The 68,803-nt window shown below is 33.5% G+C and overlaps 3 protein-coding genes across 3 annotated transcripts; all 3 read left to right on the forward strand.

Moving 5' to 3' along the window:
* The first annotated feature begins 20,452 nt into the window (after positions 1-20,452).
* LOC123544145 (cell division control protein 42 homolog) lies at positions 20,453-33,020 on the forward strand. Its single transcript, XM_045330210.2, has 3 exons — positions 20,453-20,860; positions 27,003-27,061; positions 32,159-33,020. Exons 1-3 carry the CDS (start codon positions 20,662-20,664, stop codon positions 32,672-32,674), a joined length of 774 nt encoding a protein of 257 aa, XP_045186145.1. The 5' UTR covers positions 20,453-20,661; the 3' UTR covers positions 32,675-33,020.
* A 3,319-nt stretch (positions 33,021-36,339) lies between these two features.
* Positions 36,340-40,023, forward strand: LOC128550286 (uncharacterized). Its single transcript, XM_053529272.1, has 3 exons — positions 36,340-36,441; positions 36,572-36,614; positions 39,468-40,023. The coding sequence occupies exons 1-3, from the start codon at positions 36,426-36,428 to the stop codon at positions 40,021-40,023; spliced, it is 615 nt and encodes a 204-aa protein (XP_053385247.1). The 5' UTR covers positions 36,340-36,425.
* Positions 40,024-41,028: 1,005 nt separating this feature from the next.
* LOC123545739 (uncharacterized) lies at positions 41,029-42,268 on the forward strand. The gene is made up of 2 exons (XM_045332046.2): positions 41,029-41,231; positions 41,725-42,268. Exons 1-2 carry the CDS (start codon positions 41,087-41,089, stop codon positions 41,955-41,957), a joined length of 378 nt encoding a protein of 125 aa, XP_045187981.2. The 5' UTR covers positions 41,029-41,086; the 3' UTR covers positions 41,958-42,268.
* Positions 42,269-68,803: the final 26,535 nt, after the last annotated feature.

Genomic DNA, 68,803 nt, shown 5'->3' on the forward strand with positions numbered 1-68,803 from the left:
TGTCCCTATCCTGTAAACTAGCGTCAAACCACTTGCCCAGACACTTTATTCGGCTCTTCACTATGAATGGGATCTCCTCGTTCTGTACTTGAAGTTTGAACCTCTCTGTCTGTCCCTTCTTGATGATGAGATATCTGGATTTAGCAGCCTTGAACTTCATTATTGCCCATGAGGCAACGTCTGTCAGAGCTGTCAACATCCATCTAGCTTGTATGTGACTTCTTGTTGTCAATGTGAGGTCGTCCGTGAAGCCTTGGCTAGATGGGAGATAGATCCCTGATTCCGTCTTTGGTCCACGAGTCTCTCGTTGGGCGGAGTTGATCAGCAGGTTCATCCCCAGGATGAAGAGTACCATAGAAACTGTGCATTCTGTGACGATCCCTTTCTCCAACTTCTGCCAGTTGCTCAGCTGGTCACCAACTGTAAACCGAAGCTTGATTACATCCAGGTAGCTGGTGATGATTTTCTGAATGTGTCGGTCACCATGGTAGTGTTGGAGGGCTGTGTAGATTAACTAACTGGTGTGGTATGGATCCGTACGCGTTGGCTACTTCGAGCCAGCCTACTGTGAGGGCCTTCTTGTCAGCTTTCGCTTCACGTATCGGTTGAGTGATGGTGCTTGTATGTTCTACGCAGCCAGAGAAACCGGGAACTCCTCCCTTCTGGACTGAAGTGTTGATGTAGGCATTGTATATCAGGAATGCTGTCAGTCTTCTTGCAAGGACAGCAAAGAATATTAAATAAATAAATAAATAAATAAAATTAAAGTAAGCTAGTAGCGTAATTAAATCAGCACGTAGTTGTCAGTTGAGTAAGTTCAGGCGCACGTTAAATGTTACACTTGTTTCATTTTCCGTGATCACTCATTTTTGACAATAGATATAATTGATACGAAATAGAACAAATTTAATTTTATTATTGTAATAATGATTCTACTGAGTCATATACTTTTCATTAACGTCTTTATATACTAGCAAAAAAACAAAGACAAATATCAAACAGGAAGCCACGTACCAAAATCGCACCCTCCCCAAACTAACCTACAGCACGCAGAGTGCCACCACAAACACACACACATACACATACACGCGCGCACCACAACAACAATGAGACAAAACGAACAAACATGGACACAGTGTGTAACCGCCTTGGAACGGTCAGTGGCAAAAACACCACTGGGAACTTAACCGGTTATGGTGCGCACCAACCTCACTCTACCCCCACCATATTCCAAGACACGGACAGTGCAGCATGACACACAAAAATGTTTGAATTTTATAAAAAAAAAAATAGGCTTAAGGATTTCATTTTGATAAGACATGGATTTTAGCATTGTTTCTTTATTTTCCAGCTGACAATACAAAATGGTCATTTTTCACATTTAGGTAACTTTAGAATTAGGTCAGCTGATTTTAATGTCCCATATTCCTTTTATAAACAATACACATTTGTTGATAGAAATCGAAAATGGTGATAGGATCTGCAAAACAAGAAAACAACGGCTAGTCCACACGGAAAGGGTTTTGTTCCAGTTATTCAGCTTGACCTATTCTTTGGTTGATCGAGATCAGTTGATTTATCAGAATACCGCACGCATTTAAAGATCTTAAAGTGTTTACTCTCAAATATCTATGGCTCAGCAGACTTGATTTTAAGCCCGGATTGGAGTAAGACTACATTTTGCAGCGTACAATAAGTACAACTGTCACTGTTGTTGAATCATAGGTTGTGTTTATAGCTGTTTTAGTTTAAAAATTGGTAAATATTTTCTTGCTTCAAACGAGCATTTTATGTTTTTCATATCGTGTTCAACCTTACCTTTGCATGTGCCTGGGATCCGCCTTTAACTTTGAAACATTTCGGATGTTAAGTGAAGTTTTGTGTGCATCATTAACAGGTTTAAGCTCCCTATTGGTGTTTTGCCTACGACTTTTTCACGGCCGTATATCCTTGTGTTACTTTATTTGTCAATTTTGTCTCTGTTATCTTATTGTACTATTTTGTTACCCTTTACCTTGCTAAATTTCTAAAATTGGACAGGTCCATAATTCAATTTTGGCAATACCATTTGTTATGCGAGAGGTGTTCGCTGAAGATTTACTGACTGAATAGCGAACAGTGCAGACCTGATCATGGCCTGCACTGGTCGCAGAGGCAGAATCACTTGTCGCTTGCAGACTAAAGGCTGGTGTATTTTTTTAACATAAGTCAACCGTTGGCACACCCATGCATTCACTGCTGTAGGGTCTTCTTGGAAAGCTGAATTCTTGGAAAGTGGCTAGCCATACTGGATCTTTTTCTTTGTTTGTATGTTAAGTTGCAACAAGTCTTTGCATTTAAAATCATATATTTTATATTAGTTCAGGCATGTCAGCAGAAAAGCATTTCTTTACCTACCGCTGCTAACGCGCCTTTTCCAATATCTGCACCTATCTTTCCATTAATATTTTCAGATATCAGTCAATCAAAGGAAACTTCAAAGCATTGCAGGGTTTTCTGCGCTACCAAATTCTCTGTGCTAATTTTCTGGTTCAGATTTGGATGACCTCAACAGCTGTTACATCATTACCGTTTGGCTGAAAGTCGAAACACCAGGAACTTCGATGTTTTACAACAGTTTCTTTAAATATTCGAAGCAAACATTTCTGTAAAAAGCTGATACACATGATCAAAGAGCTGTAAAATCCTAGATTGGTTTACATTACTTCTCGGTCATAATTAATAGATTGGATAATTTCATTGTTTGCATTTTGTGTGTGAACGTCACCTGAATGTATTTACCATAAAATAAACATTACGTTATTTCTTTTAATTTGAAATGATCCATTCGTGTAGTGTATCTTTTTTTTTTTTTTCCTTTGTTACCTTTGTTGTTTTCCCCACAATATATGGCTGGTACATGTTACTTATTCATATAGTAATTTCTTTATATGAACATCTTACAGCTGTATATCCATTAAAGGTGTTCAGTCATTTTATGACTGTTTTCACTTCTCATATATTCTGTTAGAAAGGACTTCATCAAGGAAACAAAATGTCTATTACATTGAAAATGTATGTTTTACTGTTTTGATAAAATCGTTTCACATGAAATTATTTAATAAGAAATATTTGAATATGATTTTTGTTTTACATTTTGAATTTGATAGATATCGGGATATGTTAACAATATTAACAAAATTGCAAGTTGTTTAACTGCGTATACCTTCAGACATTTATCTGAGAGCCACAAAAGGATATAATAATAAAGTTACAAACTTGCATTTGTGATGAACTTCGGCTAGATAAAACACTATCTTTACAAATATTTGATAATTTTGTAATAGAATTGTTCTTATATGTTTATTTATAAAATTACTTAGACAAAGTATGTTCATTAAATATTTTTTTTACAAATGTACTTATGCTGATATAATTCCATGTTGATTGTGCAACCGGAACAGGGAAAACAAGTTTCAAAAATACCTCTTATATACCACAGGTGTTGAGCGAACAGTGGGACATAAAAAGGTAAATGATCAGATGTAAAGTTCCGTATGAATCCACTGCTTGATCAAAATAGATTAAGTACCTTTAAAATATAAAAAGAATATCATAATACTTGGAAGAAACGGATCAAAATGTCATGAAAGTATTCAATTTGAAATAAATCATATACTGACGTATCCTGTTTATAAATGCAATTTGCTGATATACATCTTCTATGTGTGATTCATGATGTCAAAACAGTGTAACATACAGGCACAATCAAAATGTTTTCCATTAATTATATATATTTGTATTTACATAATAATTGAACACTCCTATTAAAATACAATTCAATTTAATGCAGTGCAACCCGAAGCAAGATCTTTCAAAATGACTTTGCATGACCCTGCACGTAGGTTAAAAGCTACTCTTACGATCCCGATTAGTAAATTCATTTTATTTTCATTAATAAAATAAACAATAAAATGTTTAAAGAACATATTATGTTTTCATAACAATAACACACTGACAATGTGACCTAATCCATCAGTTTTGTGTGAGAGCAATAAATCAAGTATATAGATATAAGTTATACATTATAAATTAGATCATTTACAAATTAAGATAAAGAGAAACAAAGTTACCCTTCAACTTATTAATATTTTTATTATACAATTTTAGCCAACTTCGGGCCCATCTGTCAATCAGATTTCGGTATAAGAAGTTTCATATTAATCAATTTAAATATTTATGACCTTAATGAATAAATTATCAATAAACAATTTTATTTTGAACCAGTTACGAACAGGATTATGATTGAAAAGCATATAATAGGTCATATGCACGCGAGGCGAAAATCTTGCACTGTAACTAATTATGCATTGCTTTACACCCGAATCAAGCCAATGTTTATGTTGCATGCATTGAATGATTCCATTTCATTTATAATGCATAGCTCCTGCAAACAAAAATCACTGAGATGTTGCTTCCATTTTGCATTAATCCTTTTTGTTCCATCGAACATATGTTGTTTCTTTTTGTTTGGACCGCAAAATGAAAAGCGTCAAACAACGCCCGCATGTAGACCGGGAGAACGTGTAGTATTCAGCCCTTTTACTGTTGCTTTCCTCTTTTATTGTGCGATGACGAAACAGGTGGGGGAATCCTTGTAAAGTAGTTCTCAAATCCCCCTCTTGGTCCGGACTTGCTTAATATTTGTCCCCTGTCTTGCTTCGTCGTACTCTTAATGCTGTTTGCTTATGCAAAGTCATCGAGTACATGTGTGTGCCATTCCATTGGTTTTTATCTATATATCTTTACACGAGCTTTGTGTTTTACAATGTGTTCCTGTAGTTACTATTATGTGTGTTAAGGATTCACATGGTTGGTAGTAATTTTACCATCATGTAATATACGAACAAGGAAGGGCTTAAAAAGTGAGATTTGACGCCAGTAAACTAGTTTAAATTCCCAAGCGGTATTTTTCTTGCTGTCTGTTCTAAGGCTGACTGCTCATGTTTTAGATGACGTTGCAGCTGCGTTAGATGAACAAGGGCAGATTCTAATGTCAGATAATGTAAAATATATGCAATTTGTAAAAAAGCATTGTTAACAAATGGAAACGAAACAAAATGTAAATATAGAAAGCATTCCTTTCAGAATTCATACAAAATGAACGACAGAACATTAACCAGGGATCGTTAGCTTAATTCGTAGTTTTGCCGATCACATTCTTCTTTCATTTCGCAAGAACTCCTACAACAAATCAGTCAAAACACATTTCGTTTAAATGAAGTTATACACAGCTCCCATGAGTATGAAGAGCATTCCAGAGGTCAGACACAACCAAAGGCGGTGTATTCCAGAAGTCACAACCAAAGGTAGATCATTCCAGACGTCACAACCAAAGATGGATCATTCCAGACGTCACAACCAAAGGTGGAGCATTCCAGACGTCACAACCAAAGGTGGAGCATTCCAGAGGTCATAACCAAAGGTGGATCATTCTAGACGTCATAACCAAAGATGGATCATTCAAACCGTCACAACCAAAGGTGGAGCATTCCAGACGTCACAACCAAAGGTGGAGCATTCCAGAGGTCACAACCAAAGGTGGAGCATTCCAGAGGTCACAACCAAAGGTGGTTCATTCCAGAGGTCACAACCAAAGGTGGAGCATTCCAGAGGTCACAACCAAAGGTGGATCATTCCAGAGGTCACAACCAAAGGTGGATCATTCCAGAGGTTACAGTCAAAATCGGAGTATTTAAGTAGTCCCACCAGTCGACTGGCTAGGACTGTTTACATACGTCACGTTATCATGTGGAAATGTTTCCCCGAAGCTGCGAAATGAAAAAAAAAATGCATTTTGATCCGACGTTAGAGCATTTTCTATTCCAATTTACGATTTAGTTGTTCCAAATATATCTACCCAACGTTGAATTAAATAAATCAAAGAATAATAAAATAAAAATAAATAAAGAAATAGGTAAAAAATGTAAATATACTAGTAAGGAATTAATTGTGGATATGTTGTTACCACCTGGTTATAAAATTACATTTGCCCATTTAATGTACACGTGAAGGCCTTTATCGTGCCCAATATTGTTAACCTCGTCATACAAAGAGTCAAGAGAAATCAAGAAAATTATACAGTCATGTTTATATGAATATTTTACAAGCATCAAAGCAGTGTAAGATAATATATTGCATTGTAATTAAATTATGTGATTGAATTAAATCAACACAGCGTCTATCAAGCAGTGATAAAAAAAAACGGAGAAGGAAAATGAGTATGCAACCAGTTCCAATAAGTATTTAATAATTTCTATTTTCATATTTAAAAGAATATCAAAATGTCACATTGAAGAGTGCAACACTTAATAAAAAATATAAAAGGGTTCTTGATCAGCAAACCGTTTTTGCGATATTAATAAAGAAACAATAGAACTTTAGAAAGATACAGCGTAAAAACTGAAATAAGCATAGCCTTAGAAACACATTTTCTTTTTTTATGATTTTTATGTAATCTAAAGGGATCTATTAAATTCCACATTAAAGCTTAAAACCATGATTTCACTATATTTAAGTGGCCTCTGTAAACACTATAAAGGCTATTGTTTCATCGATTACAGATAAACAAGATTATAAAACACCTTTAATTCCTTCTTTACGTCAAATATTCTTAATTCAAAATAATTCATCAGTATCATTTGAGAAGCCATTAGTCACCTTAACAACTGAGAAATGTTTATCATAAATCAAATTAAACTAAAACAAAGAAAGGAAGAGACAAAACACTTTATTGTCTATAGTCATAACATTTAAAAAAGGAATAATCGTGGATATATTAAATTTAATTATTACATCATCAAAGAGGTGATTAGTTTTAGGTAGTCATCCGTCAATGCATTTTGCATAGTCTCAGAAAATGGTTATATTTCTTTGTTTAAGTTCCTCATTTTTCACGTATAACTCACTAGCAACTGGCGCTAAAATAAGTTTCAGTCATATAAAAAGGTATTACTATGTGTGACAAGCTTATTTGTAGATGTATCCAGTGCGTCCGTGCTAAAAGAGATCAACAAATATGCCAAAGTTTGCAAGACATTGCTTGTCTCCTCCATATTACTTGAATGTTACCAGTTTTCTCTTAACCCCATCTCTGCGTAGTTGATTTCAATCCCTCCCCATCTTTGTTGATGAAATGCTTGGTAAAGACCGCAATTCAATAACAGGCTTTTCTTCTATAGTCTTGTAAGAACTATTGCATTTTCTGCAACCAATGTTGTTGATGCAAAACGAACTGTCCTGTTCTTCGTCTGATCCTGTTAGATGAGAAATTTATCGATGTGTATGTTGTGACAACAGATGATGAACAAAAACCATTCTTATTATGATGGCGGAACATGCTTCTTAATTGCTGTTCATGACAGCCATAAGTGAACTATAGATAGCATGAATTTATATGCAAAACCAAAAAGGATCATATATAACATGGTACTTTGTATTTACATTATCTCCTAGACCTTGCCATATCCAATCACACACAAGTGAAAACAAATGTAAGTAGTCATGTGACTGCGTGAAAAAAGGACTGTTGAACACAAAAATAATAATTACGCTGTCTTGTGGGTTTTTATCTTACGTGTAAACACAATAAAGATATCTTGGCTAGTATTTCAAAAGCAGAAAGGGGTCCAAACGTCATGTGATATGTTAGCATTCAAATTCTGCTGGTGCTTTGTGTATTAACGCTTTTATAAGACGTTCGTAAATGGCAAGATGTTTCTTGGTGTCCTAAACCGCAACATCCGGAAACCCCTGTAACAAACGAATATCTAAATGGTAGGTAGTGTTTTAACCTGCTATTATATAACATTTGCATTTTTATATGATTATCTTGAGAAAGCCCATTTAAATGACATATTAAAGCATATCAGCTTTAAGTAAGGGTTAACTATATTCAATTTTCAAAATTTATTCCGGAGTTTGTTTTAAGTAATCAATCAATTTTGTTCGTAAATAATAAATCAATTATATAAGTAAAGGTTATATGTATGATATATTAAAAAAATAATCAAATTAAATAGAAAAGAATAAATAAACCATACACTTGATTCATTATGTTTTATCAAGTACTAAGACTTAAAAAGTACTGTCATTCATTTTATGTCCTCGATCAAAAAATATAGCTGTCTTTGTCTTTATAACATTGTCCTGCATTTATAAATAAACAATCTTCAAAAAGAATAAATACATAACTAGTTCATATTACTATTTACATAGTATGTACTTTTTGTAATTTACATTCAAAATTCTATTAAAGATGTCATATTAAACAAAGGAAACATTAAGGCGGCAATTGGTATGTATTAACAGTCTATGTTTTTATTTAAATGGTGGCCTTTATATACAGGTTTTGGTTTTATAAAGTTCCCTTCACCAATAAGTAAACATTTAAGAAAAATAATCTAAACTAGAACAAAGATCATTTATCAGGAGTTATGCTTAAATCATGTACAATATGATATTTAAACAGTGCATGGTGAATAATACAAAAATAACTTCTATCAAAATCCTGTTTGCCGTGCATTGAGGAATGAAGAAAGAAAATGAATATGTAACCAGTTCCAAATATTAAAGATGTATATACATCTTATATTCATAAAACCAATTAGAAAGAATAAAAAATGTCAATGGGGTGCAACACTTAGTATAAATCTATAATTATTCCAGCATCCTTCCTCTTCATTGTTATTATTTCTTCATTAATACAGCAACAATAGGACTTCAGGAAGCGAACCAGTAAACAAGGAACTTAGCAGATACGGCGTTAATTATTGAAACACAGTTTTAACAATTTTCAAGGATCTATCTATTCCGCATTAAAACCTGACAGCATAATTACGCTAGACTTTAGAAACCTTCAGTCTATCTTGGTTGTGTTCTATACTTCAAAGTTAAATTCTTGTAGATTTGATTATTTATTAAACACACCGATCTTTCTTCTTTGACAGATAAACAAGAATACAAATAAAATACAGCAATTCTTTCTTTAAATCAGACATTATTGATTCAAACTAATCCATCAATATTATTTAAGAAGCCATCGATCATCTAAATAAGCATAAATATATTTGTCATATATCAAAATAAGTTAAACAAAATCAAAAACTATCTAAAACTGCTGAATTTCATTGTCTATAATCATAATATTTCAAAGTAGAATAATCTTTGACGTGTTAAATACTGTCCATTAAATCTGGAAAGAGATTATTTGTTTTTTCTTTTTTGTTCGCTTGTTTTTTGTTTTACACTGACTCAACTGTAGGTTATATGGTGAAGGTAATCTGGAATTATTTCAGGCACGGGCATGTACCTTGGTGGTAGAACCACCGACCTTCCGTAAGCCAGCGGGGTAGTTTCTTCTCATATTACACCCCAAGAGATATTTCGTACTAACAGAGGCGGCAGGCAAGTGATTCGAAGTCAGCAATCTTAACCACTTAGTCATTACACGAGAGATGATTTGCTTGCTAACTGTCCTCTTTTTCTTGAATTTGATGCTATATTTTCGCAACAGTCCAAGAAATTAATGTAAACCGTCCATTTTTCTTTTTCGCGGTGGTGTGCGGTCCTATGGGATCATGAAGTATATTCATTTTAACTACAACAGAGATGCTAGGAGGCGTGAGAGGTGATGCACATTTCATTACATATTTTATTTACTATTAGCATTCTCGCATATCAGAGGTCCATTATCTACGGCGAACCTCTAATGGATGAGAAATGTAATATGAGAGGCATTTTCATAGATGGGCTTAATGAAATTTAAGTATATCTTGTATGAATTTTTGTTCATAGTTGGATCAAAACACATGCTGAATATGTATCAAATGATGTGTCACAAGTCTTGCGAAGCCATTGATAACCAGCGGTGGTTTTGCCACTGACCGTTCGAAGGTGGTGCCCCACTGTGTTTCTTTATTTGTTTGTTTTGTCCTTGTGTGTTTTCTTGGTGTGTGTCTGTGTGTGTGTATTTGTATGTATGTTTGTGTGTTGGTCGTGTGCGCGTCTGCGTGCTGGTGGGTTTGCGTTTGGGGAGGCTGCGTTTTTAGAACGTGGTTTTCACTGTTGGATATTCATCCTTGTTTTTGTGCTTGACTTTGATGATGATAGCAAGACTTCGTACGTTTCCTCCATATTATGCAATATTGTCAGTTTTGTCCTTTACCCCTTTCCGTGAAGCTGATACCAATTCCTCCATATCTATGATTATGCAACGCTTTAAAAAAAATGAATCTAGTGTCTTTTTCTCGAGTCTTATATCGGTGATGCAAAGCGGATTCTATCTGGTCTTTTCAAATGTTTTATTCAGTCCGGATGCAGAATTTTATCCAATGAAATTCTCATTGATGTTATATCAACAAGGGATAAACAAAATTCATTTAATTAAAATCAAAATATATGAAGAAGAAAAAGCAAAATTTTACTTTTATCTTTTTATCGTGGTGTTCCAGGATGTGTTAGATAATCCATTTTATGTGTACTTCAACAAGTCACATGGTTTCTGCGTGTTATAAACCACAGTGTCCGGAAACCACTGTAACAGACGAGTGTTATTTAACTACATGGTATCATAATTTATACGTCTTAGTTTTTGTAGAAACGTTTTGAAAATGACTATTAAAATAGTATATAGAAATAAAAAATGGTACCAGTCCCGTATTTCATTTTACCTAACTCATCAATTTTAGTCTAAAGTAATAACTTAATTATATTAGTAAAGATTGATACAATGTCATCAAACAGGCGAATGGAATCATTGGTTTATGTTAAATAAAAAAGTTGAAATTTATAATAACTTTATTATATACTATTTTATTATCAATTTTTGCTGTAAATAAAACAATGAAGATCTAGCATAAAATTGCGTAGTATAAAACTACTATTTATTATATTCGTTGCTTAATTTAAAGAACATAATTTTCCCTATAATTAACAATATTGAAAGAACTGTTTCATGTAACAAATTACATTTGTGTAGAGATAGATAACTATCTCAATGATTTAAAGACACAATAGATTATTACTGCTCCAAAGCCTTGGAACTCCCTTCCCGTCAAGATCAGGGAAGCTGACACGCTAACTGCCTTCAAAAGTCTACTAAAAACCCACTTCTTTGTACAATATTTTGCTAACTGACCGATTCTTTGATGCTTTTTTTTTCTTCTTCTTCATAAAACGGCGTAGAACAGTATTTTATCCTATGGTCACTTAAATACTTTTAAATATGTATGTATGTTTATCTTGTTTAATCTATACGTTTTACATTTATGATTTTGTTAATGTGGAATACATTATTTTTGTATGCGTATTTGTTTGTATTTTTGCAATTTTTCTGTGAAGCACTTTTGAACGTGTACATGTGCATGAAAAGAGTGCTATATAAATGTGGTATAATAATAATAGCAATAATAATAATAATAATAAATAATGATAATTATGTTCTACAGTAACGTGGGAATCATCTGTTCATCTTTCTACAGTTATGTTGTTTCTTCCGAGTTGTTTGTCATTCTTACTGTTCATTATGGTAGTTCTAGTTTATCCTACTGTTGCAGATCCGATGTTTATGTTTAGTGTGACTGTTGTAACTAGAACATTACGGCTCTGGATCCACTCAATACTAGTTTTCAATATCTCAGTTTCTCTTCGTTGCTAGTAATGACCTCTCACTATTAATTTATAACAATTAAGTGTGAGGGTATGAATCCGCCTGCTAGGGTCTTGTTGTATTGTACAGAGTACTGATGCCCTGTTTTATAGCTGCAAATGAAGCCTCTATGTCCACTTAGGCTTTCTTTTTTAGCGTTTCACTGGTGATGGTGAGTTTCTGTTCCAAACATTGAGACTGTCTGTTACAGATTCGTCTTGGTTGTTTCCATTTCATCAAATTATTTTTGCTATGTCTTTCGACATAACCATGCCTCTTTTTCCTGCGCTTTACTACTCCAAGCACCGTCATTCTTACTTTAAATACCCGTTAGCTGATCTAAAGTCCAATAGATTTCCGTTGTTTGGCAGACTGAACGTGTTTCTGAGTGTTACCTTGAAGCTTCGTTTACCCAAGGCTCTTTGTTTATTCACATTTAAACATGGCTCCAATGACTATGTCTGCTTTGCTTTCCTCAGCTTCGACTTTTGATTCTTTCTGTAATTAGAGCATGTTAACATGGACGCCCCTCAAAGCTAAAACATCTTGTAACCTGTTACTCCATCTCCTGTTGATGGTAATATGAGCAATATTGTATGTTGATCATCAGATAACTTCCATGCCATAAGTGCTACAATGCAATGTTCCAAATGGTCAAGTTCTTTCCCTCTTACAGTTCAACAATTTTCTCCCAATTGTCATATCGTGTTATATAAAATTTGAAGTCGTGTTTGGATAATACACATCATTGAAACTGGTTTAAATGGCAGTCGTAGTTAGCGTGTTTTCGTGTACGAAGAAGGCACAGGTTACAAACAAGTTATCCACTTGATAGTCGAATTTGACGGATAAACTTATTCAACCACCTCGGTCCATACCTCGCAACCTCCAAGCATATGAATTTCATTTGCGTCCCGGCCGGTTAGGTAGTGTTGTAACTAGCAACAGTTTACTTGTCTTCTTGATGTGGGGCCAAGTACGTTCGCAATAGGGTTACCACCTCCCTGTTAGGCTCGGCTGTATTCCGTCCTTAGTCCAGTGGTACGGTGTGCGTCCATTATTTTCCTTGCATTAATGCGTCTTCTGGTGCTTGTTTCTGTAGCTGCTTGGGTTTTGCATGACAAGGTTACTAGCACAGTGTATAGTTATCCTATTTTCAAATCAGGCGGCCTCCGTGGGCGAGTGGTTAAGGTCGTTGACTTCAGATCACTTGCCTCTCAATGTCGGTTCGAGCCTCACTCGGGGCGTTGAATTCACAGTAGAAAGTCAGAGTTCTGAGATGCCGATTAAAATAGATGTAGGCAAAAAGTGTGGAAACGGAACGAAAGTGAAGATCTTGAGCTCGTATACAGAAAGTGTGATTCCTGTTTTCAAACCGTTTACTCAGAGATAGATAGTAAAGACAAAAATACTTTATCACCTTCATTCATTATACATTTTTGTAACCGCATCAGCACTGCAAACTCAAGTTTGAATATAGAAATCACACTAGTGAACCAACCAACGCGTTTGTTTTTTAGCATTTATAGTTCAAGATCCAATAAAGACACTGTAAAAATAATCAGTGCTGATTTATTTAAACTAAACGGTTCAAAATAAATTACACAATCAACCATTTTTATACATAATATTAAGATAATTGAAAAGAACGAACTTAAAAAAATCTATATTTACCGTGATAAGCATAATGATCGGAATAACTAAACATTAGCAGCAGACACAGCAGCTAAGTGAATTCAATTAATGAAGTCATTAAACAGATACTGTGAACTTAATTGATAGATACATCCGCGCAACATGCATTTGATTGTCAATACAAGTGTCGGGATGAACTTTCTGCTTGCATGATATATCTTTTTACAGGAGACCTCACGAAACGGGGAAATATAGTTGGTGAATACTTAATAAACATGAAAGCGTAAAGCAAATAAATATGGTACCAATTTTAATCACTAATAAGACATATATTTTTAACAAAATCCTTTCAAATACCCTGTAAAAATGTCACATCAAAACAGCATGTCACTAATGACCTAAATCAACATATTATTTTTTTCCAGGTAAACAGAATTTGAAATGAATAAATATATAATCAATTCCTTCTTTTAATGAGACGTTATTTATTCAAACTAATCCATCACTTTTGTTTTTAGACAATAAATCAAATAGATTAATATAGGGTAGTTATCATACATTATATGACCTCCTGCATATATTTACTCCATGTAGTATTTGTTTGTTTTGTTCGGTTGGTTCGGGGCACAATTTAGGTCTGATGGTGACCGTTCCTGTTTTTAATCAGGAAGATCCCAGGTACCTCGCCTTACATTATTTCATGCACAGACTGCACTGTCATAGAAACGCTGACCTTCCTTACACTAATTTAGTTCTTATTGTAGAAAATGTATGTTTGGTAGAACTAAACTCATTAGCGGTTAACAAAAGCTCTGCAAATTTCAGTATGTAAAATGTCATGCTCTTCTCTGTCGCAACATTCAAAGTAAACTATTCTGATGAATACTGTTGTCTCTATCATTTGTCACAAAGCTTCTTTTTTTCTTTCCAATATTTACATATGTTCTAAGCACCTGCTGATCAAATGAAACGGTATGTTACAATCAAATACCGTTTACATCTATTTGTTATTCTGCAATCGTATCTTCCTTAAATTATCGAAAGCTTTGAAATACACCACGTCTTGACTGTGTATCCAGCTTTTTGACATCTGTTTGTGTTCTCTGTGAGAGTAGGCGTCTCTTATCCCGATACCTTTAATTATATTTAAGTCGGTTCCCTTAAAGTACTAGTATGCAAACTTCGCAATTGTCTTTTAATGACAATTTAATCGCCCTTTTCTCTCATTATTTAGACGTATAATTACTGTATCTTGGCAGTTATTCTTCTTCCTCAGTTTTGTTCTCTGTTGATCTGTTTTGCTGACCTAACATCGGTGTAATTTAGACTGGAGGAAGTATACAACTCCGCGCATAAAATAAGCCCTTGGTTTGCACGTGTAACGCTACCATTTTACGAACAGGGTATATTATATTAATCGTTTTATTCACCTGAACCATTCATAAATTAATTGACCTTTGATGCAGGCTCTAAGGATTGACCAAATTTATTCCCTAAACTATTACTGTAATTTAGAAGCCACCGCTTTATTTGCATATGTATCAGGTTGAAATGAATAAATGTATATTATTTTTTCTGTCCTAACTGTAATACGTTTGCATATATTATGTATTTCTATAACAGGCATATAACAATCAGTCAAGCACACGAGCAACCATCTATGGTCCTGCTTTGGCAGTCAGAATCAGGGTGTCAACTACAGCTGATATGTTGATCTGTTTGAGTTTCTTTGTCCACAATTTGAAATAATTTCCTTGGTTATGTTGTGTCAAACTTTACGTACTCAGTCAAGAGCTATTAACACATGTTTGTTAATGCCAACAAATACATTATGTATGTTAAATCCATAGGAAGAACAAAGGTGACATAGCAAATATGTAAACTAAGTGCGTCATACTTATAGCATCTCTGGAAGAACAAACCAACCATCACGAGTACATTTTGATGTAAGGACTGAAATGAAATATTCCGCGATAAGATACAAAAAAAAAAAAAAAACAGCAAACGACAAAGGTTAAAAAGGGAACAGCAGTCACATTCCAAAAACGCAACCCCCCGAATCCTACAACAGTGCATGTATGGACGCGTGCATAACTGATAATGTAAACTAATATATAGAAAACGTAAAATGAATTGAAAAATGTATAAAGAAACACTGTGTGGCACCGCCATGGATCGATTAGAGGCAAAAGTCCACTAGGGACTTGAACATATTTGACTACAAAATACGGACCAACAAGATGAACAGAATAAAGTGCCTGGGACAAAAGAATCTCTGTCAGTTTCATAGATTTTATTCAAGCCAAATACCGGTAGTCTATCAGCGAGGCTATCAACGAAACTGTGAATTAATAACAATGAAAAACATATAGAGATAATTGATGCACACTTCCATATTAATTATTTACATGACTTTTCTGAAATATGTTTCCAAATTCTCCTTTAATGTTCATTTAAACCAGTTTATACATAAATAAGCGTTTATTTAAGCAACAAAAAAAAGGATGGCGTTTTCGTGATAATTCTATATTTAACAGAGATGAATTATACACCTATTCACTTCGGGGACAAAAAAGTCTCATTTTTTTACTTGAACCTTAAATAGACTTTATATAGTTATCTTTTTGCCAATTGCATTTTTAATTAAAGTTGTTACATGAAACTGCCACTTAATGTTTTCAAAAGTTTTTTTATGGGATTAGACACCGCTTCTGAGGAGAAGAACACGTTACGGTTGTGCGCCGGTTAGCTCTTGTTCCAGTCAGAGCTTATGGCATGAAAACAAAAATGCTCTGAAAAAATTAAGCATTGAAAATACATGACCTCATATAAATTACTGTAAGCATAACAACATTTAGTACTGTGCGCGGACAGTATCACATGGCCCCAGTTAAAACTATGGGTGTGTGTGTGTGTGGGGGGGGGGGGGGGGGGGGTCAGCAGCTTTTCTTGTCATTTCTTTTTCAGTAAAAAAATTTTGAGGTCCATTTGAGGGCCACCTCCATACAAAAAAAAAATCCATTTTATCTGAGAATAATCTGAGAAAGTCCAATATGTATGGTTTTGTTTTAATATCAAGTAAATATCATGTGTATCATATATATCATATAATTATGCATTTATGCATTTACTGTGTATGTACTTGTATTTGCTGGAGTTTAGAAATATACATTGTTGAACTATATAATCTCATAGTATACATACATACTGTAAGGTTCAAAATATATATTGCTGTATTGTATTTATTGTATTATTTCATAATTTCATATTGTATATTGTAACCATATATATTGTAAGGTTAATAGGTGATGGCTCTCCGATCCCTATTATACCAGTTTACGGGGGATAATAAACGGGGTAACCATTTGGGCCTAAAAGAAAACAACAACAAAAAAAAATATAGCTGTCTTAGGACCGTAAAGCTCGCTCGACTATTCAAAGGACTTGTTGCTTAACCAAATTGAATAATGAATATCAAGTAAAAAGGGGTAGTATAACTTTGCAAAAGCAAAACAAAACTTGAACCAGTACACTACATGTATATGTCAGATTATCAAAATGAACAAATGTTTGAAGAATTTTTAGCCCTTTCTAACAAATGATGTCTATGATACCAACTTACATACAAATCGGGACGCCGGTGCCGGTAAACAGGTGAATGCAATAGCTCTGTTCTTTGTTTGTTGTAAGCATATCTATAGCCGCCACCGGAACCCGTATGGGCGACTCCTCCAGACTCAAACTTAGTAATTTTTAGTAGGAGGATAGTGCAAGATACCTAAGACGCTATTTTTTTTTTCTGCCGTGTTTAGAGTGTAAGGTGTAAACCACTCATACACAGGACTTTTATCCCAATGTCTGCAATTTTATTTGAGCAGGAGCTCGAACTCACGACCCCTAATTTCCTAGATAGACAGTTCCGCCACTTCACCACTGCATCAGTTCTTATATTAGTCATAGTATTACAATATTAAATGTTTTGAAGTTGATAATGCGAGCAGTGACCAATATAAAAACTCTTTCTTTGTAAGAACTGTTGTGGACTGGAACCATCTGGAAGAGAGCACTGTATGTGCCGGATCTGTCGAGGCATTCAAGAGTGCCATACAGGCTCACGATTAGAGCGCACACACCCCCGAAGTCATACGCCAGTATTGGTTTCTGCTTCGTAACCTACAGATACAGATACAGTCGGGACAAAAATGAACGAGTTCATGGGGAGCACTCTGTGGGCATCGCAAAGGGCTTCTCGTACGTTTAGTGTCTATCTACTGGTACAAGACCCAGTTATCGTGTATGATGATCACTGATGAACTTAATACCCGGGTTTATAGTGACTGGCTTTTGACGACATTGCGGCTGTAAAAGTGTTTGTGACTGTGTACATGTTGGCGGATTTGGTGAGATCGAGTCTTTGTTTTGGCGAGATTTTATGAGATCTCGGTTGATGTGGCTGAGATGAACTTATTCAACTAGATTCGTGATAACAAATGACTTTCTCACCTCACTATATTATATACACTATAAATGTATCATTTAATTGAATAATACTATAAAAAATGTAATTATGTTTATTTTATCAATGAACGCAAAACACGCGTTTTTCATCAAAACAATTTTAGCTATCTAAGACAATCTTAATGTAGTGTAATCAATTTTCTATAAAATAACATTAAGCCTTTGGCAGGGGCAGATGTTGAGTTTTAAATGACGTCATTTGTTTAAGGGGATTGGAGGTCATGAACATATTATTTTAAGGTCTTATTTTTTTTTAATAAAAACGAAGTGTCATTTATCTAGAGATGGATTCATTTAATCTAACTTTAATCAATGTTTGCAAATGAAAACGCCTTTAGTTTCACTAAGTACCAACCTTCCTGATTAAGTTTACTTATTTACCAGGACGATAATGTTTATAGTTTTTAAAAGATAAAAGATACATGCATTCTATTTAGTCTGGTTGTTGCAAATAAAAAGCGATCTGGCCCGCATGTTTTGCTTCTGCGAATATGCCATTATACAAGATTGCGACAGAATGTGTATTTAATTTACCATAAGTAGCATTTTCGCGAAAATTATTATTATTAATAATATACCAGATGTATATAGCGCCCTTTTCATGATAAATTTCACGTTCAGAGGCGCTTTACATAGTTCAAATACAGTTACACAGGGCGCATAATTCATCCTCTACTAGTACAGACACATCTCAAGCGATCTGACCAGTACACCTCTAGTTGGGTGGGAAACACTGAAAAGCGTTTCTGAAAATTCCCGAGTAACCCCCGACCTCAGGATTGGAAGGCCAGTGTGCAAACCACTGAGCTATCCGTCCACCACATTAATAACAAATAGATGTGTATTTAAAAACAAACTAAATTTAGAATAAATAGATATTAATTTACAGAAAAAAATGCTGAAATTAATAATAATATGTCTATAAAGATACATTTTCTATCAGGAATATTACTGTGTTTATTCGATGCTCTTTATAATTGTGTTTATTCGGATGTTCTTTTAATTTGTCGTTCTTCATAGCTTGATCTGAGTTTTTTTTTGTTGTTTTTTTTTAATAAGGATATTTATATTTTTGTATATTTTCTTACCCTAAGTATTGATGTTTTGAGTAGATGCTCAGTTTGTCAAAAATCAGTCTGTCGCAGTTTTAGCAAACATCATGCAAATATTCTTTTATCTTAATCTCCCTAGTGCTAGCCAAACAAGCTCGAGCATTTAGTTCTCAATCACAGTTGACATCTTCTCACCTGGGTATTACGATTTGATTTGTTTCTATCAAATTAATCTTAAGAAATATGCCGACTATCAAAATGGCTTTGAGTCATTGTTAAAATTAGTAATCATTTAAACAAAAATGCTTTTAGTTGCTATTGAATAAAAATGGTATGTATTTGTTTTTGGTTTCTATAGATTGTGACAAAGGATAGAAAATAATTGTTTCGCATACAGTCTTAACCAAAAATAAGCTTTTAAGATTTAGAAAATTAATCGGGATTCCGCCGGTGACAAATAACTGAAATGCCAGCAGTTTTTCCTTTGATTATAGAAGATTTTAACAATGTTTTCTTACGTGTTCTTTTTTGCTTAATTCTTGTTCTGATTCATTAATATGTTGTATAAACTGCGTTTTAAATTCTACATCAAAGAATAAATAAACAATTAACACAATCAAGTAAGAATAATTGTATTAGATCACCTATTCATTTATGACTAAGTGGCGTTGTAACAGTAATAATTGATAAGCTGTCAAATTTCGATGGTACACGACATTACAGTTTTACAGTCTTAAACATCAAAAGAATTTTATTAACAAGGTATTGTTGAATTTCCAAAGAATGAGATTACGTGCTAATGTTTCTATAGAATATCGTTGGGTAATACAACAATGTGTGATAATTGCACTAACAACATTTTATAAACCCGATGCGCCGAAGGGAGATAAATCGTTCGACTCTATTTGTAAAACCTAGTTCTCTTTCTCTATTATGATTATGTAGCCTTTGTGTAAGTCTGGGATAAAACTCTGTTCTGTTCTATTTCGAAAGATCGTGATATTTAACCCCTACAACCCACCCCACCTCCCCCACCCTTCATAAAAAAGGCAAGCGTCCCTTAAAACGTTATAAAAATGACTTTAATTGACTGTTTTGTTTGTAGATTTTAGGATTTTATTCTCTTAAGAAATAATAATAAGAACCTCGCAATAAGGAAAAAAATATCGGTTTTCAAAAGATGATAAATCTTCTAGACATTTAGTCATATAAGCATATTTAACTAAATTGTCATATTTGATTTTTAGTAAAAAAAAATAAAAATCCATTCTGTATATATATATACATAATATTAGTAATGTTAGTGTGGTTACTAACCGAAGCCTTTAAGATAATATTCAAATAAGGAGATTTATTTTTAAATTGATGAGGTTGACAGTTGGTGAGACACTATATTTGAATTGACAAGTACCTGGTGAAAACTTGAATGAACTACGGTTACTACCTGTGTCAGAAAATGAGTCATGGTGTCACGTGGTACCACGTGACTTCTAGACCAATCAGAACGCTCGCAATTTATCTCTACTCTCAGCTATATATATCAAAACTAGCTTAAACGTACTTATTATACATTCATCGATGAAAGAATATAACAAACATATGTGTTCATGATATCGCAGTATTCTGTTCAACTTTTGGATTTATTTCTTTAATTTAAGATAGTTATCCAAGTTGTGAAGTGTATGCTATTATAAAATGATTTTTAATTTATAACAGATTAAAAAGAAGGATTTTTGATTTTGCACTAACTTAAAACAGAAGACAACCAGAATGCCACCCCAGTCTATGATGGATCACAATTTCAACAATACCTTGATACCAGCAGAAACGCCGGTACCGACGGCAGAGACAAAAGTTAAATGTGTTCTCGTCGGGGATGGAGCCGTCGGGAAAACTAGTTTGATCGTCAGTTATACCATTAACGACTATCCGACGGAATACATGCCGACGGCATTTGATAATTACTCAGGTAAATATAGTTCAAAATAACTTCATAATATACAGATTCTCTCAACAGTGTGTTATGATATAATATTGAAATTTTATGTTTTTTTTTCTAAATTTTTGAAATTGGTCAGTATAGTGTCAAAAATTTCTAGCTTGATTTCTTTGCTTGCAATGTTTTCATACATATCTAATTAAACTACTTTGGCTCATAGGCATGTGTGGTTCTTAAGTTTTTTAGTTGCAGTACCTATGACAGACTGCTTTAATTTTACTGCAATAATTTCTTATAATTATGTATCTGCATAATATCTGGGTCTTGTGCTTGTCACCCTTAACAGACAAGGAAATGAACAATCTATCATAGAGATTTTTTTAATTTAATTCCAAAATAATAAATGTCAAATGAAAATATTATGTATTCAAGACGTTGGTTTCATGGCTTAAGCTACAGCTGTAAAGTATGTGCATGCATAATTTTATTATTTCGTCTGCTGTAATTTCACGTGCAGTGTTTCCTTTCCTTATAGGACTAAGGTAGCAACCACTAGTGATTTACCAAAGTGCTTAAATCAATTTCAACAAACCAGATCTTCATTTAATTAGCATTCTTAATTCTTTCTATAAACAATCAGGTGACTTTAACCTTTGGGTTTGTCCTCTTAAATAAATATCAACCGCTGGAACAAACCCTAAAATCCGGGTAAAAATTTGAAAGATCCGAGCGTTATTTACAGTCGACCAAGCATACACGAAAACCACCCACTTGTCAAACAAACATAGGTCTTCGGGTTAAGGTTTTTTAAAAGTTTTTAAAAATGCTGTAATTTGTCACCAGCAATTACATGAATTACTTTTGTATTAGTTTTGTAATTATGTATTCTTTCCTTTTAAAGATCAGGTATCAAGATAAAATTCCTCTCACCGATCATCGTGTCAGCGTTACACGGGTGACATCGCGATAAGAATAGGGGTCTTAGGGGCCAGTTTTTCATCTTATTGTCTCTCTGCATGTTCACGTGCTTGGCATGCATGTCATGCAAGAGACTGATAATGACTAGGGGTTTCAGGGGTAAAATTGCACATTCACGATATAAAGATCCACGGAATGTTTAAAATATGGTGACCCTTAACCTGAGAACAGAGATATAGATACATCAGTAACAATTTTTAACCGGAACGATTTCTTAAGTATCAGAGAGTTTCATCTTTAAAGAATAGCTTAAATGTATTTAAGAAGCAAATTAAGAAACCGCAATCAGTCGCAAAATCAACTCTTTTAAATGGTTATGGTAAAATCTTTGTTTAGATTATAACTGATTACCATAGAAGTGTTTCAAATTTTAGTTTTATCAGGCCTTACAATCTTTTTTCGATAGTACTTTAGTTAGTATAAATGTACGTTGTACAGGTCAGTCTGATAAATTGTTAAATGTAGGACTGACTATAAATTAGCATGTCTCTGTCAAAATCTCGGTCACTTTGCAAGTTTTCCAACAGTGACTCATAACTTCAAGCCATTGGCAATTCTTTTTTCAACAACTTGTACTTTTTATGTTCACCGACAGATCTGTCATATTAATTTAATGTATAGTTTGTACCTCAGTACATGTATAAAGTATTTGACTCCGGGCATTTCGGCATAAAATATTGGAAAGTTAGAGAAGTAAAATTTGATAATGTTTGACTGCTTGGCTGTCAAAATATTTTAACTTGGATCAAATATCATCTTGACCGATGTATGACTGTCTGTACTTTTCATAACAATCATGTCTTTTTCAGTTCAGAACTGAGTCAGTTAAAATACTAGTAAGCTTAAAAATAAAGTAAAACGTTAATCATGGAAAAATTTGCATTTGACTCTAGCAAGCAACTGTAATTTATTAATGTCTGCCTGTATGACAAATTTAACTACCAAGATATGACAAATAAGTCCCCCACTACTTCATTTTCTGTCCTTCCGGGATTTTAAACAATAGATAAAAAAAGTAGAATTTATTCACAAGACATCGCAATACGCCATGTGTGTAACCTGTGATTTATTACATGTTGTGATTATCTTTTAATTGCTTCGATTTACATAATGTGCATTACACATATAAACGACCAAATAATTTACATTTTTTAAACCAAAAAATAAACTAACTGTTTTTACAAATAATAATTCATTCATTCAAATACTCTAAATTGAACACATGCTTTAAAAATGATGTTTTATTTTAATACGTTTACATCTAGATGCTATTTGCTATTACATAATATTAATTTATGTTTATTTTGATATAATCGACGCCGCAATTTCTTTGATTCTTTATCAGTAAACCTGCTTTATGTTATCTCCTCGAGTTAATAGTTTCTCCTCTTCTAGGTTCTAATTAAATTACTTTTATTACTAAAGATTACAACCACATGATCAATATAAATGCACGAGAGATTTGACGTCAGAAGTTATATTTCTAATTATGCTGCAAGATAAACAAAGTCCAAGCTTGTAGGCGTATGACCTAATGTCGCACGACACCGATGGCGATATTGTTTTGGATATATCAACCGATATAATTCCTTATACAACAGATATACCTGGCGTGAACTGATAAACTGATGATAACAGAAAGATTGGTGCAAATATTGTACCGGAACGCATTGAACTTTTATGATATTTAACTGCAAATATTGATAAATATTAAAGCAGGTGCAGCGAAGTTTATGTCTGTAACATTACGTCGAAGCCTACATGGGGGATATATATTAACAATAAAATAAATTCTATAAATTCTTCACTTGATCTTTATACTGGATAATTTCTGTTTATATCGATATTAAAGAATTCAGAAATATTATAAAAAATCGATCACATGATCAAAAAAACTAAACATTTACATAAAAGAAGGTCAATTTGAGCTCTTGTTTACTATTAACATAAGAGCTTGATTATAAAATCTAGGTTCGTAGGAAAGAACATCCTTGAGGTATTCAAAACAGACTTATCTAAAGCCTAAATCTTCAAGCTTCTGCCAAATTTAACTAAACGCTGTCAGCATGACGTTTTACCAACATTTTTTCCTCTAATCTAGTGGTTTCTCAAAGTTTAGTCTAGAAGAGATTATTTTAGCTACAACTAGAATGTCTTACGAGTCTACAGTATATATGCATTCTTATGCTGTTTTGGCGTTAACTCACTTGAATTTCTTTTTTTATTATCGAAAACATGATAAATGTTTTCTAAGATAAGCTTCTGCATAGGGACCGTTACATCAGTAAGTATTTTTCTCTACAGTGTTAATGGTATGTCACATTTTGAAATCTTATTAACAGCGTAGTAGCATTCTTCCCGTAAAGAAAAGCTATAAATGTCGGTATCTAGTTTTAATTGAAATGGGGCATTTAGATAAAAGGTAATGTTTTAATTAAAACTGCAAGATTAACATATGATAGCCGACCTTAAAACACTCAAAACCATTATCTCAGCATCTTAATTAGATTTGTAATGACAAGTTAAGACGTGAAGTTAAGCAAAAACAAAAAGCAAAAATGTGCACCGCTTTGGCACGAAGGATTTTTTTGCAGCCATTGAATTTAGAAGTTTTATAATAGTTCGATACTGGCTTTAAACTGAACTATAATCCGGTACAATTATGTTACACCAGCTTTACATAAAATAACACAAATCCTCATTGTCGTCATCATCACCACCATCATCATCATCATCATCAGTAGCAACAATCAATAATGTTATTCTATAATAAGCACTTGTGTAATAGTTTGAAATAGACCTTTTAAAGTGTCGGCATACGGTTAATTTAATTGTCTGAGTCATAACACACATAGAAATTTAATTGCAGGTAATATGCAATATGCCATTTCGCCATGGGAAATCTTAAACGATAAATTATCTTAAAGTCATAAACCAAATAATACTGTATGGGCATCATGCAATCTATTACCCAGTTTGACAGATTTAATGCGCATGTTTTAGTTGAAATTGCAGCGTTATAGTTATAAAAAATAAAATAATAAATTTGTCTTAAGACGTACAATATATTTGCCAACATTTATGGCTTTATTTTCGGTTTTATGATACACAGCTTGTTCATGTCATATAATATTGCTAATACCAGTCTCTTATTACTTTTTGTTTGTATATACATAACTTTAAGCTGAAAATCTCCGTTAGTATATAACCTGGTTGTATCATATTTTATATCAGCTGTCATTGTTATAACTTTAATACAAAATGTCATCAAGTGCAGAACGCGCCATTGTGCTTACTGTACATTATAAATGACATCATATCTGTAAGCTCCACTAGGTCATCTAAGGCCGTCTATTGTCCTTTATATCAACCATCGCTAAGGCCTTTGAGCTTCTGGTAAGCTTAGAGCAAACTGGTTTATCTCTTAGTTAAGTAAAGGAGTAGATAATTCTGTACTGTTTCTAGGTTATTCAGGATGGTTCAGATGATCTACAAGTTTGATGGTCAGTCTTGACCTAATTAAAATCCCCCTTAATAATGATTCTGTCAGTTTTTGACAGACAAAATGTCATTTTTACTGGTCTCCTATAATGCGAATGTTTCACCATCAAAAAGACCGTTTATTCATTTATTGCTGCGCTTTTACGCCGTTCATGACAACAATATGCACAGTTTTGCAAATTTGACAAAAAAAATCTTCAATTGTCAATTGTGCAGGTTGAGTCACCATTTTATTAGACGGATGTGTGCAGCCTAAAACATCAGGTGTGAATGCAATTTATTTTAAAGCCTTGTCAATGTTTTTACATATCGATCCGTCAAAGATTAGTCATCGACAAAATTAATTTATTAAAACCAACCGCAAAGACAAGTTTCCCTTGTCTTTTAAATTTACGAAACACACTAGCCAACTCATCAGTTTCACAATTTATAATTCTTTTGGTGAATTTTGTTTAATGTTCGTTTAATAACACTGTGATCAGCATTTTAAGAAACCATGATAAAATGAAAACGTTTGAGATAAATTTATTTGAAGTGTATGTACTGTTTGATTACGTCCGCGTGACATTAGAGATAAATCAAATTTAAAATAGTCTGTATCAATGGCAAAACTACAAGTAACATGTCCGAAAGATAGCACAAACATTGGGCCAGTCAGACGGCGAAGGTTCTAGACACGAATGAAATGATTATACTTGACGTTCAGTAAAAAGAGCAAAAATGAAACGAAAAAGAAATCAGTATTGAGACGTCTGCAGTAAACAAAATTTCGTCTTGATAATTAAAATTCAATGATGATTTCATGGAAGCAACTACATTTGTCAATAAATCTACTCGTACACGGAAACTCGTATTTCAAATCAAACAACGTTTTATGGAACTTTGAAAAGTATTTTATGATGTAATGCGTTTCCAGGAATTTTATAGAGAGAATTAGATGTACACAAACACATCGTATATCAAGCTCTTGCTGACAATTAAACAATCATTTTGTCCATCTTCTTGTCAAAACTTGACGTAACATCCATCATTTGCAACCATATATCACATCGATCTACATTATATTGATCAATATTTATGTATTCATACATTACAATTTCATAACTACTAAATACCTAATGGATGACCTAATGCTTGACCTACAAAAAGAAAAGAAGTCGTATTAATTCGAGGGACTCCGATTGAACGTGTACAGTTTATTTAACGTCTCTTGTTGATTATAAATAATTCAATAAATTTTAGTATAGATGTATAGTACTTAGGACTTATAAACATAAGTATTTATATATATAAATGTACTTGACGAACATGTGTTCTGCCAGCTGTAACACATTATGACATTAGTAAACAAAGAAACTAGCGAGTGTTGTTAACGTCTACATGGTACGCACTGACACCACTGAAAGTCACTTAGCATCGATAGAAACAATACATGCATATCGCATGATACTTCTATTATTGTAAACAACTTGAGAAACCTTTTAGTACTCTGATCTTAGAGATAAAACCAGTCGCCACTGGTAAAGACAAAACAAAATGTTGATAGTACACTGACTTAGGGAGTTAGATATGATTGACCATTAAACACATTCAACAACGTAATAATAACACGTATACAGATAAGAGAAAAAAATCGTACAACTTATTTGTTTTCAGTGACATCATTGTAATTTCTATGAATTTCTATTTTTAGTTGTGGTGACAGTGAACGATAAACCAATCAGGCTGCAACTGTGTGACACCGCTGGCCAGGTAAATAAATTACAGTTCATAACACAACAAGAAACATATCCTTGTCCTAATTGTTCTTTATAATTTCCTTTAAAATGTCCGGTATCTGTTTAATTTGTTATGATGAATCTATACCGTCATTAAGTTCACTACGTACTGTCTCTTGTCTTTTTTTACTTAACTTCATCCCAGTGTCTACCATTTGCATGTTGAGAGAACATATACAACCTTGTAATTAATGTTATATTAAAATTTGATATGGTATAAAAAGTATCACGTATAATACACTTGTCGCCGAGACATATTGTGGTTCAACAATGATAGACTTTACAAAAGCTTTTGACTCCGTATTGGATCATCAGTTTCAGTAATTTTAAGTCCGTTTAACGGTTTCATCCTCATTGACATCATGCTCTGATATTAACATGATACCATGTACCTTTACTGAAATTACCAAATTCTTACGCTCACTAGAGTAGATTGGCCTTCTTTTTAATAACATGTTCAGATATCATCTTTATTTATATGGGCGATTGTGGCGACTCTGGCTCCTCCACTCGTGTCTTTATTGCTTTGCGGTCTACGGATCTTTAAATATTTCTGAGATTTGTCTGTTGTCGTCTGTCTCACCGTTGTTCTGTAAAACATTTAGGAATGTTATTGTTGTCATGCTAGCCTTTATGCGGTTTAGTTTATGAGATTGTTAATGTTTTACTTTACAGATGTTTGTCAGCATTTCCACTTCTGTGTCTCTGAAATAGTTTCGGCTCGCCTTTTGTTGTATTTGTATTATTCATTGAATCGTCCCAACACACGAGGGTCTTTTAATTAGTAGCAATTTTTTCTCTCTTTGAGATAGATTGTGGTTCCGATTTCTTGACAATAATTGGAAACGTCTCTAATTTGTCTTCGCATTCCATCGTATTGTGGTTAGCTTTCAGTTGGTCTCCCAGTATTTCCAGTGATAATTGACTGTATATTCCTACATGTTCAGCTTTTGTTACATTTTGAAGTAATCTTACCATCACTGCTTCAAATAAAAGATTACCTTTTAATTATAATTGAACATTTGAACATATCAATTAATATGCCTCGCGGGTAGCTCAATAATTTCGTTATCTGATTCAATACAAACTAAATTAATAGGTTCAGTTTATTTACCTTTGTGGGGAGTTTTAACTAACATTCGGGTAGGAGGTTTGATTTAATGGTTAAGATGAACGTATTGATGTGCTCTGACGGAAATATCTACATTTGACTTCTTGTTTTGGGTGCCTCCATATGTCAGATTACAGATCAATGTATAAATCTTAAGATATTGGACACACCTCTTATTTAAAAATGCTTTAAAGTGCCATTCACAAAACTGTGTACCCCATGTAGATGTCTGTATAACTTTACTTATCTTTAGAGAAAGAAAAGATAAGTATGCTCAAAGGCAAACATACTTCAAATTTCTCAGTGCTTGGTAAAGTAAATATTTTCCTACATTGACGAACATTTTCATATTTCTCACGTAATACATATTAAGAAAGTGACATCAGTAATCTTGATTATATATATATAATATACCATCAAAGGACATATTATATCTTTCTACCCGGATGAATACATAATATTTCTGAATGAAAACTCTTAACATTTATAATATGTTTCCCCAGCTTATATACATTTTTACTAAATTATCTCTCTCGCTTGGTTTGAGATGGTTTTGGTGAATGAAGTTTTCAAACCACCTTGCTATACAAACCTTTATGAGTCATTTTCTCAATGAAAGTTATTAGTGATTACGTTGTCATGTCTTTATTTTTTATGATCTTTTCTTCAAACGATGAAAATTATAAATTTTGACAAGTGACTGATCTGCCCCCAGTTTATTTCATAGGAATAAAAAAAATCAAAAAGTTCTTTTTTAATTGTGTTGATTAATACTAAACAACGCGGTTCAAACAACATTTGGAGAAGGGGCTATTTAAGAAAGGTTATTTTGTTTCTTTATGAATGGTCTATAAAGCGATGTACTTAAAAAAAAATGCGCCTGATAGAGTTACATTTATTTCTTTGATGTAAAGTTTTTTCAAATGTGTGGTACCCTAAATGTTTGCGTGCATCACGAGTAATTGATACAAGAAAGAACCTAATAAGGAGTTGATGCTATTCAGATAGTACTATGTGACATTTTACACAACTTGCATTCGTATATGATCTATGATACATGTAACATTCCTTTAAGTATGGCATAGAGTTTTGGTCAATAAGTATAAAACCACGTCATTTAAGAATCTGATATAATTTCAAAGTTATTAAGCATTGTATCGTATGAGCTGTATTAACACACATTATGTCTGGTCTCGTCACTTTTCACGTGGCACGGACAAAAATCGTACAAAAGAATTTGACAGTTGGCTTTCTTAATGCTCACAAAGATCTCAACCATTAAAGGTAAATCAGTTGACATTGACATAGCAAGTTCTCAGCCAAATGACAAGATATGTTAATCTGTAATTGAAGATTGAATTTGGGCCGTAGTAGAATTGCCATTTGGGATCATTGGCAGGGATCATTTTCGGCATTTGTTTCAAAATTGATTTACTTTTGATTGAGGCTCGAAAAATACCTTCATGGGCCGCCAGGCTTAGACAAAAGCCTAAGTGAATTTTAAGCACCTGTAGATTTTAGCATTTAGCTGGAAGAATTCTTTTTAATCAGGCGTGTGCCTTTCCATTGTATAATACCTCCCAAGATATATTTAGCGAAAGGTTTTGAAAATTTATGACCTGTAATGCGATTAGAAAAAAAACGGGCTATATATACTATGTTCAAATTGTAGCCGTGAAAATTAAATATTTGAGAAAGGAGACATTGTACTTTTAATGTCCATAAAGTAAACTAGGATTTTGCATATCATTGTTAAATAATGAATTTTATTTTATCATGATTTTAATCCATTTGATCGTATTATATTTGGTAGGTATAAAGCAAGCTGCCTTTTGATTACAAATATAAAGCCCTTCTTCAAAGAGCTAAACGTCTTAAAATTGTGGACCACGATATTTTGTTGTCTTTTCGTCGTCAGTTAAAGTAAATTGTTTGTTAAATTTAACAAGAATCGATGAAAAGCCCACATTTGAAATGTAAATTTAAGACTATCAAACCACTATTGGCATGCATAAAGTTACAAAATAAATCATTCTACTTGTCTTGAACGAACAGCTTGAATTAGTAACCGTTGTCCCATTTTGTTATTTTTATTCATTTAAACCTTATCTTTTGAGATAATCGGGTTTGTTAAAACGTATTAAGATATTTGGTTAGATAGTCCCGTTTTTGCATAATTCAATGTCAGGAGCCCCATTCATATACACAACCAGTCGCCAAGGACAATGATATTCAAAAGGTGTTCCATTCCTGAATGAATATCGTAATTAGCGGCCTAATACTTGGGAAAGGCATTCAATGAAAGCTCTAATTGGCTTTCACAAATGGGTGGTACCTACTTCATGGTGATCCTTGAAAACTTGAAGAATTATCGGATTCAACATGTCCATGCAATGCAAAGGCACCCGAAACACATTAATATAATGTGAAAATGACGCCATCAGCTAAAAAGAAATAAACATTATGTAATCCCTGCATGAAGGTATTACGACTTGACCCTTAAGATCATGTTATCAGACAATGCACAAAGAATGAGATACAATAGTTTTGCTGTAATCTTCTGATATTTGTACTTTAATTATCACGAATGTGTTCTTTTTATGCAGTTATCGCTTGCAAACATTTGTAAAATATGCAATCTGTATGTAAAATAGGCATAAAGATATGATTGTTGCTCAAGTATGACAAGTTTGTAGATGTTAGACTGTGAGCATGTCTGTGTCATCTAAAGTTATATCTCATAAAACTTCCTTGAGGCAATCTTCGCTTCCTGGATTGTTCTTCATTTTGTCCATCTAGTCGCTGCACGTTATAGCTATTATTTATAACTTATAATTTGTCTTCCCAAAATAAATTCTCATGATATAATTTATAGTATTTAACATGATCGCTTATTGCTTTACCAAGTTGTTTATTCTTTTCATGATGATTTATAGAATTCTTTGCGTGTTACATTAACAAAGCACATATATCATTAATGACACACGCAAATGTTTACTGCCGTATATAGAAATTGTTTCAAAAATAGATTTGTGAAGACTAACTTTGCATTTTGGCAACAAAGTTAGAACTCACAATGAAACATAAGTAATTGATTTTGATAATTGTTCAATGACAAATATATAATGATATTCGCTTTGAAGGTATTTAATATCAAACTGATCGGTTATTGCTGAGATACATTGAGAAAATAATTTATACTGAATATGCGATTTGAATATTGGCCTCCGAGTGAGTCATAAATCTTGTTAAAGTTACCTACGGCAATCAAGATCCAATTGCCTCATTTGAAGCAACCTCAAATAACCCAACAAACATGTAATTATTCGAAATAGAGGGAGGATCGCTACATAAAGCTCCCGTATTATGTTACCAGGTGAAAACAGCATGTATTTATCGTTTATATAGGTAAACTTATTACATGGACTGGAGATTATGAATGGGTCACCTGGCGGTAGGCCTTTGATCTTTAAGAAAATTGGTACCTAGTTTATTCACAGTTCACAGGAGGATTTTCTGACCGGTTATTTTGAGAGGAGCGTATCAAACATGGCCCAGTACGTCTCCCTGCTGGACAGAAGAGTAAATGATATTCTGTGGTGATCACTGGTTTTCACCATGGATACTTGCCGTTGCCTTTTGTATTTTGAAATAACAATCTTTCATTCGCTAATAGGCGCGGGAACGTGACCGATGGACAATCAGAAAGAGGGTTACTTTTTGTGTTTGAGGTCAATGTCAGTTTACACGTCTGTTTGTGAATGGTATTTTTTGTTGTTGTGGCCTTACCTTTAACTCTACATTTTATAAGGTTAGATATGTTCTCTCAACAAGAAATCTTTCTTGACATGCAACGTTAACATTTAGGAGACTGTTAATTACTTTTTCTATGTCCCTTTATCATGTGATATACCAGTAATGTATTGCAAGTTGAACAATATGTATATTGTATTATTTCAGGATGATTTTGACACCTTACGACCACTGTGTTATCCAGAAACAAATGTATTTATGCTGTGTTTTAGTGTAATGTGTCCGACCTCTTTCCACAACGTGATTGACAAATGGGCTCCTGAAATCAGAAGACATTGCCCCGATGCTCCCATAATACTCGTGGGAACCCAGTGTGACTTGAGAAATGATGTGAAAGTGTTAATAGAACTCGCTCATTATAATGAGAAACCCGTGTCAGAGGATGAAGCCAAGAAACTAGCAGAAGAAATTGGAGCTATAGACTATGTAGAGTGTTCAGCACTCACACAGAAAAACTTGAAAGAAGTATTTGACTTAGCAATATTATCATCACTGGACATGCTGAAGAAGCCAAAGTCAATGAAAAGAAACAAAAGTTTCAGAAAATCTAAAAAGGACAAGAAAAAGAGTGAAAGACTTGCTCAACCCGTGCTTCCATTAAGACCTCTGTCAGACTGTAGTGTAAAAAAGGTTGGATGGAAACGTTTTTGTTGTTTTTTGTAACCACCTGTTATGTTCAACATCGCAATGCCAGTTGAGCAAATGCTTTTAGAAACGCGCCAAGCTTCGGTTGTGGATTTTCATAAAGCATTACAAGGTTGTGTTGAACTTTACACCGGGAATAAGCAATAACTTACATAATTGTTCATAATCTTGATTCTTTATCTTGTGTAAATGATTTGCGTCTTTACGAATGTTATAAACTGATGTAAATATGTAATTTATTACAATGTCTTTCAAATGTTACACAGATCAAATGCATCTAGTGAAAAGTGTTTTAAATGTTGATCGAATGTATGAAAACGTGCGAGAATGCATGTGAAATGGTAAATTTCACGGTGTGGGAGTAAACAGCTCTATTTTCAGTTACTGGTCTACGGTCTTCTTTTCGCAACCAATGTGTGCTGTCAACGTGATGCTGTGGCTTATAAAAGTATACCAAGGTCTTATCTCCTGATAGGAACTGTGAAATTGTTTGATCATCTGAATTTGAATTATTTTTCAGTGTTTCTTTAGCATATTTGATCCTATTGCCCTTTTGCTCCTCGGCAAACATGTGAGGCACCCAACAGGCACAACCCTTTCCTAAACCCAAGTGCTAGGTGAGGATCTCACGAGTTCTCTCCGTTGACATGCCAAGAAAAGAAGCTATCTTGGACATCATGTACCTTGCGTCTTCAACAATCAAATGTCTTACAGTAGCAATGTTCTTTGACGTCACTGCTGTTTTGGGCCTTGCTATGACGAGTCTTGTCTCCATGGACTGCCTTTTTTTAAATTTACGAACCAACCTGTGAACAATTTTCCCTGACACTGCAGACTTCTTGTCTCATATGAAGTATGCAGTTCACTAAGTATCTGCCTTGCAGGTATTTCTAAAGAAAAGTACGCTCTCATTTCAGATTTTTGTTCTTATTTTTATAGCGACGTGTATTTTGCTTAGTGTTTATGACCACACCTAATACAAAATTAAATATCTCTGAAACAGCAGGATGGTTTTCAATAAAACTTTGCAGGAGTATAAAAGAGCTATTCATGTATCATCATGTAAAACATGAGCTTCTTGCGTGTCAGACTTCTACGGAAGCACGTAATTGTTATTATTTTTAAATGGTCCTCGTATCTAAGGTGTAGTGCCTGTTTGTTTCCGGTATCCCGACCTACCCTAAATTTTTGGCCCGACCTTAAATATTTTTATGGCCTTGGAGAATATTTTTTAAAACTTTTTAACAAAGAGTTGCAAAACTGCACTTTTGATGCTTTAAACATGGTCATTGATGTTAGAAATCAACTTACTGATGCTCTAAAGCATAACCCCCTTATTTGTATTCATTTTTGACACAAAAATAATTTTTGAAAACTCTTAACTTAACAAAATAATCCAAAAAAAAATCCGACCTACCTACTCTATTTTAGTTTTAGCATGTTACCGGAAACAAAGAATATTTTAGGCCTAAAAGATCTCCGTCTTTCTCTCTGTCTCTCTAGTGCTATCGCTTTGTCTGCACTGGAGGAGGATGAATTAGGCGCTATGAGTGACAGCCTTTGTATCTGAAGCGCCTTTGTTTGTCATGAAAAAGGCGCCATATAAATCTGGTATAAAAATAATATTAATAAAATAATAATAATAAAAATCCAAATAATAAAAACTCATTAAATCTTAGTAAATCATCATGCATGTATTTATGGCATTGTGTGGGAAGTGCAACTGAATGTCACTCTATAGAAGAGATCCTGTGTTTTGGTATACAGCGGCAAGGGAAGAATGAGCATACGTCGGTAGTTGCTTAATGCAGCAGTTAATTTAGGTTATTGAGACCCAGGTAGAGCAATAAGACAAGAACTTGAAACGAGGAAGAACCTTGCGCCGAATATCCTATATTAAAGAAAATGTCATCAAAGTGTCGCACTTAGAAGGGTATTTGTTCAGTATCCTCAGCGGCTCATCTCTAAATATTTGTAATATTATTTTTCCGTTTAAGAGCTCCATACTGGAGAGGAATATGCTACAAGAAGGTGGACAATATCTTTGTATACCGTCTGCCGAAAAGCTAATTACTTTGATTTGATGTTCCTCTTCACACATCAGGTGCTTTGTTAGCTCCTGTATATACATTTAACCTCCATATATGGTTGTGCTGAGAAAGCTTGCTACTGATGTCTGCACTCAGGTATTTAAAATATTGTAAGTTTGTAACCGTTTCAAAGACATATCCATACTAGATGATTCTTTCGGCAACCTAGTTTTTGAGCTCATCACTAGAGTTACTGTACACTTGTCTGAATCGAATTCCTGGTTTTCTTTCTGCATATCAATGGCATACACACTGATGAAAAGTTTCATTTAGAGGGAGACGAGCTTTTCGTACTGTATTTTTTTTCCATTTTTGTTTGTTTTTGTTTTCAACATCTGATCCGATATTCTATTATTTTTTAATGAAACCTTATAACTTTTTGTGTGTAATATTTTAAAATAGGTTATCGGGTAACTCCAGCATTATCAAAAATGAACAAAGTTATTACATCTCCCAATACAATGGGATTGGACAGTGGTCAACCAAGTGCGTGCCGAACGTGCTTTCCCTAAGTTTACGGAATTATGTGAAACAATTTGAAATTAATAAAAAATTTAAATACAGTTGCTGTCTGTTTCTTAACGTTTTATTTTACACACATAAATGTTTTGTAATATGTATCTTCCAGAAAATAAAGGTGAGTACTTTTTAATGTAATCGATTTGTTTATTTATTTTTTCAATTAATCAATCGCAGTGCTGTTATCACATTTTTCTAATTATTTTTTTTTTGATGTAAATGTATACGTTTATTATAATGCATCGAAATCGTCTTAATCACCGAATTCTTTTATTAACAATTGTTTTTGAGATATGAAACATTGAGAACTTTATGGAATAAAAACTGTTGTGTAGATTTCTACTTCTAAATTTATTAAATAAGGTAGCTTTTATAATCTTGAAGACAAAACGGACGAAAAGCTATTTTATATTTATATGAGTAAAAGTTTAGGTTATGCAGTATAAATAAATATTCAGACCTATAACAATATAACACTTGTCTTTTTAAATTAGCCTCTTTATTGTTTATCATGAACTCAAAGAATGTCAGTTTAAAGCATAGAACGCGACCAAGCAAAAAAGTGCATTTTAGGACTAGATCAAGCGGAATGCGGTGATACAAATAAACCGCGCTGCCGGCAAGATACACACGCAGAAAATAATGTAACAATATACCGTGTTCATATAAGGAATTGCTCTGTAAAAATTTTTCGTACAAACTTAGTAACAGTGTGCTGTACCTCCTTTGACGATATCAACAAATGATATAATTTAAGAATATTATTGTAGAAACATCTTGCGGCAAAATGTCTTGTTGAATACAATTTTTGAACTTTTATTCTTTAGTAGACAGGAATAGCCCTGACATATTACAATCATATGTCAAACTATTTTCAAAATATTAACTATAATACTATCATCATGACAAACAATACGAAAAAAAACACATTTATTAAATCCCTAGACAAACGTGAGTCTTTAGAAACAGTGGATTAAGTTAAGTCAAACAACATGGAGGTAGAATGAAATCAAAACATTTGACAAGGTACAACTTTAATTTAAGATATATGATCAAGTACGCATACTTGAGACTGTGGGATATCACACGAGGTCGTTTAAAGTCAGTCTAGCTATGTGACGGAGATGGACAGTTGGTGAAATAAAATTAAGTTCGTCAGAATGAGTATTGCTAAAGGTAACAACATTTCCTTTATCTGCAAACTGTGGAAATAGTCTTTTTTAAAAATTATTTCTGGACCTTTAAATTGTTCAATATAAATCTAACACTTATAAAAAATCTTATTTTTTCTTTATTCGTTTTACAGGTTGTGTTTTCTGTATTGCTATGGTGGCAGGATGGCTTATCAGGTAAGTCTTAGTCTGTTACTGGAATAGTTCATAATTGTTCACTGACACGTTTTGCATTGAATGGGACTTGCAACCAGAGTAACATTAAAATACAAATTTCCGACTCAGATGAAAATCTTTGTGGACAGAACACAGACAGACAGAAACTTTTATCTATGAAGAGCATGTGGAGTGCCTACTGTATTCAGTTATTTTATGACACTATTTTCTGTTATACAATTCATATCAATAATTCTTGAGTATATAAGTTGTATAAATAGAGGATTATATTATTTTACACTATTAAGTACTGCTTACTTTCAATTCGTGACTGTCCGAGTCAAGAAATAGTCTATATATTTTACAATTTCACCAGGATGTTTCTAGGACCTGAAACACATTTAAAAAGTTAGCTTTTTTGCTTGAAAAATGTCTTAAACTTTGCTGATTAAACACCATTTCTTAACCAAATTCGAACCGTAATGACACGTCAAAGTAAGTAAGTAGTAGCACTAATAATGCAGATATCAAACTTTATTAAAGATCACAATTTATTAAACGACTTAGAGAAAGATTTACGGAAGATTTTTAAGAGGCCACTTCCATTTTAGTTTTATCAGGTGTTAATTCAGTCTTATTCATCATCATTATTTGTTGCTTTATTATTGCTTTTCTCATGCCTTGATTTATATGACACTTTCTTATAATATTAGCGATATCACACTTTATGTAGCTTTAAATCAACATCGTTTAGAAATATTGAATTTCATGGCTTAAAAAATAAAAGACCACTTGAAAATTTGTAAAGGAAATTTAATAACACATTGGCGGCTTAGTCAGTATTTCGAATATATTAACTATCTATATTCCCATTCGTTCATTTTTATGTTAATAAAGTGCCGAGTAATTGTAACTCCTTATATAACCTGATATAAATGAAATACCTATAACAACAATATTTTTCGAATCTGGATAAGTAATTTTTGATACATACAACTGAATAAAGTACGAGTTAAACATTATCACAATCATCTTGCCGTGAAAGAAAAGGCATTGTCGGCAGACAACTAAAGAAAGTTGCAGATATCTTCAAAATAAAATCATGAAAATAAATACACTCAACAAATTCCTAATTGGTCAGTTTATATTGTATTACTATTTTCTTAATAATGCATATTTTTACAAGAAATTTCACATACCGACATTTGAATAGGTACTGCAGCTAATTATTGATTTATTTTTGGCGACTCACAGCCAAAGTAACCGCATTAGGCGTTTTGACTAACATTACATATTTTGCACGTGCAGGGCATGTGCACCAACATGCACGTGTTCGTTTACACTTTTGGCATTACTAACGAAAGCCCTACTAGAAAAACACATATCATTGTGAAACTGACACAAAAGCAACGCGATCGAGCTGTCGGAATGTTGCTAGCCGGGACACATTTACGACATGTGTGTAATTATTTTTTTCAATTTCAAAGGAATTTTGATATAATTTGTTTGTAGCTGTTACTTTGATGGTTATTTCCATTTTTAACCTTATTTCCGTTTATAAGAACCTTCAATCGTTGTTTATCTACCATCCGCGCTCTTTTGGCAAAATTTCACACAAGGAAAATTCATTGAAGTGACCGATTTTGAGTTTTTTGTAAAATTCCGACGACTCGGGCGCGTTGCTCTTGTGTCAATTTCACAAGGATATGTGTTTTTAGTAGGGCTTTCGGCAGTAATGCCAAAAAATTTTCATTAAAAGGTGCATATTGGTGCGCATACCCTGCACCTGCAAAATATGCAATATTCGTCCAAATGCCCAATGCAGTTACGCTGTCCGGAATCGGCCAAAAACAAATCAATAATTAGCTGCAGTACCTGTTCAAATGTCGGTATGTGAAATTTCTTGTAAATATATGCATTATTAACAAAATAGTAATGCAATATAAACTGACCAATTAGGAATTTTGTTAAGTGTATGTGTTTTCCTAAGTTAGTTTCAGAAAAAAACCCCAACAGAACAGAACAGATATTTTATTAACGTATACAATACATGTATATTGTTAATACAGCATATATATAATACAATATTATAATATGATAAACCAATGAATATTTGAGAGACTGTTCCACAGATACACACCGTTCATTCAAACAATTTTGCACGATGAATGAATACATAAAATAATACTTCGCCTACATTTTTGTATTTTCTATAAAAACGTAAGCGTCGTTTGCACTCGTAAGATTTACACACTTTCTCGAACGCAAATCTTTCTTCGTGTGAACGAAACAGCAAAATTTTCTTGGGCGTATTTTTGCGCCGTGCAACTCACATTTACTCATACACAGATTTTACCAGAGGTGTATGCTGCTCCAAAGGGAGGAAGTTTTGAATGAAGCTTCGTTTTAAATGCGATAATTTAATGAAAATTAAAAAAAAATACAAATAAAGATTTTATCACGTTTCAGTTTCCTCTAATGAAAAAGATAAATTGCAGTGTAACCTGTTTATGGCGGTCATCGACTGAACTGACTGAAATTGACCGCAGTAGACAGGTGGCCACTATATCTAGGTATCCGATGTAGGTCATCAACATTTCTTTAAAACTTAGTTATGCTTTTTTATGTACAGAAGCTTATGTGTATTTTTATATTAATGTATAAATTCTTGTATTATGTTACACACAAAAGCTTTATTAAGTGCAGAGTAACAAACACTGTAGGACTCAAACGAACCATATAACGAACTACAATGAAACATACTCTAGAATAGGATACCTTTGTCATAAAGGAACTATGGTTATTGAAAATTAAAGATACTTCAACCAGTTTTTTTTTTGTTTTTTTTTTTGTTTTTTTTTTGTTTCATTGCAGTTATTCATTTGGTATCGAAGATGCCTTGCTAAGTAACAGTGAAACTCAGGATTGGGTAAGCCAGAATGAACAAGATGATTCCTATAGTGCTGCCATAAGCCAAGACAGACAAAGAGTTGCTCGAGCTATTTCCGACCCTAGAAGGAACTGTAACACATGGGCAGAGTGGGTAAATGAAAATCATCCTTCACTGCCGCATAAAGAGGATAAGGAATTCATCTCACAGAGGACCAGGCAGGAGTTCTGTCCTTCAGGGAAGATAAGCAAGTTCGAATGCAAGGATGACAAAGGGGAACCATTTCAAAGGAACTTCACTTCGTTGGACGGAACGTTTTTCATCTCTTGTTATGACATCAATGTTGGAGTGATCTGCACAATTTCGAATACATCCAGTGCATACATAAAGCACTGTCCGGATATGTCGATCAGATATTATTGCTCGTGTCCAGCCCTACATACTGATCATACAATATCAGGCAAGTTTGTTTGTTTTAATTTATTCATATTTAACTACAGTATTTATGGTATTTTCACAACTGATCTGCCTTTTAGTTAGTAGTCAGATAAATATGATACCGTTACATTAATATATTTATTTATTTATTTATTTGGGTTTTACGGCGCACCAACACAGTATAGGTGATATGGCGCCAAACAGGACTACAAGTTTTGGTTTCACAATTCATTTACATCGAAATAAAAACATAAGGTATGGAATCAAAATTTGCATACCTGCTGGAATCACAGAGTTACAGCAAAACCAAGTGTTAAGACCCTATTAGCCGCCTCTTACGATCATGCAAGGGTAAGACAGTGGTTCCAATTCTTTTCATACATAGATCGTCACAGAACCACATGGGTCACATTAATATATAGCATTCTAGCATATTTGCCGTATGAAACTCATATGTACAAGTGGTGGGTAGTTTTTAAATTACATTTTCTTGAAATTGCGTAACTTTTATATCTATTTCACTTTAGTGTTAAGAAATAATTATGTTAATTTTTGGATTGATATGTTTTCGTATAAGAACTAACATACTTCTATTGAACAATGATTAAATTGTGATTTTTAAAAAAATTAAATGAATATTAATTTTGTTTATTGCGATTCATGTGTTGAAAGTTGTCAGAAAAGCTTTGAGGTTGTAACCCTTGAATGTCGAATTCGTGATCGCGATTCTTCAATATACGCTTTCCACTCTTTTTGATGGGAAGGGATAAAAAAATAGACAATCTTAAAGATAGGAAAATGTTTTACAATACTTTCCTATGTTCTAAATTATTGGAACCGACTCTATATACGAGTAGTATAAGAAAATATTACTAAACCTTTGCTATATATGCCAAGTAACAAAAATAAAATACAAAAATGTAGGCCAAGTCTGTTTTTGTAAGATGTACACATTTAACCACTTTATATTGTTATTTCTATTTTGAAATAAAATGAAGTATTTGAAGGACATATTGAAAAGGATGATATTACCAATGGGATATACTGTATTACTAAGAGTATGTATACTGATGACTACTTGATTTATTGTTATATCATTCTAGCAGGAGCGTCTTCAACATCAACATCCCAAACAGCACAATTATCAACGGCTACAACTTCCGTAATGACCCGAGATTCACCAAGAATCCTATCAAAGACAGCCATGACAAACTTTCTCTCTTCCTTCATGTCATCTCCCTCAGTAAGCAAGACGGTGTCCGTTGTGTCAACTAAGACATCACGACTGGCGGAAACGTCCACAGCTACAGGTAATAAATTACGTTGTTTAAAACCTAAAATTGTGCCCTTTGCAAATGAGATAAAAGTATCCGAAATATTAAGTTTCATCCCATGCTTAGGAAAACGTCTAAGCAAACAATCCACTTCTTATTTTTTGTCAAGATAAAAACTAAGATAAATTGGAATAGTCATTTTTTTTATTTTTAGTTAAATTGTGATATAAATTAATGTTAACCATCTTTTCATCCCAATCACTATAGCTATATGAAACTTCCAACATCATCTGAGTTTTTACAAGTTAGTGCAATTACTTACAGTTTTGGCATACAAATAGAGTTATTCAATTTTCAGATATTAAATCTAATTTGAAGTCTCTGCTACATTTTGCCGTACTCTCTTCAAATTATAAAATTCGTGAGTATTTTAATGTAAATCTAACTTTAAAGATATGCAGCGAGACGTATATATATATATATATGTGTGTGTTTCCATAATAAATTCAATTTTAACAATTAATTTCAGGTACAGTAACCTTTGTAGACGGTGAAGAAACAAAGAAAGATGAAATATACAAAGAGGAGGCCGAGCTAAAATTGGGTGACTTGTCTATATCTTGGTGGACATTTGTTCTTTCCGTCGTAGGGTTGATATTTCTACTTAATACATGTATTTCAGTGTGCTTGTTCAGGAAAGTAAAGAACCTAATGGAGAAGAAGCATCCAAAGCAGGCAGTGCACCCTACACCGTTTCTCTGATTGTATCGACTGCTCATTGATAAAAACTATGTAACTATGTTCCAATGTGATTTTACGTGTACTTTTCTGGAGATTCAAGTACATTTTTTTGCAAATACTGAAACTGAGCTTTTATTATGGTAGTTATGTACGTTTGATAAACGTAACGCCAATTACCCGTAAAACTTAGAATAATGTCAGACAGCTGTATAAATGTTGCCTGGAATCTATTATATTCCATTTGTGAAGCGCAAAACAGTCAACGGTACTTCATAAAGTAAATTTTGACAATGGATAGGTTTAGATGTAAAATATTTTAAAAAATGATAGCATAAAACAGGCAGCAATGTAGGGTCTCAGCTTGGAGTTTGACGAATTGTGGAAACCTGTATATTTTGTTAAACTAATAAGTAAATCCACAACTGTGAAAAGGTTCGTTAAAATCTGCGTTTCTAACCATATATATATACGCGAAAATGCCGTCAAAGATGCGATTTTCCATAGAAGCCCATTGTGAAAACTGATCAAGTAGACACATATTCTTAAATCCGTGTAACAAGAAAGGCAAACAATACTACTTTTTATTGGTCGAATTACCTTCAGATTCAATGATGCCTTAAAGAAGACGGTTTGATAAAATTCTGCATTATAAACAAAGGTTTGTTCCAAACGTGCAGAACTACCCAAAACCGTTTAATACAGTTGTAACCTTCATTGATAACCTTGATTTTAGATTTGTCGACTTGAAAATATATTGAATTTTTATTTACCCTTAAGTAATGATTAAACATATTTCTTTATGTGAAAAGATGCTTTAAAATTCATTTTATTCAGTGGATACTTAAAACATACAAGGCAAATTATTCTTAACAGAGCATGCGCTATTACTCTTATCCAGTCGTTTTTAATTACGAATAGTCACCTTACCAAGGCTTCAAGGGAAACAAAACTGACATGAAAAGTAGACAAATAAAGAAGGTTATTGCCATCAAAGCACAATCATGATGTCGAAATTCCTGCATATTGTATTGTATCATCCCAGTTAACAAGGGAAACAACTCTTCGTGTCATCTTATCAGCATTGCTACCACGAATAAACGGAAACATAAAAATAATTTCATTTCTTTTCTCTCTCTCTCTCTTTTTAAATTGACTAATTCTTGGAATAAAGAATGTATGTTATAACTTCGGTTGATATACGCCAACGACAAATTGTAATAAAATTGCCTACAAAGTAAACTCATACAAATAATGTGAACGTTTATAATGTTGATAGATTTTTTGAACTCTGTTCGAATGGTCAAGATTTACATCTGGACACAATTGCACCAATCTTTCGTCATGTCAACCAAATAACACCTCTCACACACGATTAAAACAACATATGATAATTTATACAGAAGTACATTGCTACTGCTGAGTTATAAGAGGCAATATCATATCAAAGAAGTGAAGCAAATACACAACACAACATACACACATGTTTTATAACTAAAACATCCCTGTTTATCAGTTATTAAGAAGAAATATATCAAAATACTGAAACTAAACTAAATGTATAAATGGGTGTTACAGTACTAAATAGGTGTCTAAGTTCTGGACTGGTTTATATACTTTTATTGATCGGATATTTATAATGTGGTGTCACATAATATAAAACATGGACTTAGGTCTAATAGGAATGGCAACAATCAAAAATGATATCCACACATACATGTATGTATGTATGATTGCATGTCTCGGTAAACGATGAGCTTTAAACACATGAAACCGTAAACAAAGTAAAACATTTTTTTATTTAAATAAAGGTAAGATATGGGTACGTCGTCGGTGTCGAATAACCAAAACATGCACCACTTTGTTTGTAAGAATTTCATTTCATTTTCCGAGGGAGAATTCCCGAATCATTACTTTTTTTTCTTTTTATCGCAAGAGAAATCCGAATTAAGCTCGAGTATTGTCATCTGTTATTGTCAAATGTGATATGAATGTCTCAATACTATCACAGCAGTTGTTCTAAGTGTCGTGTGACTGTCGCATTTTAATTCGGTGATGTTATACATTGGGATTGTAGTCTCCTTAGTGTGTTTGTATCGTGGTCCCCACCTGAGCGTGTGACGGGTCACGAGTAAATTCGACCAGAACGAGTCTGCTGTTGCTTTGCTTATTTGCTTTTTATGTTTCCAAAGATTCTCCATGTGGAATTTGTTCTTTATGTGCTTGTAATAAAACGCTGAAAGTGCACTATTTCGAAATAATCCCCCACATACGTTGAGGAGACTTTCCCTCTCGTTTCTATACCAACATGTTTTCCTCCACTATCATCATGCTTTTGAATCCTGAGGAAAACCATGTCAAATGCAAACAAATATGGTATCAGTATACTAAACATTTAAGCAATCGGTATAATTACCTTTCTTCCAGGGAAAAGTTAATATATAAGCGTACTGATTATTTAGGAAAAAGTCAGTTGAGCGGCCCAGGATAAACACTTGTATAACAATTAAAGCGGACGGACGAAATACTTATCAAGAAAATGCATGTAATAAATATTGTCAGATCTTTGTAGGAACGATAGACGTGTTAAACCACTTCACTTATGATAATAGACGTATCTGTCTGCCCAACTGTCACATTTTCATGACTGAGCAGTATACTGAAAGTGTTTCTGATTTATTTAGGGAACAAAGTAAATACAAGATATATGGTTAAGCAACATGTTTAGGTAATTTACTTATGGCATAATTCGTGACTACATATTGCATCAATATTTTGAGAAAAAATAAAAAATAATAATGGTAACAATATTACTGAATCGTCCATGATAATTATAAGTTCAAAGAGTACAATTCAAACAATAACATGTCATGATAATGCATCCGTATTTACGTTTGTAAATTTACTTGTAATGAATTGTCAGTGAATGTTACTGTTTTGGCGCCAAACATATTCTCCCTGCAATATCCTTTTTTCTAACCTGATTTTTATATAGATATTACACTCCAGGGTCGTCCATTAGACTCTACCCTACGGTGTTCCGTTAGGGCCAGCGCCTGTTCCATATGAACGCGAAGCGCGAAGGTACGACGCTATTACAATGGTGAAGCGCGACAGTACGATGGCAAAAGGTGACAGTACGCAATCGTACACTAGTGTTATCGCCATCGTACTGTCGCGCTTCGCCATCGTACCATCGTACCTTCGCGCTTCGTGTTCATAGGCAATATGTATATGCGATCACTCTAAATTCACGACGGTCAGACTTGTCACCCTGCTGATAAAGTAAAATATAACTTTAAAACTAAGGAGTTTATTATCTATCTCATTACTTAACAATAATGTTTGAACGTTTAATATGACATTCTATTTCGATTATGAGATTAAAGGCTTGTCTTTAGATGAAAGGATACAAATATTATTGACATTATATCGTCTTTAATATCTCTTCTGGTTCAAAAGTATCGACATGGGTTAGAACTCTGGTGATTTATTTTAAAAATTATCATCGTTAAATTGTGGCGTGAGCTATATAAACAAATGTTTTTGGAATATCTGCAGTTCATGTTTTAAATTGATTATTTCGAAAACGCTTGACAAACATCTAATGCCATGCTTTTGCAGCAAGCACATGAAATTAAAACGAAAGTATAATAAAGTATATCGCCAGACCACAAATAGTTTTGGTATCTAATTGTATTACTTTGTTGTATTAGAATATCGAAAGAAAAACCGTTTAGTACACTGTAAGACGTAAAAAACTATGAATGTGTTTTTAGATTTCTCGTTTTTTGGAATTCAGATGTGAAGGCAATGCCACGAGAGCTCAGTCCGAGTGGAATTATAATACGCATTTGAATGAAAACAATGGTTTTACGAAAGAGAAAACAGCTGAGATATATTATTTTGATTCTAATACGACGTCAAGTTTTTTGTCTACCTTCTTAACGACATCCACAGTGAAATATTTGCCAGTTTGTGTAGTTTTCTATTCCAGCGCATCACTATGGCCTTAGACGTTATGACGTAATGATGGTGACGTTTCGTTGCATACACAGTTTCAGTCTTTTTTTAAATAAGAGAACAGGTCGGATCGTGTTAGAATAAGAAGTAAAAATGACTAGTACTAATAAGTATCAGATAGTATTTACTTATAATGAAGAAAAGGCTTTATATAACCGCAAAGGTTCACATTAAAAGTTTCTCATAAAGGAAACTTTGAGGAAGTCAATGCTAGATCTATCTGTTGTCACGTTCAAATATGTTTGATGGTCTTCCCAAGAAATTGGTGGAAAATAGCATCATGAGAAAAATGTCTCCAACTTATCCCAAATGAATGCATTGCTTTTTCTGAAAAAGGGCTTTGTTGTGGAATTGCATTGATTTTGGTGTTCCTGATTATTCCTTTGGTCTCTATCGATTCAATGAAATCGTCAAATGTTTCTTTTGTTCATGTTCTTTTTGTATTGCTCACCTTTTTCTCACCTTTTACAATCACTTGGTTATGTTTTGTAATAATATTAGTTCAAATTTAAACTATGATTTACTGATTTCTATCAATGTTTATTGAAGTTTTAAGAAAAATAACGTTTTATCGCATTCAAGTTTATCAAAAGCTTTGACAAAAGTTTATTCCATATATATATCATTTGGAATTTCAAAAATAAAAATTAAATAAGACTCACCAGTAGCCACTGAAATATATTATTAAACTTAGAATAACAATAACAATGTTTGGCTTTATCAAAACGTTTTTGTTTTCGATGTATTGAGTCAAAATAAGCTTGTTTGTTTGCAATATAATGATGCCATACACCTGTTAGCAATTAAAGCTTGCCATTACTCTTTTTGGTTCTGTACATTGATAACAACAGCAGTAACGAAAAACGAGCAACCTTTACTCAGCCATTCGCTATAAACGAGCGATAGATTTGCATTACATTGATAATCATGTCGATGGGGATTTATCTTCTTAGGCCAGTTTTCCTCCAGTGGGTCAGTTTCTAGGTCCAACTGAAACATGCACCACTAATGTGATCCTTTTGTACTGTAAAATGCCAAATCAAATTCATAATGTTATTCTTTGGGGTCATAGAACGAAACCAAGAAAATACAAGCAGGCTTGGTTTGGCAAAAAATGTCTCGTCTATAAAAGAATGGGCAAAGGATTGTGTTGTGCTCTTTTATGAAATAACATCGAATAGACCAAATGATTCAAAAGGTCCAGATATGAAGTAAAAACTGAATTGGGCTCCACATGCCACTCAAAGACAGCTGTTGTAATGTCCATTAATCATTGGAAGCATAGAACGCAACCACCACGACAAACAGATTACTCGATTTAATTGATTATTGCGGACTGTTTACACCAAAAAGGACATGACTACTCGGTGAAGTTGTCCAAATGTAGTTCAATGGTATTAATGAAAATAATTATGTAGGATGTTGCATTGTTGGCAATGTTGGCAGTTTTACTGCTGATTGTGTAAAGAAAGAAAGTGAATTTCAGGTTTTAGTGTTATTCACTGAGTAAATATTTGCACCCTCGTGATTAATTGGCAACAATTTTCATAGCAATATTTTGGAGGGTGTTCTTTCCCGAAACAAATATTTTTTCTGATGTGTAAAATAACTTCTCATTATGTTTTGGCAAATGTATTGAAATAATGTGTTAAACTATTACGACAAATTTTTAAAAAAGCACTTTAATAAATGGCTTTTTCAGGTATTATTAACAGTTCAGATTGCAAAAATAATTTTATGATAGTCACTTCTATTTAGTAATTTATTAAAACCAGTAACTTACAGAAAAATACGCATGTAATTGCTCATAATTTACTAGTACGACGTAACAAAAACTCCCAAGAGAAAAATACTATGCCCTCTATGCAATCAAATAATTGAGAATAATTTTACATAACCGAACAAGATCTTTTAATCACAGTAGATGTTAAAAAAGATGAACATTTGTACATTGAGAAACACACGCAACATTAAATTTGATCAGCATTTCATATAAAGTTGCAACATTGTACTGATGTTTTACATAGAAAACATATTTAAATTTGTATACTGGCTTTCTGGAGAAAAAAAATCTTTTCCTTTCTAATGCATGTTGTCCCATCGAAATTACTCCTCTCCTTGGGACTTTGAAGTAATCATGTGATTATTGATATCTATGAAACACACTTTTAAAAGAGCTTTGGTTAAATATAAAGTGCGCTATCTCTTTAAACGGTCTCTGTGATAGAAGTATATGCTCATGACATTGTATGCAATATCAATTTTGCATAAGCACAGTTAGCCGATAAAGACGTAATGTTGGCAGGAAATATGTGTAAGAAATTTTGATTTCTTTTGGTGGGTTAGAAATAAATTTTTTAATTGGCGATTAATTAACAAAACATGGTTTATTTTAACGTTGATTATTTTTATATTTAACTTTTCACCACGTTCAAATAGACTAAGGATGTTTTTTTTAATGTAAAGGCAATTCTGTGATTTTTCTTTAAAGATTTATTTAAGAAATAATACATAGCAGTAACCGAAACAACACGATGAGGTTATAAACTTGCGGAATAATTTCAAGAGGGCGTAGCCCGAGTGAACTATACAGGCGGCGTATAACCAATTCGTATTGTTGAGATGTTAAAACTTGATTCTGCTATACATTATTTTGATTTTAAATATTTTATCATGCAAACAAGTAGCAATATTTCTTTGCGTGTGTATGGCACCAAATATGTATTTTGCAATTACTTTTCAGATATAACCAAGTTGGTCATATTCATAACAGGATTCCATATAAGGTAAGGTTTTCCTATATGCTCATGCTTAAACAGGAATGATATAGATTAAAAATGCTTTTGGTTCGTTTCAAATTGATATATCATTTTATATTTTTATTCTTGTGTACATATAATACATATCCAAAAATAGTACATAATCCAAAAACACTGCATGTTATGGAAGCATGCGAAACTAAGAGTTATCACTGCAAGTTATTAATACCGCCCCAGCACCCCACCCATCTCATCCGTCCACTAAAAGTCTTGTTCAGTAATATACCGAACTGTGCAAAATAAAATACAACTCTTTGCAGCTAAATACATAAGTAAACATTTCTTTTTGATAAGTTATATTTTAACTGATCATTAAATTGACACTGTTGAGTTACCGTACCGTATGCTGAACGTTGACACTGTTTAGGTACCAGGTCCTGACCATTGACACTAATGAATTTCCGTGTCCTGACCCTTGACAATATTGAGTTACCGTGTCCAAACCCTCAATACTGTTAAGATTTCGTGTCCTGACCCTTGACACTGTTAAGATTCTATGTTCTTACCCTTTACACTGTTGAGTTACTGTTTTCCGACTCTTGACACATTTGAAATACCGTGTTCTGATCCTTTACACTGCTGAGATACTGTGTCCTGACCCTTGACATTATTGAGTTACCGTGTCCAGACCTTTTATACTGTTGAGATACTTTGTTCTGACCCTTGACACTGTTAAGATTCCATATCCTTAAGCTCGGCACTATTGACTTACTGCTTTCTGACACCTTGATCTTGACACTGTTGAGATACTGTGTCCTGACCATTGGTACTGTTAACTTACCGTTTCCTCACCCGTGACATTTTAGTTAACGTATCATGGTTCTTGACACATTTGAATTACCTTCGTAGTCTTCTTACAATGCATGACAAAAACAAGTTATCATTTATCAACATCAACTTTTGCACAGTGAATCAATGAGTGACCCCCGAGTAGCTGCTGATCCACGGAAGAACTGTGAAACTTGGTCAACTTGGGTGGACAATCACAAACCTTCGCTTTTAGATAACAAGGAACATGAATCCATGACACCACAGGAGCTTGCCAAATTCTGTCCATTAACATACGCTGGTACCATAAGCAAGTTTGAATGCAGTACTGTCGCCAGAAATAGCGAAGCTTTCACCACAAATCAAACGTATGCAGATTTCTTTATTGGTTGTTATGATGTACATGTAGGCGTAACCTGCACAATAATAAACGCCTATAGTGCTGACCACTGTCCAGATCTGAAGATAAGATACTTCTGCACGTGTTCAAGTCCAGGTACTTGTATAACATACTATAAATAAAAATCTATAATAAACATCGTAAATGTCTTTTAAAATTTCAACAATAAATTTGTCAGAATTTAAATACAATGTACGTGGAAGCAACAGAAGCAGTAAGGTACATATGCGATATATTTATATCAAGCATGTTTATTTCATATAATCCTTCAAAATACAAGTGTTGAAATGGTTTTGAGATTCGGACGTTTTGTTTACACGTTATTGTTGTTTTCTTTTTGCTGACACTTAAAAGTTACCTCGATTGCAAAAGACGTTATAAAGAATAATAACATCAGTTAATATGTCTTCCCAATAGTATAATTTGTTGACGTCTGTATGATAATTTTATTTTGATTATGTTCTCTATTTCATACATACTATGATCGTAGTGTTAAGATCGAAGTTATTGTGTTTACTTTTCTGCAATTAATGAATTTTGAAACCATTCGAATTTGATTTTACAGTTCCGCTCACACAACCATCGTCAACTATTTCCAGCACATCTGATGAACAGGGTATGACTTTTTGTGTCTCAGTGCCTCTGTTATTTGTATTTTCCATACATAGTATTACCCTTTCCTTTACTGTCTATAAAAAGATCAAATCTTATTTCAGGCATATTGTAATAAAAAATGAAAAGATCGGGTTAAAATAAGCTCAGCTCTTTCATGTCCCTTTACTTCTCTTTTGCATATGTTTGAAACAGATAAAAATTCGTTAAAGCTTTATTTGAACTGTTACACTTTGTTAAGTTACAGTTTATTTTAAATTTCAAATAGGTTAATCTAATAAACATTTGGTTAAAAAACGAATTATTAAATACTAATCCTCTTCATTATGCGTTGAAATCAAGATCTCCATGTTTAAAAATGTCTATAATTACGTACCATATTCTGTGATAATAAAAGTACATATGATCGTATATATTTTTCAGGTGTGACACAAGTAAACACTACTCAAAACAAAAACCTGGCACCGAAGGAACAGAGCCTGAACTTGTTTGGCATGTCTGTCGCATGGTGGGTTTTCATCCTGGTACTTTCTATGTTCCTTTTCCTTCTGAATACACTAATCACAGCGTGTCTTTACAAGAAAACAATGAAGAAAATTCGAAAACACAGGAAAATCAAGATCCACCCATTGGAAAAAGTGTGAAACTGGTCGAGTTGAAGCGGCGTCAGATTTGTTTCCCTATTTAAAAACATGAAACACACACGTTTGGTTTCAGAAAAACAGGTTATTCGATTTTGCTCGGATTTAAACATGTGTTTATACCTACTTTTTGTAAAAATACATTTTTGAGTTGTTTATATATCGTTATACAATACTGTAATAACAGATTTCTGTACAGAGCAAACAATAAAACAAATCTACGATTATTTATTCTTATCTTCATGGACCTTTTTACTTTTTACCAGTAATAAAAACTTTGTTCTGTAAGCTGTTATTGTTTATGTGCATCAAATTGCAAATCTGTTGATGACTTTATGTGACCGATAACAGATGGATACTTGAGAAACGCGATATTTGATGGAGTATGCGCATGAAAATAGAATACGAAACATGATCAAGACTGAGTGGTGGAATCCCGGTGTGACATGTTTTTGATATTTTCTTACAGCATTTTGCTGTTTGCTTTTTGTTTTTTGCTGTTTGCTATTTTGCTTTTTTGCATTAATAAAATTACAATTTAGCAGTTTTAAATGTACAAAATCGATACTTTTTTAAAGTTTAGCAATTTGCTTAGTTGAATTTTATGAAATCTCGATGCTATATGTTTTATTCTTATAACGTTTTGTTAATTACTATTTTCTGTTTGCGTCTTGATTCTTACTTGCATTTTGTGCTTTGCTTGTTCATTTTGCATTTAGACTTTTACATATCTGCTTATACTAGTAAAAAAGCGCCTAGGTAAGGTGAGTTTTAAAGATGAAATGACAAGCTATGAAATAATTATGAAATAATTTATAAATTACTACTTGCTGCTGTTTTCGCGTTACATCCGGTCTTGCGGTATTTGATTTTTCGAGAACAACAATGTGCAGCGCTACCTGTAGGTACTTTGAAAGCTGATTACGTTTCACACCTTATTTGATTAATTTTTTAAAATACCCTCGTCGATCATTTGACAAAGTAAAATCGGTAGTAAATCATGTGTTGTACAAATATTTGACAAAATTACCCTGCCAATGTCTTAAATTTAAATTGCAGCAATTGTTAATGTCTTACTCATGAAATTATTTTCAAACATATTGGGGTCCAATACATTTTACCCTTTCACGGGAAGCGCTAAAGGTCCAGGCACGTGTCCAGGTGGGGGGCAAGGGGGCCTGCCCCCCCCCCCCCCCCCCCAAGCTGGCTGGCTAGTTACGATTTTTATTACTATGGGCCCCTCAATTAACAAATTTTTTTTTTATAATTTATTTCCATTTCCACATCCAAAGTACCATACATTCATCACAACCATTGATTTTATGTGCCAAAAAAGATATTTACATAGAATATCAAGCGTAGCTGGAAAAATAATTCTACCTACATAAACAAGATTTTTTGAAAGTGTACATGTCTATTCAAAAAAAGAAGTAAATTTACCTATATAAACCAGTATTGTTTGAAAGTGTATAAGTGTACATGTCTAAGCAAATAAACATTGTTCATATTATCTTCAAGTAATATCATCTTGTATTCATATGGAAACCATTCTTAAAAGATAAACTAGTAATATATTAACAGTGAAAAGATCGTACACATGATCAGATAGTTTTTCAAATGCTGTTTGAGTAACTTATCAGTAAATAAACTTAACTTGCAATGTTTGAGTCTACATTAATATCGTTAATAATTGTATTATAATTTGTTATCCTTGCTCGAAAGGAAAAGAAACGAGTACGAAATAACAAGAACAAATTGACAAGTAGGTTCCAGAAATCCAATTACACACAATAAATTAGCGGCTTAATAAGCATACCTAGTTACCTTAATTAACAAATTTATACACCAGCGCAACTGGCTTGATTTGACAGCAATACACAGGCTAAAGAGCCATAAAACCGTGTCCGGTAGTGGAAATTAGCCCCAGGCATGTCACAGGTAAAAGTTTATCTGTGCATGCTTCATTGATCGCTTGATCGGTACTTGATTGGGTAGTGGAGAAACTATTATGTTTTTTACTCTTTGGAAGTGTTATAAAATGATCATTGTTGGTTTTGTTAAGTAAATCTTAAAATGAATCTGAAAATTGAAACATTATGATGGTTGTGTTTTGTTTTTACATTAAGGCACATTCCCCAAATTTATTAAATTGATAGATATTTATCCTATATTTTTATTTTACAACAATTATGAATTTGAAACTGCTGTATCAATTTTACTCTTTTGGGTCCAATAACCTTACTTAAAAACTCTCGTAGTTTTAAAAGTAGTTTCTCAGTAAATCTTACAAAACGCATCTAAAACTCGTTACTTATGAGGGGTTTTATACATAAAAATATCATTTAATATGTGCTGTGATGTTACAGTTTGTACAGTCATACACATCTATTTACTTTTATAGATCTTTGGTACAGTTAAGAGTTCATTGTCATTTGAAATCTGTGATGTAAATAGTAATTGTCATAATACTTCGTTTGTTTTGTCGGAAATCTAAAATCATTTGGCCATTTTGCAAATAGGATACCCTTAATAATTAGACTAGCCACTAGACTGATAATTACGCAATTTCTATGATTTTTTTCTTCTTTTTTATGTTCATAGAGACAAAAGCCAGTCTTTTCTAGAGATTTTCTAAGAGGACTGATGTTAAAATTGTAATATTGGACATAGTATATAGACTGGCTCAGTTCACTACATGAAATCATAAAAATGTGAAAAAAATTTATCATAGTCTAGGAGCTAGTCTACTTAATAATCATCTTAAAACTTCAACATTAATTTCAACTGGGTATCATACAGAAAAATAAGTCCATACACTGTGACTGTACAATCATACATACATTGAAAAGGCTTGATGAAATGATAAAAAGTAGACTTTTCCTTAAATATATAATACATTCATGCATCCTTAAAGGTGTTTCAGGTAGCAGGAAAATGCATCTATCCATGTGCCATATTAAAAAAATTTCGCAGGCGAGAGGGGATACCCATCCCGAACCCACCCCAGGTTGCCCTCCCCCCCAATCAAATCCTGCACACGGGCCTGAGGTCGGATGCCGTAGCGCCAAATAAGAATTAACTCCCTTGGTATAAATGAAGGTCACATGCATCCGAAACATAATGGATTTAAAGGTAAACATGGACAAGAAAAATTATTTCTGTTTGAAATAATATAAAAAAAGAAAAGGTTACGAAGTTAATAGGAAATAACTGCAACACAATTTTTGTTCTTTCTTTCGTTTATAAATTTATTCTCTTAGTAACGCGAAAATAGCAATAAACAGGCTAAAAGAAGATCCATTGGAATAGAGTGTAACACGCACACGCACAGAGAGAGAAAGAGAGAGAGAAAGAAAGAGAGAGAGAGAGGACACGAGGACAAAACGAACAAATAAAGGAACACTGGGACACTACATTGGAATTTTCAGTGGTAAAAACACCACTAGGGAGCTTAAATCGGTTTAGAGTGTATCTAACCTCACTCTTAACCTAACTATGTTCCAAAATCCCAGGACAGTGTAAATAAAAGTTATCCCCGCCAGGTGAATCCCTAACACGTGTTATAGCAACAGAAGGCATGGTATGTTAAAAACAAAAACGCTCTTGTAAATTTACTTAAGAATGATAAAACGTATGTAGACCTACTCAATGCTTTTGCAAAAGACAAAGCAACAAGAGAATCACCCTTAAAAGCCTAACGAAACAGGCCAGAAGTAAATATCAAAACAGCACAGTCCCAGTGAAATTTATGAACTACCTATCATAGACTCCTCCGCCTGTACCGTCAGACACAATCAGCAGCGCTGAGCACTAAATATGCGGTGTGTCTCAAAACATTTGGGTCATAACCGCTTTTAAGAAAACGTTTAATATCGATGACTTTACCAAGAACTGTTGGAAGCAAGAACCAGCTTAAATTAGAGCAGTGGACTTTACTTTATTTCAAATAATACGCATCTACATCCGTAAAAGCAAATGCAGAAAACGCAAAAGAGGAAAACACGGTAGCTAAAGGAAATATAATGAACCTGTCGCACCGGAATTTTAGATGCATCAGCCAAACTTATGGAAACAGGTACTTCTTTTTACGAGAAAGCGAGATGGCCAGGAAAATAAAGTGTGTCCGAAAGCACAGAGCCAAACGTAATACTAAATCAAAATAAAAAATGTAGGTGACGGAAAATACACATTATAGGTTGTTGATATACAAATATTAACCTCATGTGGGACTCCCAAAGAAATTCTGCCAAAGGTTAAAGATGAATCGATTTCAGTTTAAAGACAATTCACAGACTGATTCTATATAGACCTTCTTACACAAGCTATCGGTTGCTATGCTATTTCACAGATGTTTTGATTTTAACGCGCATGCGCTCTTTAAGTGTGGCAAAAGAACGTTCAACGATAAGCAAACCTACATAAAATTATCATTATATTACAAAATGTTCATTTTTTAGGATTAATTTCCCTTTGTTGTTACTATAAATAACTTATATGATAACTTCTTTTATACTCGGCCAAAAAATTCAATATGAAAACAACTGTGAGTTTTAATATATGCACATTTTAATCCAAGTGTGTTGTTATAACATATTGTATATATAGTACAATATTGTTTATACATCATTGACAGATATCAGTTCATTATGTTTTACTGCAGTAGATAAAATTAGGTGCCTTCCAGTGGGGGACTTTGTATTGCATGGCAATACTTCATTCACTTGTTCTTATGGTTATGTGCGTGAAATTAGCCAGAGCAGCCAGAGTAGCCAGAGTTCAGCCGGAGTTTAGCCAGAGTAGCCAGAGTTCAGCCAGAGTTTAGCCAGAGTAGCCAAAGAAGTCATAACTCTGGTTACTCTGGCTAGCCAGAGTAGCCAGAGTTCAGTCAGAGTTCAGCCAGAGAAGTCATAACTCTGGTTACTCTGGCTGGCCAGAGTAGCCAGAGTTCAGCAAGAGTAGCCAGAGTTCATCCAGTATCCAGACCTCTGGTTACTCTGGCTGGCCAGAGTAGCCAGAATTCAACCAGAGTAGGCAGAGTTTCTAGATTTTTAACTTGTTCTGGCTACTCTGGTCAGCCAAAGTAGCCACAGTAGCCCGAGTCACCAGGATATCATTTGCTCTGGTTACTCTGGTTGTTTGTAACAGAGTAGCCAGAGTTCAGCCAGAGTTTCTAGGATTTTAACATGGTAGCCAGAGTAAACAGGTCCCGTGTTCGCAAAATATTTTCAGTCTTAGCTGAGTTTGATTATGAAACTTAATATGTCGTTTCTATGTAAATACTAGATAGCATATTTAAAACTGAATTTCAAGTTAATAACTATTTTCAAGTGGTTAATTAAAGTAGCTCTGGTTACTCTGGCTGGCCAGAGTTTCTAGGGTTTTAACATGTTCTGGCTACTCTGGTCAACCAGAGTAGTCAGAGTAACCAGGGCCCGTATTCATAAAGCTCCTAAGGGCAAATTTTCCCAAAAGGACTAACTAAAGGAAAAGTTCCAAGGCAATATGTGGACAATCCTCGAGATTGTTGGAATGTCTGACAATATTGTTTCATAGAGTCTGGCATAGTAATGAAGATTATCAATAAATCTTATAAAGTTTACACTTTTCTTTTGTGCTGTGTTGTTAAGGAAATTTTACAAATTTAAGGATTTTCCTAAGTTTTCTCCTTAGGAGCTTTATGAATACGGGCCCAGGTCCCGTGTTCGCAAAACATTTTCAGTCTTAGCTGAATTCGATCTTGAAACTTAATATGTTATTTCTTTCTAAATACCATGTTTAAAACTGAATTTCAAGTTAATAACTATTTTCAATTGGCTATTTATAGTAGCCATAGTAGCCAGAACTCTGGTTTCTCTGGCTGGCTAGAGTAGGCAGAGTTCAGCCAGAGTAACAAGACTTTATTAGGATTTTAGCATGTTCTGGCTACTCATACCAAAGTAGCGTAACATCAATGCTTGAAACTTAAATGGCAATCACTAGATCATAGAAGAATACATGCATCCCGAATAATGTTGTACAAATAACCATTAATCAAATCATTCAGTTTCAGTTTTAATATTGCATATGCCATGTTTTTGTGATTTTCCTACATATCTGCGATATGTCACATGTTTAATTGTAAAGCGCCCTTGAACGTATATTTTATCTTAAATGGACGCTCAACAAATCTGGATTAATAATAATAATAATAATAATAATAACAATAACAATAATAATAATGATGATGATGATGATGATAATGATAATATAACAATGATAATAATCTCATATACTAAGTTTTTTCTGCAATGGATGCAATATGGTGTTACAGTATTGTAATTGTGGGCGAACGTATGTTTTTAGGCAGTTTCTTTAATATTATTGTTATTACATTGTACATATTTTTTTTTATAAATCTGAGAGTGTAACTAGCTTTTGAAGATGTAATTTCAATATATGTTTCCAAGTTAAGACATCAGTAATAGTAATCCCAAAATATTTAGCATCTCCTGTAGTTTTTAGTTCTTGATTAAGTAATTTATATGGAAAGATGATATTTTTTCTCCTTTGATTTTGAGATTCCTATTACTTCGCATTTATCAGGATTGAATTCCATAGACCAATTACGTTCCCATTCTTCTAATTTTGTCAAATCATCTTGAACTTTGTAAGAGTCTATTCACGTGTCTATGTTGAGGTATATGATAGTGTCATCAGCAAATAAGCGTATTCTACCTTTAACAGAGTCAGGAAGGTCGTTGATAAAACAAAGGAAGAGACAAGGACCCAACACTGAACCTTGAGGAACCCCCTGATAGAACTGGTAAAGAGAGTGAGCCTTCAACTACTACAGATTGAGAACGGTTACTAAGGCAAGCCTCATTACCGCCCAATGCGCAGGTGCCCTCGGGACGGATATTTCTATCCGATTCGTAAACACATGACAGATATTATTAGTCTCACAGCTATGTTTGGAACGGAAGCTATATTGGAAAGGTGTGAGAAGATTGTTGACTATTTTGGTTCTCTCAAGGTTGATTTTTTTGTGTTTTATGTATCAAGTGATTCATAAAACGGACTTCTGCCAGAGTAGCCAGAGTTTCTAGGGCTTTAACATGTTGCAAAATGACCCTTTTTTTGTACCCTCAGGGTTTTTTTTAGTGTTTCATATATCAAGTGATTCATCAAACGGACTTCAAAGAATTGTCGTATTTAACAGTTAGCAGTCTAATAACTGTTTAATCCAAACACAGTCAATATCGTTTCATACACGTACACAAGTAATACCGAGTTAATACAACATGGAATGTTGATTGTCTGATGGCATAAGGTGACCACAATCAATTTTTGAATGGCATTTTGCGTTTTGATTGGCATGTCACAGGTGCCTACCTTTTTCCAAGGGTTTAGATGAAATACCGTTATTAAGCCGCTTTAAGTGTATGTGTTCACATGTCAACATTTCGTCAACTTCCACAACTTTAAAATGCAAATTTCAGGAATTGGTTGCTGTTAACAAGTATGAAAAATTTATTCTCCAATTTCTTTATATTATGTCTTCAAGTTAATTTATTTGGTACAATTTCAAGGCAAACACTGAAGTTAAGTAAATACAAAACCAGAAGCCTTCAAATAAATATTCTTTATTTTTACACTCAAAGTTATATGGAATTCACTGCAATTGTTTATGATATTGATATAAACAAGAAGACCCATATGGTCCTGAATCGCTTACCTGGACCTTGTGGGTTATGACAGTCATAGTAAAAATTCACAATTTGTAATTGATAACTCTAAATTCTGGGACTGAAACACTGTTGAAAAACGGCGTTAAACCCAAAAACTAACAAAAACTAAATTCTGGGCATTCTGGAAATTTAAACTTATATATATTGTATAAGATTAGAAGTATATTGATAATCCACAGAGAGAGACTAATATTGCCCTGGAGGTGGCGATTCAATCAAGTTTGAAAGAACTCCATCATAAATTTTGCTAATTTACATGCAAAATATTTCAGCTCTTACCCCTGTGGCTCTGAAAAATATTTTTGCTATGTAAGTATATCATGTTTTTTTTCTATATAAAACTTAAGTAGGAACCATTTTGACTCTGAGGTATTGATTTGAACATGTAACATATCTTAACTCTTGTCATTGCAATTCTTTTGAGAAGATTTTAAAATATTTTCCTGTAAGATTTTGCAAACTCATTAGCCCAAGCGGTTCAATTTTGACATCAGGGGACATGATTTGTTCAATTTTAAGAGAGGCATTCACTAGGTCATGCTACATACAAAATATATATAGTCTGGGCCTAAAGGAAAATAAGAATATTTTAAAGGATTTAATATATTACTCTATGTGAAACTTAAAGCCCCAAGGCAGATCCAATATGACCCCGGAGTCCATGATTTGAACAATTTTGAAAGAGATGTACTTGCCAATGCTTCTTGCAAAATATCTAAGCTCTGGGTCTTGTGATACTTGAGAAGATTTTTAAGGTTTTACAATATAAAATGGAATAAGTATTGAGTTCAGTCAAAGAGCCTGACTCAATCTGATAGACAAGACAAAAGTTGATCACAAAACCTCACCTTGTCACACAGTGACACGAGCTAAAATAATTCAAGTATAGTGTATGAGTGTCATTCAATATATAATGGTAACTCTTTAATATCATTTAATCAGACTTAGTCTTACCTATCAATGTTGTTCAGTAATGTAAATTGACTTTTCACCATTTTCACACTGTTATGTACGGCGTTCCGTTTGGACAATCGTGACTTTTTATTTTCTACTAAACTGCGATGCACGATGGAACGAAGATACACTTGATACATATAAAACACCAAAAAATCAAACCTGAGAGTACCAAAAGGGTCATTTCGTAATAGGTATTACAGTATTTTCTCTGGCTATTCTGGCTAGCCAGGGTAGCTAGAACCAATGGACATCTCGGAAATTCTAGCTGTTCTGGCTAGCCAAAGTAGCCAGAGCAATTGACATCCTGGTTACTCGACTACTCTGGCCAGCCAGAGTTACCAGATTTCTGGCTACTCTGGCTATTCTGGCCAGCCAGAGTAACCAGAATTCTGGCTACTCTGGCTGGACTCTGGCTACTCTGGCTTAACTCTGGCTACTCTGGCTAGCCAGAGTAACAAGAGTTCTAGCTACTCTGGCTAAACTCTGGCTGAACTCTGGCTACTTGAAAATAGTTATTAACTTGAAATTCAGTTTTAAACATGCTATTTAGATAGAAATGACATATGAGTCGCGCCATGAGAAAACCAGTATAGTGGGTTTGAGACCAGAATGGATCCAGACCAGCCTGCGCATCCGCACAGTCTGGTCACGATCCGTGCTGTTCGCTAACAGTTTCTCAAAGGCCAATACGCTTTTAAAAGCGAACAGCATGGATTCTGACCAGACTGCGCGGATGCGCAGGCTGGTCTGGATCCATGCTGGTCGCAAAGCCACTATGTTTGTTTACTCATGGCACGGCTCAATTATTAGATTTCATAATCAAATTCAGCTAAGACTGAAAAACTTTTGTAAACATGGGACGTGGTTACTGACCAGAGTAGCAAAAGCATGTTAAAATCCTAGAAACTCTGGCTACTTTGGCCAGCCAAAGTAACCAGAGCAAATGAAATCCTGGTGACTCGGACTACTCCGGATACTCTGGCTGACCAGAGTAGTCAGAACATGCTAAAATCCTAGAAACTCTTGCTACTATGGCTGAACTCTGGCTACTGCATGATTTTGATACAAAACCTTAACCAAGAATTTCTAAGTCGAAAAAGGGGCATAATGTTGTAAAAAAGCAAAATAGAGCTATGGAACCTGTGCAATGTAGGTCAGTTTATCACAATCAATAAGTGCGCGAAGTTTCAATCCATTCCCACTAGTGGTTACTGAGATACCAGCTTACAAACAAAACCTTAACCAAATCGGGACGCGGACGCCGACGCAGACGCGGACGCCGACGCAGACGCATGGGTGAGTCCAATAGCTCTACTATTCTTTGAATAGTCGAGCTAAAAATGTATTTCAGAATGTCTGTTTGCAAGTCACTAAAGAGTGATATGAAAATTTACACATTAATTTAAGTCAAAATGCAAAAGTTATCAACCTATCCCATATAAGCTAACTCCGCTGTACCCTAAAGCTCTGTATTTGTAGTAGTGGTATATTTGGAGTTATATTGAACTCAACAAGGTTGTAGTTTTTATCCATTTATTGGAGAGAGTCCCCGTATAGTACACAAAGAAAACCTAAAAACATAAAACAGTAAAATCAGGAACATGAAACAATACGAATTACAATACAACAATAGCAAACGTGAAAATATTTTCACAAAATACATCTCTCGCGGTTATTACTAAATTCTAAAATGAAAAATGCTAAATAAAATAGCTTACCAGATACATCTATCAAAAGAAAACTTAAGGTGCCGCCACAATCACAATTCAGTAGCAGTTCATATTTTCAGGCCGAGTATTTTTCTCTTGAATATTGCACTAAAGTCGATAATTTTGTCATAAATTATATTCTGAATATCTATTTGAACATAATGCACGTTAAAGGATTTGCATTTCACTACCTTTATTATGCTTTTATTAGATACTTTTCTCTGGCTAAAATGACCGTAAAATTATGCAATTTTACATTCAGTCAAATTCAATATATATTCAATCATGTAAAAAATTAATTACAACCGATTGTAAAGCAGACCGTAGTCTTAGAGAATTTATTTTGAAATTTTACCTGGTTACTGAATTCATGGCCAACATTCCAATACACTGACCAGTAGTTTGGCAAAAGTAGTCTCCCTTGAATATACACGGATCGCGGACCCGATAACGTTTATCGATAAGCAATTTTACTATAGATTTGTATAGGAAAATATATTTCAAACATTAAAAACGTATTTTTATCGTTATTTAACAAAATTTTATAACCTCGTGAAGTAATCTTCATTTTTTGCCCTTTATTTCAATATATTTTTTATCGATGTGATACAAAAACTTATTGCTTCCATTTTTGTTTGAAGTTGATGACTATGGTTTCTATATTTTTCTATATAGAAATTTTGAAAAGATCGGTTATGTCAGGTTTTAAAAGGCTATAAAAACATTTTCTGTCAAAATGACATTATTTTATAACCTCGTGAAGTATTCTCCATTGTCTGAACATTGTCTGGGTATTTTTTATTTTAAAATTGAATTATGACAAATTGCTTCCATTTTAATTTGAAAATGAAGTAATCGCAATCTTGAGTACGCTTTTCACAAATATTTACTTAACGGTACGACGGCACAAGGCCATGCTTATCAATGTGTTGCATATCTATTTGAGCATTTTATTTATTTATTTATTTATTTATTTATTTATTTATTTATTATTATAAAAAGTAAAACTTTTTTGAATTGGCAAACTTTAAGTCACATCTTTAATTGGAAATAAATTGGTCTTAAAAAGTCCGCCTTTAATTAAAAAGGCAATTAGAATTAATTCCATGTAATTGCTTTACAAACTGTGTGCCGGTATAATTTTTGACGATATTTCAATAAACTGTTCAATAATTGAAACATTTCGCGAAAATTTTGTTATGTATGGGCCTAAAATATTACATACAGCCATGACTTCTTTACGTTCACAGATCACTGCGTGAATGAAAAAGTATAAATTACAAATTAATGAATGATGGTCATATTAACTGTGGTGATAATTTGATTTATTACCCGTGCGAACATTTCAGTAGAAGATGAAAAAGGTACACGTTACGAAACTTATTATTCAAATTGAAAAAACAAAAAACAAACAGATGTATATTTATCAAATACAATAATCACTTTCACCTGTATATGACCTTTTTCATTATCATGATATTAGCAGAAATATTTTATGAAAACAAAGACATTTTATAACTATATTCTTATTCTACATTCTATAAAGGAAAATTAATACCTATACTCCACAAATCTTCATGGTCCACGGGGACCCCTGTTGTGAAAAATTGTCCATCAATTAGCGACTATTACATAATCGCTGATAAGCAGCAGATAAGACGGGGGTTTTAGATTGGATTATCGTGGTGGACACCTCTTCACAAATGTTTTACGGTCTTTTTGCGAAATATTGTTAAACAATGAAGTTTTATTGTAATACAATATTTTTTAATAGCAAATAGATACTTTAGGTTAATTGTAAAATGTAAGATAGTATGTGATTTAGACAATTATAAAATGTGTTTTTTTTTTAACAAATGTATGTATAATATAAATGTGCACAAACATGACTCAAATGAAATGGTGAACTTATATAGTAGTGGATCTAGGCATTTAAAAACACACATGACACTAGAAATTGCCAAAATTTATATATGTGTTTAATTCAGTTTAGGTTGTATTGTCCAGCTGTTCGAAACTATTCTGAAACAAACTGCTTAACCGTCACCTAAATTTCTGTTATAATTTTGTACACCCATCTAAAATTTTATGCAAAAAAAGTATAATAAGTAAAAAACAAGTACATCTATGATCTTTTGCCGATAAATAATTTAATAAATAAATATCTGTTATGAGAAGATATATATGGCAGAACATCTCTACTTTATGTCTCAGTTGATTATTTTTATTACAGACGTATTTTGGGGGTAATTAGCATAGCCTGGGGTGTTTAACTTATCTCTATCCGGTGTATTCGCAAAGGTCCATAAAACATCACGCGTAAAACACTTACAGTCAATATGCAGTAATTGTCAAAATCGAAATTTTCATGGCGATAAATTAAAAAAAAATAACCCGAGAACATAATTTTACTACATTACGTTTCACAGCAAAAAGGGGAAATGCTTTCAAAAGGGATTTGAAAGAAAAGGAATCGTTTAGTGTGATGTTTTATGTATATCCTTTACCACTGAAAAGTGGCATTTTTTATTTTTAAATTTTTGGTCCATGCATTCAACGAAACTTATAACACCACTCAGCATATACAGGACAGAAAATCAACATTACATACGCATGATAAACAAGTATTTTTACTTATTGTTTAATATAATAGAATCATTTATAACTCGTGAAACAATGTCGAATTCTAGCAAAGTCCATAAAATACAATTAATTACAGTAGCTTAAAGATGTGTTATATTCTGCTTAAATTAGCATACTTCAATAATTCTGTCTAACCAAGATGCGTTGCTCGAAAATGTAGAGCCGAGTTTACCTATAAATGCCGAACAGCAGGTTTATCGATATTTTAGTGTAAAGGGAAACAACTACAACGGCGCACAAGGCAAAAAATCAATACCGACAAGAGTTGTGGTTCTCGTATATTTCACGCTCAAAGTTGGGGATGATACACAAAATCCAATCACCATCAATTTATCCAATTTGTAAATCTGTTCACACATAATATACAGTTACATAGTAACACGTGATATTATAGGTTGACTGTACAATGAAAAAACTATCATATCTTCCAATATAAATCAATAGAATTAGTGTAGTGTTGCATTCAACAATCGATGTGTACTGGTTTACCCAGCCAGCTGTGGTCAGGAATGCATGTACAAACAACTTTTTGAATTAAATTTACATGGAGTTGTATTTTTGTGTCAAATGCAACAACCAGGAACAATTTTGACATAAGATTTTGCAGTATACATATTGTACTTCAAAAAGAACTAAATTTTGTCTTTTGTAAACATGCGTTTAAAGGAATTTGAATGCCCGTAAGATTTCAATATTTTAGGATAAGCTTTCGGTCTAAACGAGACTCAATCAATTCCCAAGCGGCGTATGTACTATAAATCATCACGTGCTTCCATGTGGATAATAATTTGACCAACTGTTAAGACTTTAGTGCAATTTTCAAGAGAAAAATACTCGGCCTGAAAATATGAACTGCTATTGAATTGTGATTGTGGCGGCACCTTAAAACTAAAAGAGTAAGGTGACCAAAGGTAAGGACGGTTTACCAAAAGGAACTTGTGTTTCTCAAGAATGATGTATAGAGGGCCGTGCAAATGTTAGTTCGCGCCAAAAAGTTGTTACTTGTGCGAAAGTATAACTGACTAATGAAAACGTCTTCTATCTTACAAAACAAGTGTGTATGCACGAGTGGACACATGACTGGACATGTTAAGACAAATACGGAGTACAACGCAATACAACGGAACACAGAGTACAGACATGATGCAACGGACGACGGAGTAATATACGACGGCTTTAAGGACATATACATACAAATATAAGCCAAGTCAAGTAAAGTAATATCTATACTGAACAGCAAAAGAAACTATCCAGTTTTATAACTGGGATATTTTTTATTAAACAACCTTAATTTATAAATCACTTGTGTTTTTCATATCACATTACACTTAAAGAACTTCACGTGTAAAATTTTAAAAAATCAATCAACCGTGAAGTCAGTAGTCCCACAATAGCCGTTTTGCACGAAATTCATGTGCGCCTGTAATTAACAAATTTCTATGTGAAATTGTATTGTCATTGGAAATATTGATAATTGACTAACTCGAAAAACAGCATAAAGTTTAAAAAATATTGCTGGTTGCATCGCAGGACTGAATCAACTTTAGCGCGAGCGCCAAATTGGGATGTTACAATGCAACTGACGCGCAAAAGATACAGCCTTTCAAACGGCTATTGTGGGACTACTGACTTCACGGTTGATTGATTTTTAAAAATTTATCACGTGAAGATTTTCAAATGCAATTTTGGTATGAAGAAACAATTCAAATTTGAAAAATTATTTTTTATTTCAAAATATACCAGTTATTCATCTGGATAGTTTCTTTTGCTGTTCAGTATATTTACAAAGTCAGAGAATATCAACAAGTAACATAAGCTCTAATGAGCTTTTTGCACCGACTTACAAATCACATACATGAAATTATAAAGTAGTTATATTAAAAGTACAAATATTCATTAAAAATATGATTACAAGAGCACACTAGCTAAGAGATCTAATCAGAACATATATCTTAAAAGTTAAACACATATATTAAGGAAGTTAAGAAAAAGCTTGTAAGCCCAAAACTTAAAGAATACAAACTATAACTACATGAAAGATGATTATAAAGTACACATTGCACAAGTAGTTACACGTCACATATATAAGCAATTTAGTAAACTAAACAGCTACACAAGCAAAGTTAAACACAAGCATATAAAACTATTTTCACATTGCAAACAAACATAGGCAACTAAAATAAAGAAAATATAGAAGCAATAAGTTAAAATAAGCATTACAGGTTTAACATCACAACTAGGACAAAAATAAAATACAAATACATGCTGAGGAGTGGCTTTAAATAGAAACTATACTAACAGCAAACTAAATAAATAAGCCAAAAAAAACTCAGTATGTTGCCACCAAAGCTGTGGAAATCAGATACTTTCTGTAACTCCACACGAGCAGACACAGTTCTCTCCCTGCCAAGTATTAATTAGAGTGCGAAAGTGACTAAAGGAGGAAGTTTTTCGAAAATCATCAGAGAGCTGATTCCATAGCTTGGCGGCAGCATACCGGAATGATTTTTTACCGTACCTTTCTGTTTTAGGTTGTGATACCATAACCGTAGTTGTATGTCTAAAATTGTAATTAACATGTCTATATTTAACAAGATCATATAAATATTCTGGAGACATTTTGTTCAAAATTTTGTATGTTTCTAAAGCAATAGTTCTTAACCTTCTAACTTTTAAAGAAATAAGTCCAAATGTTTCTAATAATTGTTCATAAGTTCTAGTGTAGTCTTAATATATCAATCTTAGTGCCCTTTCTTGTATCTTCTCTAGTTTTCTGGTGTCACCTTCACTAGTAAAATGCCAGCTCAGAGGGCAGTAATTAAATGTTGACATTGCCAAAGAATAGTAAACAGTTAATCTACCTAGTCTATTGAGATGTTTACATAATCTTTTCAGACTATTAGCTGTCTAGAGGCTTTTCTACATAAACTAGACACATGTGAATTAATATTTAACAAAAAATCTAGATTAACACCAAGTAATTTCACTTCATCTTCACATGATATTTCTATATTATGAAATTTGAATTTAATTTTCTGCTGATGTGGTTTTCTTTTGCCAAGAGCTATTGCCTGGTACTTCTCTGGATTCGCTTTCATTTGATTTTTTTTTTTTTGAGAACCAATCTATAAGTGTTAAACTATCATTTTCCAGTGTATTGATTAAATCTGTCAGACAGGAACTTGAATAAGAAAGAGTGTTGTCATCAGCATAGTTATATAACTGACTTCGGTCAATAAAATAAAAGATATCATTATAAATATGTTAAACAGAATTGGTCCAAGTATGGATCCCTGCGGAACACCTTTAAGGATATTCTGATAGTCACTACATATATTTCCAGTTTTCACACTTTGCTTTCTATCAGATAGATAACTTTCAATAAGTCTAAATGATTGATCAGAGACACCATAGACTAACTGGTCTATAATTACTTTTGTCTAAAATACTATTTTTCTTATGTATGGGAACAGCCTGAGCTTTTTTATTATCTGGAAATGTAGACTCCTCAAAACATCTTTTTATCATATCTGTTAGTGGTTCTGCAATTACAGGGGAAGCATATTTTAACATTTTCACTGAAATTTTGTCACATCCGGTTGCCTTCTTTATACCCGTATATTTAATTTGTTTGTTTACAAAGACTTCTCAGACAGGTTTAAAATTTAACTTATTATTACTGCTGGTTGTTTCCTTTATTTCATTTATACTAACATGACTGTCGTTACATGAGACATTACCATCACCAATATTTTTGGCAACATTAATATAAAAGTTATTAAAACTATTTCTAATCTCCACTTAATCATTGATAAGACAATCATTTCCACTGAGTACAAGATTCTTTTGACAAGTAGTACCCTTATTAGTAAGAAATGGTTTAATTTTCTTCTAAAAATCAGTATGAAAAATGACCTAAAACTTCTAGAAAAGTGGGAGTTGGAGTGGGATATGGAGTTCAACCCCTCCAAGTGTCAAGCGATCCACGCCACTAGAACGAAACATCCTATCCCTACCCAATATTACCTACATGGAGTCCAACTTGAATCGGTCAGCTCAGCTAAATACCTAGGCGTGGATATCTCTAATGACCCACATAAACAGGTCAACCAATAAAGCTAACCAAGCCCTAGGGTTCTTACGGAGAAACATTAAGGCCAAATCCGAACCCATTAGACCATTGCTTACCAGACTCTAGTCCGACCCCAGCTCGAATATGCCTCCGAGGTATGGTAGCCCCACACAAACTCAAATCGGCCAAATTGAATTCGTCCAAAGGAGAGCCACCCATTGGATCAAGACCGACTACGGCCGTACTTCCAGTGTAACAGTTATGCTACACTCCCTAAACCTTCGTCGACTGGATTTAAGGCTTATAGATTCTAGGTTATCAATCTTCTATAAGATTCATCATAATCTGGTTGCTATCCCAATCATAGATTACCTGACCCCAATGACCCGTTGTGTCCGCTATGGCCATTCCCTAAGTTATAGGTTAATTACTGCAACCACTGACTACTACAAGTTTTCTTATTTCCCGAGAACAGTGTACCATTGGAACCAACTTCCCC

Source organism: Mercenaria mercenaria, chromosome 1 (assembly GCF_021730395.1).
Source record: "Mercenaria mercenaria strain notata chromosome 1, MADL_Memer_1, whole genome shotgun sequence".
Lineage (NCBI taxonomy): Eukaryota > Metazoa > Mollusca > Bivalvia > Venerida > Veneridae > Mercenaria > Mercenaria mercenaria.

Excerpts from the sequence above, each read along its gene's own strand:
- LOC123544145 (XM_045330210.2), top strand. The coding sequence starts at position 20,662 with ATGCCACCCCAGTCTATGATGGATCACAATTTCAACAATACCTTGATA. Across the intron at positions 20,861-27,002 it reads GGCATTTGATAATTACTCAG|TTGTGGTGACAGTGAACGAT; the intron begins GTAAATATAGTT and ends TTCTATTTTTAG. Across the intron at positions 27,062-32,158 it reads TGTGTGACACCGCTGGCCAG|GATGATTTTGACACCTTACG; the intron begins GTAAATAAATTA and ends GTATTATTTCAG.
- LOC128550286 (XM_053529272.1), top strand. Across the intron at positions 36,615-39,467 it reads GTGGCAGGATGGCTTATCAG|TTATTCATTTGGTATCGAAG; the intron begins GTAAGTCTTAGT and ends GTTTCATTGCAG.
- LOC123545739 (XM_045332046.2), top strand. The coding sequence starts at position 41,087 with ATGACCCGAGATTCACCAAGAATCCTATCAAAGACAGCCATGACAAAC. Across the intron at positions 41,232-41,724 it reads GGAAACGTCCACAGCTACAG|GTACAGTAACCTTTGTAGAC; the intron begins GTAATAAATTAC and ends AATTAATTTCAG.